Genomic DNA, 72,089 nt, shown 5'->3' with positions numbered 1-72,089 from the left:
TGGTTGGGACTTCCTTTTAGGTGAATGAACCTGTATCAGGATGCCCCGAAACAGTACATCTAGTAATCGTTAAAAGTCAGTTGATGTCATAATTTTTCATAACAGCCTGAGTTGCACATGTCGAACTAAAAATGTCCTAAACATGAGCGATTTAAATTTAAGTACATATTTCTAATTTTAAGTATATATTATATATTCAATTAATTTGATTTAAGGAGATACGCTTTTTTATTACAATTTTTTACTTTCCATTTAATGAAGCTAAAAAAATGAAAGCAACATTAAACAAAGTGCCTCCATAAACCACATCTGCTTGACGCTTCCATGAAAAACTAAATTGTATCTTTATTTCCATTAAACGCGAGTTCCAGTTATTTATGGCCGAAGGAGTTGCGCCTACCTTCAGATGTGCTTAATGGTTTTCGTCTGGAAAATAAAATATGGCCGTCCCGTGTCCCGGAAAAGGGTTTTCGCAATGCGTGGTTGTTACATATGTTTTATTTCATTATTATCTTACCTATCTTTTACTATTGAGCGGGCTATGTACGTATCGTCGACGATCCCAAACTCACAAGCGGTATTGAACCTTTAAGTCTAAGGAGAGACTTCGCCTCCTTGTATGTGTTCTACCGCTTGTACAATGGGCTGTGCTCTGAAGAATTGTTTGACATGATGCCAACGGCCGCTTTCTATCACCGTACCGCTCGCCATCGTGTTCATCCTCACACCCTAGCACCTAAATGGTCGCGTACTGTGCGGTTTAAGAGGAATTTCCTCCCGCGTACGCTTCGGCTGTGGAATGAACTCCCTGCCGAGGTTTTCCCGAGGGGCTACAGTATGGGGTTCTTCAAAAAAGGAGTGTACAGGTTTTTAAAGGGTCGGCAACGCGCATGTAATATCTCCGGTGTTGCAGGCGTACATAGGCTACTGTAACTGCTTACCATCAGGCGGGCCGTATGCTTGATTGCGACCGACGTAGTATAAAAAAAAATATGGAGTGTTTTTTCAACCCTTCAATCAAATCCAATCAAAATGTTTGAGTGCATGAGCAACTTTTATCATAGGAATTGCGAAACCGTGCGACACGGTGCCAACACCGAAATTGCGAATAAAATTTTGGCTCTCCCATACAAAACATCGACGTATCAGATGCACTATTTTCTGTTTAATACTGATGAAGGCCAATTCCGTAATGTTCATTATGCATTTAAATTTGATATCAATATTTTTCTTTCAAAATAAATATGTATACATAATAAACAACCAACTGGAGAATCAAATCTATATCCACAGTAACCTCAACAAGGCTTGAACTCAATTATTTATTGCATTCTTTATTTATACAAATATAATAAAAATATATAAGTATAATCAAAGCAATTATGTGCAGAGATAATTATGAACAAAACGTTGCACATCACACAAAAAAATTCCGCTTCTTGGTTTGGAAACTAGATCGTCGAAACTTCATGAGCACAGTAGTATTTAATAGACGTAAGGGTCTCCGGCAAGCTCGGTTCTCCATACAAACGTAGTTCCGCTCTCATTTTAAATCGACTAGCTAGATTGCTCTGAAACTTTGTACCTACAATAGGATAAGGTATATCTATGTCTATAATTAGTGTATGTAGCTTCAAATACCATAGTAAAAAAAATACAGCGAATTTAAGTTTTTCATACAAAAACTTGTTTTTGCTATAATTCGTTTGTTTGTTATATAAACTAATTTCAGACCTAGATATACCTCATGTCATTGTATGTGCAAAGTTTCATTACAATCCAACATGTAGTTTTAAAATGAGAGCGGAACTACAGCGATTACAGCGGCAGTTAAGCCTTAGGGGGCTTTGTTCGCTGTCATAATTTTTATAATGTATATACTTTGTGTTAATAAATAAATGAAAAAAAAAACTACGTTTGTATGGGAAGGTACAAATCGGCCGAGCTTGCCAGGACTCTTTAAGGAAATGGACGTAATACCTCCATACTTACAAGTTCTATTAGCATCTCTGAAAATATGCTGACCCTACAGCAAATATTCTTTACCCCAGTGCAGAGCAAAACGGAAAGTCACGTTTGAGACTTCGCATACGTCTTTTAATCTCATAAAGGAGACTTAACAACCGGAAATGACATATTTTCCACATACCTACCTGGTTGAAAGCTTTAGTGGGAGTTAACAGGAAACACGCCGCCATTTCCGCACTACTTCCGGTGGCTTAGTGCTTGCCGGCGGTGCTTTTTCTGAGAGCTTTAAATAAGATCTTTTGTTAAACCGGTGAAAATTGGATTATTTGTAATTAAATTATGGACTTTATATGAACATTATGTTTTAAAAACCATATCTTTTATAAGAAGATACTTAGCTGAACTTAAACTATCGTGAGACATATTTCAACATATTTAGATCAGGAAGGATTCCCAAAGAATCCGAAATGTCGCCAAAAGCGACTAAAAACTACTGTATGAGCAAGGCCTCCGCTGCAAATATTTAATTAGTGTTAGATTAGGTAATAATTAGTTTAGTTTAGTTTAGAATAGTAAAATTTAATATAGATTAGAATGTATAAATTAGATTAATATAATAATTATTCTTAATGTAATGGGTTGATACCTAAATAAATAACATTTTTTTTTTTTTTAATAATACTGAGTGAAACCGTACTGATCTAAATATTTTAAGATACTTAGCATTAATTTTTCAAAAGCAAAGGATGAAAAATTGTAGAGAGCATGAGCTATGGCTAAGTAGGTAGGTATTTGTCATTTTATAAGCTTTTTATATATTTCTTCTCATTGGATTAGGTACATACGACATGCATGTACGAGTATAATAACTTTTAACTTCTATCCTCATCACTTCGTTGATTATCAACTACTTAATCTCAAAACAATTTTGCTGGAAAAACCATGGAAAAACACATTCTTCTCGAAGCGTATTGTAATAACAGGTTATGAAATTGATCTGGATTTGTTATAGATGTAATTTGTCAGTGGCAAAAATATAATTTCTTCAACCAAAAACTTTACTTTTCAATTCATACCCTGTTATAGCAATCAGAATATGCCGCCTGATGTCTAAAATATACATGCCCATAAGATGTCACAGCGATACGATACAGATCTGTCAGTGTCAAAAGTGACAAAGTGTCAAAACGGTATCGTATGGCTGTGGCATCTTATAAGCATTGTTCGAATTGGGCCGTACTATATAAAACTAAATAAAACGTGAACGATCATAAGTTCATAACATTTACTCGCATAACATAAAGACACCTTTAACCTAAAATATCTATACAAAGATATAATTATTAACCTTGGGAATAAATAATTAAATTCTAATTTTACAATAGGTAGCACATTGTGCAACGAAGGTGGTAAGTACAATTTTACTAACGAGGTCTATATGTTTACGACAGCCGCGGGCTGGAGTGAATTAAAGACTCAAGTTAGCAATATTTTTACCCCGGAGTTACACACAATGTTTTTCATCACACTTGCAAAGAAAAGACTAAAAAGCGAAATAATTCGTCCGCCATCTTGTAATTTTTTGACTGGTAAGGCAACGAAGGCACGGACCTGTCCGGCATTCAGCCAGGATTGAAAATTGTGTAAAAATATTTTAAACAACTATTAGGTAAATTTAATCAAATTAAATATTTTTAAACATAAATAAAACAATTAAGTTATTAATTAAGGTTAGTATTTTGAAAGTAAAACTCATATTATACCTTGACTTTCAACAACTATTTTACTTGGAACCTACTTACTTGGTTCGTATGAGTTAAATACATAATTTAAAAAAAGCTAACTCCCGTGGGAGTAAAATGGACTTTAGCTCCCGCTGCACATGAGTAAAATAGCAAGCTTACTGCGCAAGTGTGATGAAAAGATAGTTTCATACTTTACTTATACTTGGACAAAAATACATTACTTAAGAAGCATTTTGCATAAGCTTACACATTGAAAAATAATCTTGATTAAGTAAATGAAGGAAAGTTCAATGCTCTCAAAGCCTCTCATATTTCAGAAAAAAAGCATTTCTCAGTGCTAATTGAAAGGGCTTTACATTGATCTCCTTCTAGACAAGCGAAATTAGTCTGGAAGAGATTTCTTTTAAGCAAACAAATTAATCAAAGCGTTACAAATGGGGCGATTTGTGAAAAGAATCTTTTTTTGGGTCCCGCAAATAGAAAATTGCGTTAGTTCGTATTTTCGACTGACCGAAAATATCAATACGAATATAAATATTCAATGCCTACAGTAGCCGAGTATTATCAAACTGGAGGTAGTGGACTCATCATATATTTTTTTTACCTATTTTTTATTTATTTATAGAATATTTTCTTATTATAGCAAATCGGCCGAAACCTAACGGCCAAATACATTTTCTAAATCGGGTCACTCACGTATTATTAAGTCGAATAGCTCGACATGTTTCGGTCCAATTTACTATTAATATATTATATATATTTATTTTTATTTATTTATTTATACGTGAGTGACCCGATTTAAAATAATCTAATATGTTTGAGTCTCACGGGAGTTTTATAGTTAAAATACATTTTCTGTGTAGCATTTCAGACGGGAGCAACACAAAATTGCCCCTATATAAGCTATTAAATAAAGCTAAGGCGAATCTGTAGGTCTAGGTCTTAGCTTCATATATAGGTATAATATAGTAAGGGTCAGTTCATAACTGTCAAAAATCAATCAAAATCTTACGTTGCACGTTACGTTCTTGGTGCGCATTGTAATCGTATTAAAATTAACTTTATTGCCGCTTTGTGTTCATAAAACCACCAAAATTAAGTAATTGTATATGGATTCCGAATTGTCCGAAATAAATGAATTTTATTTATTTATTTTAAAATCATTGATTTAACGTCACAACAAATAAAACCATGCCAAAACTTCATTGTACAGTGGACAAACTAGCGGTAGTTTTTAAACTAACTCCAAACGGAACCCTCGGTGTTGCAGAGTTAAACGAAACTTTTCCCAGCAATTAGTAAGGTCTAAGATAGCTGGAGGGCTGTTAAGTGAAATTTATGACTCTATTGAAGCTGAGCTCTGTCTTATGATTTTATATTTAAACAAAAATTGCACTTTTTTACACCTGTGTAGTTTTTGGACTTTGGTCATTTGTCGCTGGCCCAATATAACAGGGTTCTATGTTTCACTTTTATCGAACTGAAATTTTAACTGTATCATAGTGACATTAAGTCGAATTTCAACTATCTTGAAAATGTAACATAGAACCCTGTAATCATAAGTACAGCCAGCAATCGAAGTAGAAGTGGATAAGTATTCAAAAATAATCCTCACTCGCACTCATTTTTAGGGTTCCGTACCCAAAGGGTAAAAACGGGACCCTATTACTAAGACTCCGCTGTCCGTCTGTCCGTCTGTCTGTCTGTCCGTCTGTCTGTCACCAGGCTGTATCTCATGAACCGTGATAGCTAGACAGTTGAAATTTTCACAGATGATGTATTTCTGTTGCCGCTATAACGACAAATACTAAAAAGTACGGAACCCTCGGTGCGCGAGTCCGACACGCACTTGGCCGGTTTATATTCTTAACAATGATGTCGTATTTAATTTACACCATTTCCCCTTTTCTAGTACTACATATTTTACTTTTATATTACGATGTTCTAAACCTGTAATAACAAAATTACTTACTAACCCTTTATATTAAGATTTATTCGTTGATAAAATTTCATTGTTTGTTTAAACTTATTGATTAATAAAATAAAATAGCCATTTATTTCGACCTCAAATTAAAAAAAAATTACATTTCTTGTCAAGTTTTAGGAAAAGAAAAACAAAACATGTCAAATTCTTAATTTAAACATAATAATAATAAAGTTCTTTGTCGTATATGTTATTTGGTATAATAATAATAAAGTTCTTTGTCGTATAACTTATTGATTATTGATTATTTATTACGACATTTTTATAATTATGTGAACATGATTACGATGTTGTTATTCTAGTTAGCATTGTATGCCGTACCATAATAAGGAATATAAGTATAATGTTATTGTTATTATTTTCTTAATGAATTTGAATTATGGAATTGTTGACATTATTAATTTATAGTTATGTGCGTTGCGTTTCTCTAGAAACTTCCTGCCTCGCACAGCTAAACTGTGGAATGAACTGTCGCCTGCGGTATTTCCGGACCGATATGACCTTCAAACCTTCAAGAAAAGAGCGTATTCCCATCTTAAAGGCCGGCAACGCACTTACAACCCCTCTGGTGTTGCGGGTGTCCATGGGCGACGGTAATCGCTTACCATCAGGTGATCCGTCTGCTCGTTCGCCTCCTATTTCATAAAAAAAAAATGTGCATTTTAAAAATATTGACATTGTCACGTTACTCCCTCCTCCACGTATATTGGAGGAGTGAGTAACGGAGCTAGGAGTGAGGAGGTAGAAAGGAAAAGATAGATATAACAGGGGTAGGTTCTTTATTTAACGGCTATTGTCTAAATATGACACGCTACAGATGGTTTAAATTACAAAAAGAATAAAATAAAGTTTATAGTCGCGCTAATAGCACGTGCAAGGCAGGAGCACGCACACGGATAGGCGCGCTGATAGCACGCGCAAGGTGAGGCGCGCTGGTAGCACGCGCACAGTAAGGCGCGCAGATAGCACGCACAAAGGTAAGGCGCGCAGATAGCACGCGCAAGGTGAGGCGCGCTGGTAGCACGCGCACAGTAAGGCGCGCAGATAGCACGCGCAAGAGTAAGGCACGCAGATAGCACGCGCAAAGGTAAGGCGCGCTGATAGCACGCGCAAAGGTGAGGCGTGCTGGCAGCACGCGCACAGTAAGGCGCGCTGGTAGCACGCGCACGGTAAGGCTCGCTGGGTAAGGCGCGCTGATAGCGCGCGCACGGTAAGGCGCGCTGGGTAAGGCGCGCTGATAAGCACGCTCTTCAAAGAGGCGAGGCGCAGTGACAACACGCGCCTGTTGAGGCGAGGCGCGCCGATAGCGGGCGAGGCGCGGTGACAGCACGCGCCTGTTGAGGCGAGGCGCGCCGATAGCGCGCGCCTAGGAGACGAGGCGCTCCGCTAGAGCAACTGCAAAGCACCACCGGACTTGGGTGCGTGCAGAGAGCGCCAGACTTCGCCAGGAACACAGGTAACCTTTTAATGAGCGCGATCGAGGGTTTCTTGATGGTGCGGGGCCTGGCTTGGCCCCGCACGGACCCTTACAACTGATGTTCCTTTGTTGGGAACTAGAAGCAAACTGAATTCAGATGTCCGCTGGGCCGCTTATATAGCTAGCGATAACATTTTCTAGAATTTTTCTTTACCTTATTATTAATTTTGAAAATATTTGAAAATATTTGTTCACCAGTAACAATTTTTAGATAAAATTTAGAACAAACTACTTGAAAACTATACGACCTAAACTTCATGCTAAAGAATTTTGAGTAAATTATTAGTTTGACGGATAATGTCAAAACAAAGAAACAAATATGTCAATGGAAAATTTATAGTGAATTTTAGGTCGATTAGCTTCGAAATTATTATAAAAACATGAAATGATTAGAAAAACAGCAAGGTAAGTAACCGGACGGGTCAGGGCCGTATTAGGGTAGAAGGAGTTTAGGGAGAATTTAGAAATGATAGCCAGAAAGTAAAACATTTTAAATCAAAAGTTTCAGGGAGTAATTTGGAAGACGAGAATCAGACAGAAAGAGAACGCAAAAGCGTTAAGGAATTATAGCCGATTGGAGAATCCAGAGCATCAGCCCGTGGGAGTAAGAACTGGGAGTTAGGACCCAGGTATGTGATGCTACATTACCCCAAAAACCACGGAAAAAAAACTTTGTCGTAATCTTAAACGGAAAAGTTTTTTTTTTGTGAAGAGTTAAGTTTTAGGGGAAAGTAAAGGAAGTAAGTAGTTAAGTAAGCAGGTAAGTAAGTAAGTAAGTAAGTAAGTAAGTAGGTAGGTAAGTCAGTAAGTCAGAAGAAAGAAAGAGCAAGCTCGTTAATGGGGATGAATAAATGGAATGAGGGGATGAGTGATATAATGGAGAAGAAGATGAATAGATCGAGGAACTTCCCTGCACTCATACATCGCCTGTCATAATCACGCATTCATAAGTCTCTGGCAAAGGAAGGGGATGTGGTTCACGCTCTATGACGCACACTCCTAAGAAGTCCTCGCTATGACCTGAGGCTTCTTTATAGAAGGGAGTAGTCAGCCGCTCCACTGGAAAAGATAATAAGATAATAATGAACGACCTAAGGCTTATTTTAAGGGAGTAGTCAGCCGCTCCGCGAAGATAAGTTTATGTACAAGTTCTAGTCGGTTTAGAGCCGACGAGAATAGAGAGTAGGGGTAGAGCCTACTTAGGTTGTGGTAGGGGTAGACCTACCACAGTAGAGTAAAAAAAAGTAGTGTTTGACCATAAGGCTTATTTTTTTCTTCAGAGTTGGACTACCGCTCTGCAGGGTGAGGAAAAGAAAAAGAAGGGCACCTGGCTTATTAAGCCACCCAAGAATATGAAGAAATATCTACAGATGACACACTCACACAAAATGAAAGAAATGTAAAATGGCAGTTAATGAAGAATGAAAACGAGCTTGAAGAAGGAAAAAGGGGAGAAGGAGGACGGGCTGAGCTGAAGAGTAAAAGAAGTACAATTATTATAAAGTTAAAGACCTATAAAAAATACATCATTAGAAATAAAAGTGATAAAAAAAGTAGCTATCTAGTCTGATTGCTATAATAAGATAATCTAAAAAACGTGCCATATTGACTAAGGAAATAGAAAATTAAACAGAAAAAGGCCGAAAAGTTATTTAAGATTTAAAGACAAGGATTCTGTCTATAATTTAGAATTTAGAGGGTTAAGAAAGCCGGTAAATTTAAAAGTTGGGCGCCAAAACTGTCACGTTACTCCCTCCTCCACGTATATTGGAGGAGTGAGTAACGGAGCTAGGAGTGAGGAGGTAGAAAGGAAAAGATAGATATAACAGGGGTAGGTTCTTTATTTAACGGCTATTGTCTAAATATGACACGCTACAGATGGTTTAAATTACAAAAAGAATAAAATAAAGTTTATAGTCGCGCTAATAGCACGTGCAAGGCAGGAGCACGCACACGGATAGGCGCGCTGATAGCACGCGCAAGGTGAGGCGCGCTGGTAGCACGCGCACAGTAAGGCGCGCAGATAGCACGCGCAAAGGTAAGGCGCGCAGATAGCACGCGCAAGGTGAGGCGCGCTGGTAGCACGCGCACAGTAAGGCGCGCAGATAGCACGCGCAAGAGTAAGGCACGCAGATAGCACGCGCAAAGGTAAGGCGCGCTGATAGCACGCGCAAAGGTGAGGCGTGCTGGCAGCACGCGCACAGTAAGGCGCGCTGGTAGCACGCGCACGGTAAGGCTCGCTGGGTAAGGCGCGCTGATAGCGCGCGCACGGTAAGGCGCGCTGGGTAAGGCGCGCTGATAAGCACGCTCTTCAAAGAGGCGAGGCGCAGTGACAACACGCGCCTGTTGAGGCGAGGCGCGCCGATAGCGGGCGAGGCGCGGTGACAGCACGCGCCTGTTGAGGCGAGGCGCGCCGATAGCGCGCGCCTAGGAGACGAGGCGCTCCGCTAGAGCAACTGCAAAGCACCACCGGACTTGGGTGCGTGCAGAGAGCGCCAGACTTCGCCAGGAACACAGGTAACCTTTTAATGAGCGCGATCGAGGGTTTCTTGATGGTGCGGGGCCTGGCTTGGCCCCGCACGGACCCTTACAACTGATGTTCCTTTGTTGGGAACTAGAAGCAAACTGAATTCAGATGTCCGCTGGGCCGCTTATATAGCTAGCGATAACATTTTCTAGAATTTTTCTTTACCTTATTATTAATTTTGAAAATATTTGAAAATATTTGTTCACCAGTAACAATTTTTAGATAAAATTTAGAACAAACTACTTGAAAACTATACGACCTAAACTTCATGCTAAAGAATTTTGAGTAAATTATTAGTTTGACGGATAATGTCAAAACAAAGAAACAAATATGTCAATGGAAAATTTATAGTGAATTTTAGGTCGATTAGCTTCGAAATTATTATAAAAACATGAAATGATTAGAAAAACAGCAAGGTAAGTAACCGGACGGGTCAGGGCCGTATTAGGGTAGAAGGAGTTTAGGGAGAATTTAGAAATGATAGCCAGAAAGTAAAACATTTTAAATCAAAAGTTTCAGGGAGTAATTTGGAAGACGAGAATCAGACAGAAAGAGAACGCAAAAGCGTTAAGGAATTATAGCCGATTGGAGAATCCAGAGCATCAGCCCGTGGGAGTAAGAACTGGGAGTTAGGACCCAGGTATGTGATGCTACAACATGTGAATCTAAATTTATTATCATTTTGTGAGTAATTATTGTTATGTAACTGACAGTGTATGTTAATACCAATAAAAATTCTATCTATCTATACCCTTTATATTACATTGTAATTTGTACTGTGTTTGGAAGGTAACAGGCCACTTCGAACTTACACTGATATCTGAATGATATTTGAATCATGTTAAATATTTAGTTATCGTGCATCTCGCCCGCGCCATTACATTGTACGAGCGAAATGCACTATAACCGAATAACATCATCAGTTAGATTAGATGTCATTCTGATATCACAGTGAACTTACGTTCGGATTGGCTTGTATGGCTAATTACAGTAATAAAATTACTGTTGTGGATAAGTGAAAGTGTTTATAAATTAAAAAAAAATCTAAAGATCTTTTTTTTTATGAATACCAAAGATATATGTAACTCCGTATAAGATAAATAAAGTCTAATCTAAGGAAAAAACGTGCCACAGAAAATAAAAATAAAATTATGCTCGAATAGATGGCGCCATACCTTTGGCCTATACTAGAGTAGATGGCGACACCGTTTGATATTTAACAGTTTTAACACATATCAGTGCAAGAACATGGGTCAAAGTCATATATGGCGTTCTAAATATATATACACCGTGTTTTTTTTTATTTCCGTTAAATATTCGACACGTTGCTTGGTACATTAATAGAAGCTACCTGTTATATCGCTTTTTGTAAAATTAAAAAAATATATATTTCTTTCCTTTTTCATACAAAATAAATGAATATTGCATCGTAAAATCGTTTTTCTATTTGTTTGTTTATTCTCTTTGTTCGTATTCGAAGCATACCAAAATGTCACTGACGTGTATACCTAAATGTATAATCCCCTGTCCTAACTATAATATAATCTGAATGTATAGGCCTTTACGACCCGTAATGAACAGAAAATATGCTAACTTCATCCAGCATATTTTTCACAATAATAAAACAGGGGTTGAAATATGTCTCCAGGGTTTCAACTAAATTTCCACCCCAGCCCCATTTTCGATTTGGCTACAAAATGTAGGGAGTAAATCAGTATTTGGGAAGGGACAACTTACAATTTATTGCTAACATACCCACGTGCTGTTTTTTTAAATGTGTAAAAAGGGTTTCGGAGGGTGACAGAGTAATGTGTTTGTAAAAATATTTGTTTGGGGAAGCATTACGGTAGTAATTGATTGATATGTCGTATTTTAATTTGTGGACTAAATAGCCTTTGATAAAGAAACGTAATATGTGGCAACAATGCTGCTTGCGGTATATACTAGATTGTATGGATTATTATCAAATAGGTATATTATAGTTTTACAGATGTAATGGAGTCAGCCCGCAGTATGGCGACCGCACACTGTAAGACACGTTAGTGAAAAGTTAATAAGAAAGTGCTTTGTGCAATATTGCGGTGCAGTAAATGTTGTTGCCAACTAGATGGAGCGATCAAGTAAAAGGGGCCCCATCCTCAACCAGCTTTTGCTCGGTCGTCAGAGACGCAATGGACAGGCACCGATGGAGGCAGATTAAAAGAACCAGGTGTGGAGCATCCACATCCACTGATGACCACGATCCTCAGTCATGAGGGAGCGACCACAGAGAGAGAGAAATGTTGCTTCAGTCGAAAATAGAAAGAAACCTTGAGAAAAAAAATTGTAACACACGACAGTGTTTTTCGACGACTGGTCTCTCGTAGTGGGTAGTGACCCTTGCCTGTGAAGCCGATGGTCCTAGGTTCGAATCCCGGTAAGGGCATTTATTTGTGTGATGAGCACAGATATTTGTTACTGAATCTTGGGTGTTTTCTATGTATTTGTATATTATATATATATCGTTACCTACAACACAAGCCTTCTTGAGCTTACTGTGGGACTTAGTCAATCTGTGTAAAAATGTCCTGTAATATTTATTTATTTATTTCGGTTTTGAATACAAATAAGAAATGCAGTCAATATTAATTTGTTCATTTTTAAGTGTGCTCAGCTTTTAACGATTATCTAATCATATAAAATGGATATCTAGTAATAACATAATATTTTTATTTTTAAAATAGCCTTACTTATTCCCTTTGTACACACACGTATACACACACACACACACATGTATATGTGTATGTGTGTATACACACGTGCCATACCAACACTAAACACTTACTTGACATGCTAAAGGGGCCCACTGACTATCAGTCTGCTGGACGATATCGGCCTGTCAGTTATTCAGAACTGTCAAATCTTTGTTCTAACTGACAGGCCGATATCGTCCAGCGGGCTGATAGTCAGTGGGCCTCTTAAGGCCTACGACGTAGCGCTACGCGATAATTTACTTAGGCAGTGCAAGGTGCATTGTTGTCCCATTCCATTTTGAGTAGACTTGCTGACAGATCATATCCATAACCGTTTTAATAATAAGAACTGATCAGTAATACGAACCTTAGGCCAGCTAAAACCTGGCCAACTAATTTAAAACTCAAAAAACATATTTATACTTAACCAAAGCTTCCACACGACGCAGCGCACTTAAAATGCAAGTAAGACAATATTGCACGAAACTAACTCAATTTCTCGCCTCAAACAAACTCCTGGCCACGTATTCCCATCTCTTACCAAGAGTATAAACTCACGTGATCCAAAATAACTGTGATATCGACATCCGTATGAAGTATGGCTAAATAGAGATCACTTTTGTCCTGGTTAATTCGTCGGTCGTGGTAACAGCATTGCTTGGAGGGATGAAGCGGACGTGTCTGAAACCTACCAGGTGGGATTCAGTTTGTGCAAAAACGTGGACGTAAAATACAGTGGAAACTGTAATTTTGAATAAAGGAGATCCTAGACATTATATTAACCTTTTTGATATAATTACATGCCCTTATTTTGCGTCTGCTTGAATAAAGTCTAATGAAAAAAATGCAACACTAGGTACTCTTATTCTAAACTTGTTGATTCTTAATCATAATGAAGGGGAAAGAAATTAATACTAGATTTTACATTTGTAAAAAAGTATATTATACAAATGTGCTGCCATCTAACTCATAAAATATACATTATTAATTTATTTTGCTTATCTTTATTTCCGATTTTTCGACATTTCGATTATGATGGCTTAATACGTACTATTCGAAATGCAAAAGTTTTAAATGTATTAATGTATATCGGTGTCATTTTTTTATAAATATACGTGTGTGTGTGTGCGTGCCTGCGTGCGTGCGTGCGTGTGTGTGAGTGGGTATGTGTTTATGAATGTATGTCTGTATATATATATGTCTTTGTTAGAAATACACTACTAAAAGGGAAACAGAAACGATCACGACATTTTACCTAAACAAGAATCCGGAGACTGAAATATTACGAGGCAACTTCAACTTCAAAAATTGAATTTCAATTTCAAAAGCAATAACCTTCACCAGTTTTCAATATTTCCTGAAAGTCGTCGTTTTCATTTGGCGTGTTTCGAATGGAATGTTTAAAAAATGCCGAACACGTGTGGTTTATAGGCAGCGCCAATAACTGTATCGGTGATGACGATGATGTTTCTGCCATTTTATTGACCCATTAGACGGGGTGGTCGTTCGTCAATTCTCAAATGGTGCAAGTGACAAACGGGACGGTACCTCTTGCAATACTTTGACTGTCTAAAGGTTATTTTCCCTTGTAAACAGCATTGCAACAGCGGGAATGTCAGTCTGTCTATATACTTAATTAAATAAGTGATGGAGTTGAACGTTTCCATCACGACAGCGATGCGGAAACAAGTTATCTTTTGGCTCTCTATGGTTAGTAAGTTAGCGTACCTATCATACGATACATAGGGATCATAGTTAAGTATGTAAGTTTGTAAGGTATGTATCTATGGGCCTTTGTTCCGTGATAATAAACGATTTTTTGGTTTTTAGGGTTCCGTACCTCAAAAGGAAAACCGGGTTTAGAATTAAGAATATATGAAATGAAATGAAAATGAATTTTCAAACAAATAATGGCCTATAGGTTTTAAAAATATAACATAAAACTTAGATGGTGCACTCTGTTTATGGATGCACTATGGTGTATTCTTCCGTTGTCCTCAATAAAATAAACTAGTGTTTAAATCATGTCTGGAAAATTGGCACGGATCGCAATCATTTTGAATTGAAGAAGGCATTAGGTAGATATTTACATTTCGAAATACTTAACGTCTGTATAATTAATTATTCACTACTGAATACTGTATTGTAAAAGTATTTGACAATACCCTCGTGTGATCAAGGGATTTTTTGTGCTTTAGGTTTTTTTTTATTTGTAAGATACAGGTTCATCCGTCTCGTGCACGAGACGAGGCCTGTGCCCAGCAGTGGGACTTATATAGGCTGAAATATGATTATTATTATTTGTATCTCTTATAAATTCACGGGTATATACATCCCGGTCATTTGATAGGCGTGCGTGGAAATACAGATCCAACAAGTACAGTCAAGGGCATAAATATATACACATTTCCAATGTTTCAAAAATATGTGTACGATTAGAGTTTTGAATGATTCACGGTTAGTTTCACTAGACTTATATTGACCGGGATATAGACCGTGATTACCTTTTGTATTGTCGGGAGCTCACAAATAATACAAAAGGTAATCACGGTCTATATCCCAGTCAATATAAGTCTAATATGTGTACGCTCTTACAACTTAGACAATATGGTCGTGTTCACATATATTTGAGCCATTTGTCTGGATCGATATTTTTGCCTTCGACTGTACAGTCTATCCGTGTATTTTGCGGTTCTTAAACACATGTTCCATGTTATACATATATGTATATATTATTTCAATTTAAAATACATAAAAACTGCTTCTAAAACCAAGAACGGCGATAAAAATACTATAGAATTAAAATAAAATATTGATAATTTTTCATTCTCGTGTGCGTCAGTGTCAGCGGTTATCATTGTTATTACAATTTTAATAACAAAACTTCCGTGTGACATAGACATATTAAATATATTAATAACGGGTCACTCGCGTTTTCGACTTAAAACACGTGAGTGACCCGTTATTAATATATTTAATATTGTTATTACAAGTTCAAAACTCGAATTGGATTTGTATTTCCCCATGCTACGAAATAAAGCTGTTTATTTGTCACTTGTGCCACGCTATACTTTATTCACCATGCTCCATCACTTATTGTGGCCATAAAACAAGGTTTGTATGATTTCAAAACAAAGCCCGTGTAACATTTTTCTTTGTTAAATTTATAACTAAAGTAGGCACTTAACGCTAGGCCGTTTTAAATTTTATGTAGGTAAAGGTAATGAATCAAAATAAAGAGCCGATTTATATTTTTATATGCTTTAGAGCTGGCTACAATAAAATTTATTGTATAAAATATGATCTAAGTACCTACCAATAAATGGTGTTCTTTACCTTTTTTATTGTGGGACGTACCACATTATTACAATCTATATATTGTATATACAGATGTCAATCACAATGAAAAAATCAACGATGATCAACTCTGGTCAACGTGGGACTCGAACCCACATCCTTGGATTGCCGGTCCAATGCGTTACCAATTGAATTGTTTTTTCATTGTGATTGACATTTGTATATACAATATATAGATCTGATAATTATTTGAAATTCAGTGAAGTCAAAAAACATAATATTTGGAGAAAATGCCTTAACGTGTACCAATTTGTAATTTTTCTGTAAGAATTTTTTCAAAACCCGATCTTTTTACCTAAGTAATTCATAGCACGAAAAAATAAAATAAATCTTATGTAAAAGTAAAAATAAATGACCCTTAACTTAAAGTGCAGGTAAAGTGTAATAGTTATCTGTGCAACAAGAGAGGAAAGTTGGTTTTTCTTGCGAGTGTTTATTTTGAGTCCCGAGAAAGCGAAAGATTTTATAATTCTAAGTCAGAATCTTGAGCGTAGCGAGGGACTCAGGAACACGAGATGTAAAATAACTTTACTCTCGTGGTGCACACATAGTTTTTCACCTCAGTAGTGAGAACATATTAAAGGTTAAAATGTATTTCGAATAACACAGAATAATACAGACAAAAAAAAACAAAAAAAAACAATTTGTGATAGAGAAGTCTTCACTAAATTAAAAAGCTACTTTGTTTCACTCCCTGGAGTGAGGAAAGGCGCACTTTCCTCACTCCAGGTAGTGATGAAAGTAGGTTTGTTCGAGCTGCTGAGGTGAAAAGGATTATACTTTAACTTCATACCTTAATGGCACAGCCATCTAAAATCATTCTTGGCCTACGACACTAAACGAATTTTTTCTTTTTTATTTATTTCAACTCCAATTTTAAAAATATTAAAAACAAACACGACATTTGAAAAAAAGAAGTATTGTGTACATTCGAACTATTGCAATTAACTAAATTGCTCTAAACCATTTTACTAACAATGTTATGAGAAAATAAAATAACAAGAAAACCGGCCAAGTGCGAGTCGGACTCGCGCACGAAGGGTTCCGTACCATTGCGGAAAAAAACAGCAAAAAAATCACGTTTGTTGTATGGGAGCCCCATTTAAATATTTATATTATTCTGTTTTTAGTATTTGTTTTTATAGCGGCAACAGAAATACATCATCTGTGAAAATTTCAACTGTCTAGCTATCACGGTTCATAAGATACAGCCTGGTGACAGACAGACAGACGGACAGACGGACAGACGGACAGACGGACAGACGGACGGACAGACGGACAGCGGAGTCTTAGTAATAGGGTCCCGTTTTTACCCTTTGGGTACGGAACCCTAAAAACACAACACAACTAAAGCAAGCCAAATAAAACAAAAGAGCAATCAAAATATAAATCGCATCAGATTTAATGAAATTTCACTCGACAGCGGCGTTGTTTAAACCTTTGACACATAAAATTGTATTTTAAAGCAATAGTCGTGAAATTTAGCGGAAATCCTGGTGTTTGGTATACTTTTAGCGGTATATTCAGCAATGGCTGCAAAGCGGGTATGGAAATCCGGGAACATTTTCCAAACAGTGGCTTGAATGTCTGAGGCGCTCTGGTGGCTCTTACTATTGGTGTGATCGTTTTACTAAACGCACTAAGTTCCTTTAATAAAAAAAAAACATTGCTCTTTTCTATAAGATCGCTGATTTACACTTATTTGACTTCCAACTACGCATTATAGTGACTATTATACTCGAAGAGTAGATTCTCATTACATAAGATGGAACACTTAAATCTAATGATCCACTTTAGAGTAATTGATTGAAATAAAACGAATGCACACTTGGTAATTTGTATGTAGGTTAAATAAAATATTTGTCCTCTAGACATTCTTATGGCTAACTCACTCAATGACTTCAATAGCAGAAGCCCGATTCATATTTTCATTTCTTGTTATGAAACGGTTATGGATATCATGTCAGTTGTCGACAGAAGATTCTGGCGCCCAACGTGGGGCGCACCACTACCTTTTCATAATTATAATATACCTACAAATGTTATTGTCTTATTTTGGATGTAGCTAATACCTTTTTAAATATGCAATAAGCCAGGCTACCTTAGCTCCTAGGTGCTACATTTATCATACTTTAAGCTCACTAACGACGCTAAGGGGCGGGCGGTTATTTAGTAGATATTGTTAAACTAATTTGTTAAAATATGTCTGCCTCTCGAACTTCATGCGCTTAATGTTTAAATAAGTGACTTGATATTTATCTATTATCTCGTCTGTGCTATGTCACATCAGAATAGCATTTAGACACATGAACGAAAAATTACATTTGCATATGTTACCAACGCGCACCCGTAGTAACGTCCGAAAGCTACTCCCAGACAGTCCAGAGGCCACTTCTTTCTTTGTTCTTCCTTACAATATTTTGTTTGCCTTCCCCTGAATGCGGCCGTAAGTATTTGTGTCCAGCTGATGAATGGCCTCTCCTGAATGAAGTTTGCCGCAAGTCCCAGCGGTGGGGCTCTGGAAATGCTATAAAGGGTAAGGGGACTAGATTTGCTCAAGACATACTTTTATCTGCATTTGATTTTTAAACAACGGATGAATGACTGACCCTAAGTGAAGTTTGCGTTGAGTCCTAGTGATGGACTCTGAAAACATAAAAAGTCGTAAAAGAGATGAGTATATCTGTAATGCTTAAAAGCGTAAAAGCAATAAGAGCTAAGTACAAATTTGATGTTTTAATTAAGTGGAGTTTTGAAATGTACGCACTTTGAAATATCACCCAATTATAGATTTTAGATTAGATAACATTTTTTTAGTAAGATGTAATTGTAACGTAACAGTTAGTAAAAAACAGAAGACCGTTTCATCGTTAAAATTAAAAGATAGAATTTTATGCTTATGTGAATAATAATACTATTTATTATTGAAGTCGTTGCATTTTAACAGAGCATGAAAATATTTTAATGATTTATATTATAAGGTCAGCAGAGATTATTGTGTCAGTAGGGAAAATTTTCAAAATAACAAGAAACTGTAAGTACAAAACTAAAATTGTAAGTACAGATGACACCGAACTTTTATGAGGTGGACTAAATTTGCAACGGATAATTAGCATTACATACCACTATATATAAATTAACTTAAAGTGAAAAGCTGTAGACAACTCACAGACGTAATACCCTCAATTGAATTATTTAACTGACAAATCCGAATATTAAAATCACAAAACTTTATTTTTAACTCAAAGTAGGTTACACTAATAAACACATACCAACAACTCCCAAAGCGTTCGTGTTTTATTAACAATACCACTCAACGGGGTTTCTGCGTGTTGGCCTGCCCAATTAGTTTCGGATATATGTCAAAGGTGCTCGTCAGAGCAGTTTCCCCACACAAAGCATTTTTTGGTGAAGTGATCCTACCTTTTGATTGTAGGTACTGTATCTGAATCACTTGCCTAGAATGTGGCGTATTTTTCAAAAATCGTACTCTAGTTTTTACTTTCAAATTTCACCACTGTACCTGCTGATTTATCTGTCAAATTCTAAGTTGCAGTTGGTGATGTGCTTAGATAAATCTAATAAATAACTGTCTATAGTAGGAGTACTGTATACACAGTAGCAAAAAAATAAGTGTTGCCAGGGAGGTTTTGGGATTATACTGAGCAACTTTTACTTTGGGACCAACCCCGAAATCGCGAAAAAAAATTTGGCTGTTTCATACATTTTAGCTGGTCCATTTTCTATGGGAGGGTAATTTCTTTTTCATGATTTCTGCAACGGCAACGTGAATGCACTTTTTTTGCCACCCTGTATAGGCAAACTAAAAACGTTTTGCAAGTAGTGGTAGTATAACTTTCGGCACAAGTTATTTGGAGTGAAAACAACTGCCTCAATAATTCTCAGTATGCAACTTGAACTTAGCATCTAGAGGGTTTCTAAAATGTTCAGTGTTAAATAATTAATAAGACGAAAAGAAAAATGTCTTAATATTATTTAAAAAAACTTAACAGCGATAACATACATATGTATTTCGAGACACAATGTAGTATCATGTAAACATAACCGTCATTTTAATAGAACAACAAGTCAAAAGCATTATAAAACCTAAACAATTCAAACACAACAACGTTGTCAGACACAAAAACTTCCGCTATTTAAGACAACAAAAGCGGAATAAAAATGCCCAAATCATGGACTGACAAAAAAACCTACGACAATCAAAGTTTTTCCATTTTCGCTGTGCAAACGGCGAAGTGTGGGTGTTTAGGGTCTCTGAAGATGTTCCGAAGTTTGAATGACGATAGGCCTTGGGCGTTGAATAAGAGTGGGAAAATATCGATTGTGAGGAAACGGCACGGTCGAGTGAATGAATTGAACGTTAACTGAATTGGCGGGTGATAAGAGGTTTAATAGAACTCTGGAAATGGGAAAGTAAATCGTTTTCAAACACTTCGAAGTGCTAATGACTAGAGTGTAGAGAGAATTTTTAAACGGCTAAAAGATTTTTGCTGCTGGGCAAATACCTTCGACGGAGATATAAATATTATTTCTGGCGAATTTTGATGCGCTGCTTTAATATTCTGGTTTTCGATCTTCTTGTGCGTGGTCATCAAGCATTAAATAATATTTCTGGAACACTACGATCATATGAGATATGGAGTACAGATGTACAGATTTATGTATTTTATAGTGTTAATCTAATTTATGCAATAAAACTCGACTGGAAACTAAGCAAAGCAACAGTGCAAAACAAAGTAGTCGACTTGGTAATTAAGCCACCAAGTAGCGAATACAGAAACCCGTTTCGAAATCTAGGATGCTACAGATTGGATCCTTTGAAAATTAATTGGAGATCGCGAAAGGATTTTAGTGCCATCTGTTCTAAGACCTCTTCCTTAGTCGGGAAACCCATATTAATTTTGTAGTACTTGATAATGTACAGAGGACGCAGTTCGGGTGAATTTAGTCTTGGAATTGCATACCGACGACCGATCTGGCCTAGTGGGTAGTGACCCTGCCTGTGAATCCGATGGTCCCGGGTGGTTCGAATCCCGGTAAGGGCATTTATTTGTGTGATGAACTGAAATATTTGTTCCTGAGTAATGGGCGTTTTCTATGTATATGAATATGTAAAAACTGTATAAGTATGTATATCGTCGCCTAGCAGCCATTCATTTTCTGTTTCTCAAACCTCAAAAACGTCATCTTTTTCGGTACTATTAATGTAAATTAAAATTAAATTAAATAATTATTTATTTCAGAAATTCAATTTCCATAACATATTAGGAACTTATTAGTAAAAGACCAACAAACCACCAAAGTTTGACGAAACTTTCAATTATACACAATACACAATCATATGCTTCGTTAATTTAACGAAATTTTTCAATCTTATTGTTAATGATGTTTACGAATCTCAATATTCTCAATAGAACATTTTTTCATGTCCGTGGATAGAAAACAAATCTCTAACCAGTATATTCTGTCATGTACTAACAGTTACAACAACTTGATAAAAATTGTTGTAAGTATCTTAATAATACCAACATTAAACCGGCATGAAATGAAACTAAAATTAAATAAACATTTACTTCATCTATTAAAAGCTGAAAATATATATTTATTTACAATAAAACATTCGTTTGCTCCGCTAATTATTAATTCTTCTACTTGATTAATTCACATATACCTTTATCCCGGTAATTGACACGGACTAAAGACGTCACTCGCCATTCATTGCTCAGAAACAGATCCGTACAAAGGCCCAAATTTGAGCTCTCACAAAGGCTTCCAGGGCATTGAGCATTGAGCACTGAGCTGTACAAATTGGCCCTCAGTGTGATCGACAGTTTAGTATTTATACTGTAAAATGAACGATAAAGTCTATTCAATTACCTATCTGTAATTTCAAAGATTTAAATATTATTATTTTTTTTGCCAAAGAAGGATAGATATGATAGATAAGTTTTTAAGATTGATTTTGCTTTTCTTTGCCTTATTGTTTTTTTTTAAGTTTTACTATTAGCGTGAACTAGTGCGACATATTATTATTTAGGCTTAGCATAGTAAAAACTTGCTTAGTTTGTGAACTTACTTTTTTTTCGGATAATATTTTAAATATTGAAACCAAAGTCTGTTAGGAATACAAATTAAAACTATCCTGTTCACGGCACCAAAATCAAAATAACATTGGTTCGTTAATTTATTTTATACTCAACGCTTATTTTCTTCACATATATTATTTTCATTACTTTCGAAAAAGCTATAAAAATGTTGTATTAAAATAATTAAGCTTTTATTGAACAAGAACTTGAATTTGAAATATTTTTTCTTCTTTCTTTTTCAAGTAACAGTAGTAACGATCAGTGCATATTATACCGCCTTCATAAAACCCCTAGTCTTCTCTTAAAGCTATTGGATCGGTCCAAACGAAATCTCGATCACATTAACAGATTACGGGACCGAGCCCAAAACCGAGCATTCCCATACCGAATCAGTTTATAGCAACCCCTGCTAACACGGACTGTTATTTCGAGAGCGTAATTCTAAACAAAGAACCTATTCCGATAAATGGAATTCCAGGATATAATACCGGTTTGCTGGTTTGTAAAACCAAAATTTTCTTGCTTGCTTGGTAGCTCTATTAGTCTAGACTAATTGACAGTTAATTCAACCAAAATATTTCCCACTATTGCAAATTGGACTGTATTTTAAATAGTAGAAAATATTGTAATAATTTAAGTTGTAAAAAATGCTATGCCAAAAACGAAATCCTGTGCTTACAAATATATTTTAGGTGCAGTAATTTCCAAATAATTACTAACACATTTTTAATCAGTTAAGTGAGGCTTATAGACGTACAGTCAGCAAAATGATTAGCTTTGCTAACTGTACGTGACAGTAACAAAAATATAATGAGTTCAAATGCAGAATATAAGTTTTTAGTATATTAAGTGAAATCTCTAAGCTACCTTTCAACTACCTTATCTACTAATCACTTGCGGTCAACTAAACAACTTCCGTTTCGTAACGAAGAATGCAAATATAGTATGTGTGTGATTCATATTGTAGACATATTACCGGCATGGAATGCATTTTGATAAGGTCATCAGAAGATGGATGCTGTTCCAAAAATTAAGAGACTTGACAGTTTTGTTTCCTGAAGACCAGCACAATCGTAAAAGAATGCTGGTTGCTAAATGTCTGAACCATGAATCAGGCATTTTAACTAAAAACAAATCTAAATTTTCCGGTCGTTTTCTAAAAGTTCCGATCCAATGTCCAGAATATGGCGCGCGCCTTTGTCCAGCTAATTGGGCGGGTCTGATTGCACTGATGCACCAGGATTCTCGCATTTGCTTCATAAACGTTCCTGTTCGTTCACTCATTAGGCCGCCAGGCTTGTTTGGCTTAGAGAGCCAACGTTTGCTATTTTCGTAGACAATTTAATTGTATTTGAAAGTTCTGTAATTAGGTACTGACACATAAGATTGTTCATTTCGTGTATGTTGTCACGCTATTTGTTAATAGCACGAAGTAAGCAATTGGGTTATTTTTCAACCTAATTGAAGAAAGAGGACGACTTTTTCAATTGCAGTTTTTTTATTTAGTTGCCAATTAGCAAAAAAACGCGATTAGTAGTCACTTTATTAGCTACAGCTTCTTCTTTTAACTCTATTTCTATGACAAAACTAAACTATACGAAAATGAAGGTACACAATCAAGGGCATAAATATATGAACACAGTCAAGGGCATAAATATATGAACATTCCCAAAGTTTCAAAAATAAGTGTACGCTCTTACACGTTAGACAATAAAGTCGTGTTAACACGTTTTTGAGCCATTTGTTCGATATTTTTGCCTTCGACTGTACATATCATGAAATTTTTAAACATACAGCAAAACCAAATGAAATAAATCCCCAGTTCTCTATTCGGGTGGAAATCAATAAAAGATCCAAATAACCCAAAAAACAATATAAATAACCCTTTGTTACCCCAACGAATGTCCAGTCATTAACAATATGTACGTGCAAGAATTCTCATTACGGTGGCTTTTGGGGCCTGGGGGCCCAAGGGACTCGGGCTTGGGGGACAGTCAAAGGGTTGAGGGGTAGGGACTTAAATCTAACGTTTTGTTTGACTTGATGGTTAAAAGTTGGGATTAGGATTTTGGATTATGTCGTAATTTAGGTTGAAGTAGATAGTTTCGGGTTTACATTGATTTTTGATGACAGTTTCGGTTGAGATACCTACTTACGAACCAAGTGGAGTTTATAATAATCCGTGATTAATACGGCATAATGCCGGGATAACGCGAGGAAGAAGAAGAACATTTTACACAATTTCCTTTTTTTGCTGAGTGACCAACTCACAATTTTGCATCAAAAATTTGATTGGCTTCCATTCTTAAATCAATCTTCGAGTCAAAAGGACCACTGTAAAAGCAAATTCCATCATACTCATTTAAATAATCGCCATTATATATTCAATAAATCGCCATTTTTATAATTCGTGTAGGTACATACACAACTGAATAAGTAGATTATTAAAACGCTGGTTGACATTGCCAAGAAAGATATATATATAACATTTTAATGATTAATTTAACCACAGGTCAAACCTAATATATTAGCAGGTATTAATTAAGCAATAATGTTTTACCTAAAACATGTTGAAAAGTAATTTTGATGTCCGTAATGTTTTGTGTTAATTTTTTTTGTATTCAATTATCACAAATGTTTCTTACAGAATATTTTTCATAAATTAACAGTTAAAATTACCATTTTATTTCATACTACACATTGTAATATTTACCTTAAAGTTCAATATTATTATCTCAAATGCTTCAGTCAGTTCTTTTTGTACAAACTCCACAAATGGTTTTTTTTATGAAACAAAAGCGTACGTTTGCCATTAACCGAATCTTTATGACACAAAGTTCCTCACACGATGCATTGCTTTTAGCCAACTCTCAAGTTATAAGATCTTTTGAACGTAAATAATATGAGCATAGTACCGTAGATGTTGCTACGAAACTTTGCTACGACGTAGGGGCGTAGCAATTATCTTGATTGGTTACTGCCTATGTTTTGTTTGTAGATTTAGAAATGTGAAGAAAAGCTAGTACAACAATTCATTAGATGATTACATTTTCTTGCTTGGAGCGTTAGTCGTAATAAAGTTAGCAAGAGGAAAAAAGAAAAGAACATGTAGTTTAATTTTTATACTCTCAAAATAAATAAATAAATGTTCACTTAAACGTGACAAAATTATGAGATTAATTTACTTTATTAAATATTTTTAATTGCATTTATTTATCAACATATTTTGATTTAAATTACGCTCTAAAACACAACGATATCCTTGTTTTATACAAACCACAGCCTGTCTAAAAGTGGTTTGGATAGTAATATCTTATTATGTCCAATAATCAATATTGCGAGACATATAGATGGGTTTTCTACATAATCTATCCAATTTTGATCATCAAAGTTAGCCAAGCGTTCCATACCATAAAACAGTACCCGAATATGAAAGCCGACCTTTGAGCTCTGATCAATAGACTTATACCTAGGTATATATGAAATATAATAGCGCCATGAAATCCTGCCTCAATAAAGGGTTGCCTACTCCATATACAATATTGAATAGGCAATACAAGTTTGGACATAATATTGTAAACTCCGAAGTGTACTGTGAACAAGATATCAAATGTAGTAGCGCCTTCATCGTACAACGTTGATAATGGCCGCCTGTCACACCGTTGATTAGTTAGCATTTTTTGTAGTTTATGGTGACAACACAATTTTATCGTCATGAGAAAGCAGGGAACCTGAATGTGGGCATTTCTATTTAAAGTTGTATTTTAGATTTTCCGTACCTAACGGAACCCTTATAGGATCACTCGTGTGTCTGTCTGTCTGTCTGTCTGTCCGTCTGTCACAGCCTATTTTCTCCGAAACTACTGGACCAATTAAGTTGAAATTTGGTATACATATGTAAGTTTGTGACCCAAAGACGGACATGTAACGTAAACAAATGAGTTTTAAACATGGGGGCCACTTTTGGGCGGTAAATGAGGAAATTAAAAATAAAGTTTTTCAAACTATATCGTGTTACATATCAAATGAAAGAGCTCATTGTTTGAATCTCAAATATTTTTTTTTTATAATTTTAGGAAAAAGAATTTAGAAGTTATTCAAGAAAATAGGCAAAAAATGACACTTCCCCCCCTTTATCTTCGAAACTACAGGGTCTAAAATGTAAAAAAAATATACACAAAATAGATATTAACCTATAGATTACAGGAAAACGTATTGAAATATGCAGTCAAGCGTGAGTCGGACTTAATTACTTAGTTTTTGATCCGACCCCTACGGGTTTTTTAAAGACATTTCACTCCCGTTTCATATAAAAAATACATTGTTTAAATTGTGTAATGTATGGAACCCTTGGAACGCGAGTCCGACTCACACTTGGCCGGTTTTTCAACTCAGAATCACTAGCTCTTTCGATCCTAATACGAGAAAAAGTGTCCCCAAAATTTCATAAGTACTATTTTTTTCGTCCGCTTTAGTAGGTCATAGAAGGTTCTATAGAAAATCGTAACAGAACGGACCAAAATTTTTGGGGACACTTTTTTTCTCAGTAAAAATGGAAAAAGCTCATAATTCGGAGTAGAAATAATGTAAAAAAATCCCATTTCTAATACAAAATTTTTTGGTACAACTTTAAAAAGAAATGCCCTTGTATAAGATTGCATTGATTGAAATTAATCCAAATAATGGGAACTGCCTGCCAGATATGGCTGGCGAAAGTTGCTTGATTTTTTTCAATATCAGTAATATATGATATAAGATCAAACATAGTTACGCCAAACGTATGACGTATCTAGGAGCTATTAATAGTTATTTGTTTTACAAGGGGGCAAAGTTGTTGTTTAATAGCGATATCCGAGTAAGCGAAAGATCCCAAAATTGAACCACGATTTCATTTCATTTCATTGCTCTTACACACTTAGACGCGTTTTTTTAACTATTCCGGTGTAAGAGGCATCCATTGATGCGATCGCGTCCCTTTTCATTAGGCTAGTTCGGTTTACAGGCCGATATGAATAAAACATACAAAGGGCCAACACCAATAATTAACGACTTGTTTACCGAGGGTAGATAGCCTCGAGATAACGATACAATGTACAAAAGGACATATCGTCAAGTCAATGTGGTTCTATTTACATTTTGTATTAACAATTCTATGGAATGGGTTGAATGTAAGTATCAAAGTTGATAACAGACGGTTCACGCGAATGAATGTAAAGGCGGCACTGTGCGGAACAAGCATATTCAGTACAAAAAATCTTGTGCCGGACAGTGCCGCACACTGGGTGGAATCCCGCCTTTAACTTGAGTGAACATGTCATTTTGCTTTCATTCCATGTTTACACGGCTTAGCTGGAATGACACTGAAATAAATGACACTGAAGCTTGTACTATGGCTGCTAGGCGACGATATACATACTTATATACGAATAGAAACCCTGACCAGCCGTTCTTTGTGATTACCAAGTACCTTTCCACCCCAGCGAACATCTAGGAATCCAATTAAGCATGATTCTAAATTATGTATGCTTGTAAGAACAGAATAATCCAGTAGTTATGTTACTTTATCTGAGCCTGCATTCAGAGACACTATGTATGTTCCAATTAAAATAATAAAAAAAGAAACACGCAGGTCAGTACTTCGTCGTACTCTTGCACTTTTACCAACAAGCACCTTACTAATGTTCATTAACGCATGTTAAAATAGATTTACTATTCATATACAACAAAGTTCCCAGCTATTGCGTCCAAAAGAGCATGAGTATTAAAAGGGAAATTTAAATATCAAACTTTTGTCACCCCCGAAAGTTCCATAGACGACATACAAGCGTCGTTTGCGACCACAATGTAATCCGTTAACAAGTTTCTTGTTCAGCGTCCGTACCCTAATTTACCCTTTAATTTGTTACCATGTAACCCTAACCTACATACCACAGACTAAAAAAAATCTTCTAACATTTCGTTAGCAGACTGTAAAACGCAACGGGCTTCTATTTGATTATTATTTAAGCTGTGACATAAACACCGTAATGGTTGCCAAAATATACAGGCTCACTAATTTGTCTGACAAGTCAGAACAAGCGGCAAATTTAATTTTCTTAATCGGCTGAATTTGTTTGGGCAATTCAGGGAAGTCCGTCTCGGCGATTAAATTCATTTGGACAGGGTTATAAATTATGTCATTTAGTAAATTGCTTTGATGGGATTAGAGAACAACCCGTAAATACTGAAACAAATTAAAAATTAACTCGGTTTAAACTAAATGAAGTTGTTTTAAAGTAGGCTCGCACAACTAAACGTGGAATGCAGTGCTCTGGTGTTGCAGCTATCCATTGGCGACGGTAATAGCCTACCATCGGGCGATTTGTCTACTCGTTTGCCTCCCTAAAATGTGCTAAAATGTTAATAATAATAGTTGCATTTTAAGACATAAACAAACACAGTATTACGCTGCTTTCTTATCATCTTACATAAATAGTCACAATAATAATAACGGTCTTAAACTTCACACCAAAACGCGTCGTAAATTAACTGCTACACACATCGTCGAAAACCACACACAACATTTAATATTTACATGCCACGTAGCTAAGACGGCGAAAAAATCGTCAAAAACAGTTGAACGCGCGCGCCATCTGTGCTATGATTTATATTCAGTGTTTTGCCGGCTGTAAATCATTGCGAACTTGCAGAACGTCGTAAATAAAAGAAATCTGTCTTTATCCGTATAAACACTTGCATTTGTGATGTATTGTTTGTTACGTAATATAATTAAATTGCGTAGAATGCCAGTACTTTAGTAAAGTTAAGTTTAGGTAGTTAGTTTAGTTAAGTTTAGTATAGTTTTAAGAACTGTATACTAATATGAGTGAAATAAACCATTCTAATTCTAATTCTAACACAATCCGGTGAAATGCAAGTTACGTTTACAAGTATTTTGCATGTTTTCTTACCAATCAGGTGTATCGTATAAAGCGTAAAAACTTCGTGGCCATCATATACCTACTTAAGTAACAAGGCTCAACCAAGGCTTAACTAAGGAAGCGGTACAATATCTACAAACTGTAAATCTCTGAAGTAGAGTAACACAAAAAGCCATACAAAAAAAAAAAAGTAACAAGGCTCCACTAGGGTCTCTGACTACACTAAAGGCGGCAAATAGCAGCCTGAAAACCTTGCTAGGTTTCGTGCAGGAACTGGGGTTAGATTAGCACTACCTCGTTTTTCACGCAAATTGGGCACAATCATTAACGATTTGTGGAAAATGCCCAGTAAAACAAACTACCTACCAACGAGACTCAAATACTTAGTTTATTATTTTACTTCTGTTACTGAAGATTATTCTATCGCTCATATAAATATTGCATACAATTATTTATTTTTAGGCATTTAATAATAATCTAAGGATAGCTTCAACTTTCTGCAAAAACAAAAATAGGTTTTCGTTTTCAAATATGATATCCCTATTATTAAACTACAAGCAATGCAAGACGATAAACAGATGATTTTTACGATATCCCCAGCAGGTCCAACCTCTGGACTGATATTATTTAAGCTCTACGACTGCACCACCTTTATATAACCGACATAAGGCATGGTTTTCAATCACTCTTATTTGTTATAGAACCAGATATCAAGTTACAGTAGTCACGAGCTTTTTGTCTAGTTGGAATGTTTAGTGAATTAGATAGTAGGACCCTTATAACGTTGCTAAACAACGGTCGAATTGGGTCCCACACAAACTAGCAAGGTGAAAGAAATGCGAAAAGTTCTTATTATTGCCTACCTACCGGTAGTATTTACAAGTTGAAATTGACTAGCGCTTAAGGCCCTATACATTATACAACTTTACAACATTCCATACAATAAAATTGAGGAAATAAAACATTGCTCAGTCTAAATCTAACGTGATATTCTTTTCATATTTGAAAGCAATTTGAATTCAATTATGGAATAGGTGTAAACAGAGACCGAAAGTAGATTGAATGCGAGAATTGCCGCTCCACCTATCTCTCCTGGATTTCGTGCGTATCCAGTTTAAACAAAGCAGATGCTATTGTCAAAATCGTCTCCTACGTCGTACACGCCTGCAGGTTACATGTGGCTTGTGGGTCCTTATGTACATGAATCATAATTCTTGAATACCTACTATTATTGAAAAACAATTATTGCCGATTCTCGTACAAGAAACTTGCATAATGTAAATGGGCCTTATTTAACTTCTTAAAGGAAGGTAAACCGTTTCGAAGTTTGAAACCATGCGTAGTAGACGAAAATAAAAATCATAAGTCAAGAATGGATGAAATTCTCAACTGCATATGGTGGCTGCACTTCGGATTATGGGTTGCCGTAAGCTATAACTTTAAGCGATTTTTGAAAGGCATGCTCGAAAGGATTTTGTCTAGAAACGTAGTAATAAAATAGCAAACAAGGTATTTTTAGAACGAACGTTAAAAAATATTGTGTAAGTATCAAGACTAACGGCGCGATTCGGGAAATGAATTAGAGATTCACTAGATATGCAATAGTAAAGATTTGTGACGTCCCACGTGTAAAGCTGGTACCTTATGACGGTTGGCGCTTACGCTATTATTAAAGCCGTTCCAATTAATATTGGATGGCGCTTAAATAATTTGTGCAATAATTTGCGGCGGCATGCGACGTAAGCGCCAGCCGCCATAAGGTATCTTTTGCCGTGGAATGTCACATATCTTTACTATTTCATATCTATTAATCTTTAATTCATTTCCAGAATCGCGCCGCAACAAGAATAACATTTTTTTATATCATAGTTTAATATTTCTTCTTATTATCCTTCTGAGACATTTTTATACATGTTTGAACCACTAGTTACTTAGGAACAATTAATTGTTTAGTTCTTTTTTTTTGGTAACATGCATTTTAGGGATAAAAGGTACTTAGGTAACCGTTATTTATGTGTACTACGTATATATCAAAAAATGGCCATTTTTTTTTTCAACCTAGTAAAGTAGCTTGATCTGTAAGGCGCGAAGTTGATATAGATAGAAAGCTACATCATGCCAGTAACATTATTTTTCTCGCTTGTATCACACACCATACGTAAGATGCTTGCTCCCGCAATAATTCTCAAACGCGGACAAAACCCTTAAATAAACTATTCTTTTTCGTTTCCTTCACGTGACGCTAGAGAAGGACGCACAATACGAAGAAAACTGAGGCTTTAGAGTACAGGAACAGAGCTGATAGATGGAAAACTTAAATCCTGTCTGGTCGAAAGGATACAAATGGTATATGTTAATGAAACAGTATCACAATAATAATATAAATCGTTGTTATCAAAGAAATAGAATTGTTATGCTATAGAAAACAGCCAATAGGTAGATATGTTTCTCAGTGATTTGTTAGTAAGTTGTTTCCACCAGGAGGCAGGTAACGCCAATACATATTAAATTAGTAGTAGTAGTAGTAAACTCTTTATTGTACAAATACACATATTAAAAATTACATGGTACAAATAATAAGATGTACAAAGGCGAACTTATCCCTTTGAGGGATCTCTTCCAGTTAACCTTTGAGTAGATGAGAGGAAAAAGTGAAAAGAGGGTGACAAATGTAGCAAAATGTACAACAAGGTACCAGAAAGATAAATTTTGGTAATGGCACATACTATCCTCGTAGCAGTAAAAAAATGTGAACAAAAGTGGCATTTCTAGAAAAACAAAGGTCTAAAGTTTACTCTAAACCAAAGATCTGGACCAAAACTTTGACAGCTTACGACAGCAAACAAATCAAATCCGTAACAGTTTCAGAACAAGAAATTAAAATCATAATCGGTTCTCGGTGTCATTCTAAAACCAGGGATCGTTACCGGTATAACTTAAAATCAAAATATCACGTAGCGTTTGAAATATTTTTTTGATATTGTAGAATGGTATTTAGGTAAGGACAATGAGTTATCAGATCACCTAAATGAAATGGAAAAATATACATAAACAACCGAGATACCGAAATTGAATACCGGTTAATTTGTATGAAAAATATACCGGTATTCGATTTCTGTCTAAAACACATTACATTTATCGTGGTGGTCTCAGACTCAACACTGTCATATATCATTTTGTTTGGATTGAGACTATGTTATTTTGTACAGTAAAAATTTATTCCCTGACATGTTATTTATGTTAGCTAACGTAAAATAAGCATTAATGTACAGGACTCTGTTTAAATTTCACAATAAAGAATATGGGTTATTGAAAACATTTGATTTATAAGCACTAAGTTCATAGCGTTTTGTAAATCTTTAACCACTCGGCTAATTTGTTTAATATAATCTGTATACTGTCGCTGAAATGTTTCTTTGAGTTCCGGTCCGTAATCCCGTCCACGGAGAAATCGAAGTGAATGCAAAAGTAGTCAAGCATTCGAACAGTAGGTATCAAAATATGTAGTTCCCAAGCAATAATCCTATAAATGGTCGGGAAACTCCTGTCTGGATAACGGTTTACAAGTTTCAGGCGTGGGATTCAAGACAACATGTTTACAATTGTTTTTATTTAGTTAAAATTTTTGTCCATTTAAATCACAATCACCAAGAAGTGATATGTGTAGCGGAGCTCCCTGAGTACGCAGTGGTTAAATAACACAACACTATTTAGGCAAATTAGAATATATATTGAAGAACGTATAACTCAATATAAACAACAAAATTGAGTGACATGATGATGTCAAGCAGACAAAAATTAGAACATAACTAATTAATATATAAATAATTATATACACATTACATTAAAATCGAAATCTAACAAGATAAGACGTAATCAGACCAAGACGATATGTTATTGCGAAATACTAGTGATTTCTGCTGCTGCTGCATTGCTGGCCTACATAGTATTAGCAAACCACACCCCAGTCAAGGAATATCAAGCATCAGCGTTACCACAGTAGTCGTGGCCGTCATGTCATGTCAGATGTATGTAGGGCAAGCTTAAAAAATTGTCTTATTAGACTCGTAAAGGTTGCGTCTAACGCAGTCCAACTTAGATCGGTCCGTCATCTTCAAAAACGCTTGTGAGGTGGTAGCGAAATTTCCTTCGCTTCAACCCAATCTCAATATCTTGCGGGTGCAGAGTCCGTATAACTTTATTCCAAGCCAAAAAACTACCTAACCAAATACTCGTGTTAACCCCACAATATAAGTCAGTAGCAGCAACTTAAGCTGTGCCATAAAATTATTACTATAGAGGCACCTGGTGGCGCACGACAGGCAGATAGCTCGCAAAATATGGCGGTCCCCTTATAGAGGATTATGGAGCATAATGTCGAATTATATTTCGGGATAATATGTGGCCTTAATACCTAAAGGTTTTTCGTACGCTTTATTATGTGTGTGTTTCGTGGTTGGTTTAATAAACTTTGGCTTGGAAAATGGTGGTCTGGTTGAAAATGTGTGAAATGTGTGTGAATTGAATGTGTGTGTGTGTGTTGCTGAGTAATGATAATCCAAAAAAAAATAGAAAAAGTAAAATTAAATTATAGTAAAATCTAAAAGAAATTACGGTCACTGCAATAATTTTCACTTGTTTCCCCTTGACAAACTAATTAAAGCCCTTAAAATGCTCAACCGTCCGTGGCTAATCTCACCTGCCATCCAAAAGGACAATTTACCGACCCGTTTCAAAAACAACTTAACAACACTTACACGTCTCGGTATTTACGCCACTTCACAACGCTCTTGAGACCCCCTGATAAGTAAAATCAAGAACGCCTCAAGTGGACGAGTTTATAACAAAATTATACAGCGTTTTGGTCCGTGCTATACATTTGTGGAAGTACTAATTGAGGCCCGTGATTGACACTGTGACTTTGCAAATTAATTAGATTTTGTTGGGCGGTCTTATTGAAATATTAGACTTAATAACTTGGGCCTTATTAAACGAGTCTGCAGGTGGTTTCTATTGTTCCATTTGACATCAAACGGCGTTATTGAAGGGAAAGGTTTTAATTTAACTCCGACGACTAGAGTGGAATTTGATGCCGTGGCTGTTTTATGACAGCGGCACTTAAAAGAGTTTTTAATTATTTGATTGCGCCTCTTTACGTTATAAATAATGAAACGTGTAATTTTTATTTCTCATTTTCATTACATATTATTACTTTGAACGCATCTTCCAATTTTGTGCTTAAAATCACGATGTTTAGTGTTTAATTGCTTATTTTTGTTAATTCATTGTTATTATCAAGTCTTCCTCATTTTTAGTCTGCCATTACCGCGCCATCTACACATTAGCCGTGTAGTTTCAATATTGTAATGTAAATCTCGTAATTGTCAAACTAGCAAACATACACACCATATGAAACCAAAAAGAAGATTGTTATTGACATAGATAAGTATAAGCTCAGGTTATTGATATTTATAAAATAACGTGTTGAACTTGTGGACTATATTGAATTTGTAGTATTAGACTAAAGTTTTACGGTAAGTAATATGTCAAGTATCCAAATTAAATAAGCGTTGCGATATCAAAATTGAGTAGCTTAATAAGTTTAGGTTATATAATTGCGTGTATAGTTTTAAATAATTATAATTGCGTGTGTAGAATGTTAGGGATGAATGTTGATGGACGGAGAGCGTATGGTAGACCCAAAAAGCGATGGATGGATTGTGTGAAAGAGAATATGAGAAAGAAAGGAGTGAGTGCTGAGGTGATGAAAGATAGAGGAGAATGGAAGAGAAAAACATGTTGTGCCGACCCCACATAACGTGGGATAAGGGCAGGAAGAAGAAGAATTGCGTGTATAGTTTTGACTTTCAAAAACACAACAACTACGAAGTATAAAGAGAGTGCCGTGGCTTTTGTCACAAATACTTGTAAACCCCCTGACCCATTTTAGTCGTCCTTTACGACAGGCAAGGGAGACCGAAACCATTAAGAGCCATGGCCACACGGTTGTCTTTTCTATTTAGTAAAAGTGCTGGTGTTTGAATACTTTGAATTACACATAAGATGGCGAAAAAACAATTGACGATTTTCTGAAAAACCTTACTAAGTAAACCTACCTAGCACACTGATACGTAGCACTTGGAAGTAATACAAAATATGATGACGTAATTAATATTACTATATGCATAGAGTAACTTATACTAGAGCGGTACTGTCATAGTAAATTTTGTAACCCCAGTAAATTCACTGCCATCTGTCGACACACTTTAAAACTAAAAATAAATATTTATAAAAATACGATAAAATGTATTTAAATATGGATAAATGATTTTTTTTATTTGCATTAATTATTTTTAGGATTTTGACCCATGTTCTTTCACTGATATGCGTTAAAATTGTTAAATAACAAACGAAACCGTCAACGCCATCTATACGACAGTTGGCCAAAGCTAGTAGCGCCCTCTGAACGAGAATCAATTTTTTTTTATTTTCGAGGCACGTTTTTTCCTTAGACTGTATCCATCTATTACGGAGTTATATCTATCTTTGCTAAATGTATTGAGATATGTGGAAATTCCTTTCTATAAGTATATAAAAATTATTAAAATAACTATTGTTGTTGTTATGTCTGACCATTCTCTGAAGGGCGAATATGTAGGTCATACTGAACTACTTTTACTATGCGGCCGACATCGAAATCGCAAAAAATAAACTCCTGTTCTGGTTCATAGACATCGTTGACATATGATTCACCGAAATGCAACAAAACAGCATATTTTTTGCTTTTTCAGTGTTGGCCCCATAGTAAAAGTTAAGTATGACCAAAGATAGATATAACTCCGTAATAGATGGATACAGTCTAAGGAAAAAACGTGCCTCGAAAATCAAGAAAAGTTGATTCTCATTCAGAGGGCGCTACTTGTTTAGGCCTACAGTCGTATAGATGGCGTTGACGGTTTCGTTTGTTATTTAACAATTTTAACGCATATCAATGAAAGAACATGGGTCAAAATCATAAAAATAATTAATGCAAATAAAAAAAATCATTTATCTATATTTAAATACATTCTATCGTATTTTTATAAATCTTCATTTTTAGTTTTAAAGTGTGTCGACAGATGGCAGTGAATTTACTGGGGTTACAAAATTTACTATGACAGTACCGCTCTAGTATAAGTTACTCTATGGTATGACCTAACTACATTATATAGGTATGTATGAAGAATACCTACTCTGAGAAATGAATATTATTCACTTCTCAGAGTATGTTCAGACAAAACAAAAACGTTCTGTATAGGTCAACTGAAGATCAGCATCAACACAATATGTTGAATAGCATCTTTTTGGGACAAAATAAAATGCATCAATTAGAGTTCTGAATGAAAGATTAGAGTTTTGGTTTTGAAAGGTAATCACGGTTTATATCCCGGTCAATATAAGTCTAGTGCATCAATTACTTGTCTTCTTTTACATTTAGGGATGTGTTATGTTTATATTATTAAACTTATCTTAAGTATTTTCATTTTTTATTTCTTGAAGTCCAAACGGCTGAGAGAAGGATCTCAAAATCTGACGCAGCTCACATTTCCCCTCAAAAATACCATGCATAGCCCTGGCAGGTAAATAGGAATCCGCAATCGCAAGCCTAATCGTTGCCCGGTTCGAACCCAGCACTAAATAACCCCTATCACGGAATATTCGTGTGAACCAGACACGACATGCTGCAATTCCATTATGAATTATGATAGTCTTGTCAAGGTAAGTGCAGTGAGTATGGGTTTTGCTTGAAGTATGAATGCTCTTTTCTATTGACATTGCTGTAGGAAATAATGAGTATATAGGACACCTAGGACATTGTCAACAGTTTTCTTATTGCGACAAAAAAATATATCTGTATTGCAATTTTATTGGCTGTTATGAAGACCTTAAGATATTGAGTCCGTCATTTGTGTATGAAACAAGAAACATATTTTCAGGTGAAACAGAATTTCATTAGTATCATTATCAACCAGTAATTTTGTTTTTGATTAAGTATTTAAATAACTTAACCAATATCATTTATTGCCTATGAATTTGGTCAATGAACAATCCATACTAATTCATACTAATATTATAAATGCGAAAGTCTGTCTGTCTGTCTGTCTGTCTGTCTGTGTTTCACGCTTAAACCGCTGAACCGATTTAGTTAAAATTTGGTATACAGATAGTTTGAGTCCCGGGGAAGGACATAGGATACTTTTTATCCCAGAACTCACCCCTCAAGGGGGTGAAAAGGGGGTGGAAATTTGTATGGGGAATAAATAACCGCTGTACCGATTTAGATGAAACTTGGTATGGGAATAGTTTGAGCTGCGGGGAAGGATATAGAATAACTTTTATCCCCGAAATCATCCCTTAAGGGTGTAAAAAATGGGGTGGAAATGTATAGTGTGGACCAATTTGGGGGTGAAAAAAGGTTGGATTAAAAAGCAGATTTGTTTAAGAATTAAGGTATCCAAATTACTAATTCCACGCAGCGCACCTTACTAAGACCAAACACCAGGAAGAATGGGACAGTCTGACGGGTCTAAAACACTCAAAGCTCTTTATACAAGGGGTAGACTCTGGTTGGAGCAAAAAGCTTTGGAAACTTAGCAAACGGCAACTCCAAATAATAACGGGGGTGTTTACTGGCCATTACGGGGTCAAGGGAATCCTGGCCAAGATGGGGCACGCTGACAACACCGATTGTCGTATGTGTGGCGAAGAGGAAGAGACAATAGAACACCTTATGTGTGAATGTCACGCCCTCGCCAGACAAAGAATGAAGGACTTTGGAACAGGCTACCTGGTACCAAAGGAATTCAAAAAGCTACCCATAAAATCAATCATCCGGCATATGGAGATGGTGGGGAAGGCTCTTGAGTAGCGGACGGATCTTTCCTAGGGGGTAACTGCACAAGAGATCCCTATGGGTCGAAGTGTATCCGTAAGGGCCCCCGAAACTATAAGATAAGATAATTCCACGCAGACGAAGTCGCGGGCAAAAGCTAGTATTTCATAACCGCAAAAATTCCTTTGTGTTCAAAATTGTTAATTTAAAAACGATAGCCGTAAAACCTCTTTTGTTTAACAAACAATGACGATCGCAGGTTAGGGCACTTTATCGCGAATAATAAAGGTTTTAATTTCATTGCTAGACAAAATAAAACCAACGAGTGGACAAAATGAATAACTACATGCAGGCCGGACCGTACCACGTAATTTTACATCAAGCGGTAAACTAACTTGCTACGTTATCCATTACTTCTTTACAAAACAGCTTTAAAAATGAGTAGGCCAGAACGCGCAATGTATTGAGTTAATGTTAAATATTTGGATCGTGATGGTGAACGTGCTCCAAGTAATCTGGCAGCTAAAAAAATAGCAAAGCGCGAAATTCGCAGTTCATTCACAAAGGGTTTACAAACACGAGGTTTATTCTAGAATTTTAGGGTTCCATTTCTCTTGTGTATACTAGCACAGTGGAACTACTTAGGTATAATTATACCACAGGAAAACTTACCACTCTTGTGACGTCAATTTCGAAGATGTTTTAAGATCGCCTTTACCATAAGCTTGTTGAAATTTATGAATGTTTTTCAAAAAAAATAATCGGAAACCTCATATTTTAAGAAAGAATCGAATTTTTTCATTTAAAAAAATTAATGTTTCCTTTGTAACCTGTTAAATTTTCCTGAATTCTTCGAGAACTTTTTCAACTTTTTGGAAATTTTCCGCAACGTGCACATCCTAATCCTAAATGGCGTTAGTTTGCACAATGCACAGTAATAACGGGTTAGTCACTAAAACTTTTCGTCCTTATTTTGCACTGAACCCGTTTTACTCTCTCTCCTCCACCATGCTTCTCCACCTTTGAGCTTTGAGCCTTTGTGCCATGCGTGAAAAACACTGTTACCTAATTTGTTTTCGCGAAAGTGATTTATTTTTACTTTGTTGCGCTTTTGAGCGAACTTGAATTTTACTGTATCAAAGGAGATTCAGAGAAAGATTTTGCAGATTTTTTTGGGTAATTTTACAGCTGAATTATTTTTCTGAGATTAAAATAGACTGATTTTAAAAGTTGTAAATGTAGTTTAATAAAAGCGATTGTATTTTTAATGTTTATGCTAAAACAGCATTCGTAATCTGACTGTGACAATGTGTGTGTGTGTGTGTATGACTGACTAGCTGTGGTTAATGGGTTTCAAACTTTCAATAAAACCAAATCCCTTAAAAGTATTATCATAAAAATCATTTGAAATCCCGATAAAGTCTGTTACAATTTTCGATACACGGGTATTCAATCGGATATTGGCTTTAATTTTATTCGAAAGCCCCGTGAGAGCGACCAGCTGCTTTGTCCTTTTAAACCGGTACCCTTTTTGCTTAAGATTCTACGTAAATGTAACTTGCATGAATCGGATTTTAAGATTCGCACTTACTTTTGTTTGTGGAAAGTATGACTTGATGTGTTTTTGTTTGTTTACAATATCAGTCACAGTCAAAGATTTTTAAAAAAAGAAAGAAAAAACAATGGTTTAATTTCATGTCAGCATTGTTCCATTCCAACATTACATAACTTATAAGTTGTATTCACTTATTGTGTGTTGACTAAAATAGATTCTAATTACTACTTTGATAATGCAGTATCCCACGGCTAGACAAAGGCTTATTTCCACTTCTTGGGGTAGTCTCATATTACAACAAAAACAACGTTTCATGGTCAAATTTAAAAGCTTACTCAGAAGGGAAAGAAAGATGAAAAATGAAACAATACTAATCTTCTGTCATTTTAAGTCTCGTGAATGAAGTAGCCTGTAAAATACTTTGTTTTCAACAGAGAGAGAGAAATGCACATTTTAACACTTTGTATGATAACTCAAAACGCTCAGTAAAAATAGAGCAAATTGTGATTCTGTCAGTGTCTTATTGGTGGGTGCCCTTTAATACGCCTAACATTAATTGTCATCATAATATGAATTCGCATAATAGATTTGGCTTAACATAATTGTGCATAACAGGCTTAATAATAAAACAAGATAAAACTTATTGCACATAATAATGAATCCGCATAATTAAAATATTCACAAAATGAACTAGCGAGGTTATAATTTTATCAAGCGAGCGAATTCGATGGAACAATGCAAACCCAACTGTAAGGATAATGTTCAAAAGGCCAAGGCTGGAGCGAAGCGTAAATTCTAATTAATTACTCAGATCTAATTAAATAAATAAAACAATATATACAATCAAAATAATCGTCATTTTTTATACATTTGTCAGTACCTAAAGTGGTAAATAGAACGTATACATATAAATTCTAAACTTGATTTAAATTTGTTGCAATTGCTTCCAAATACCGCTTTTTGGTGACGTAACGATCTTATTTGCTGTAAAACATTATTAATGCGAGCCGCTATCTCTGCTTATTTGCGTTTGTTTTGTGGTGGTGGACATCCATTAAGCAGTTTTTGAATTTCCATTGATGTGTATTTCGTCTAATGAATTATACATTTAGTGCTTTATAAAAACCTTGCTGATATTTTTCTATAAAAATTTCAAACCGATTGTGCCAAGATTCGGCATTCAATTGTTTTGTTTTATGGGCAAGTTCCTTTTACTTACATCATGTGTACTCCAAAAACTCGGATTGTATTTTGGTCGTGTTACGTTGTTGGATCCATTTACGTAATAAGTCTCAAACCAATCAGCGATAATTTTAGCATCATGAGATATATTGGTATTCCATTCCTCGAAGTAAGACGGCATTTCTTCAGCAGGTAATTTTACTACGCTAAAGCAAATAGACACTTCATTTCCGAAGCAAATGTTTCATTAGGCACTCATTATGCTATTTTATTAAATTGCCTTTTATACTTATACCATTACTATGCAAAGTAACGTTATGCTTATTACACTTATCCCAAGTCATCGTTATGAAAATTTACGTTATGCGCATTAAGATTATGCGTAGGTACTCAGTTATGCGGAACGGAATAATCTTATGCGATTTAAAAGTTATGCGTAATATACGTTACATATGCCAATTTGAATAAAAAGTATTAAGTTATCTGAATTGTTGAATTATTAGTAATATACGTCAAAAATACACACTTTATTCTCCGTTACAATTAAGGTAACCTTAATTGTAAAGGTACCTACTTTAAAATAATAATAATAAGGGAAATATTAGATACAATATAAACTATTTAAGATTTAAGTTTAGAAGTATAAAACTAGTAGTTAACTTAAAATTTGTAGTTTATTTTACACAGCTTTTGCTTTTTCCTCGGCTTCACGTTCAAGCTCCTCAATTCTTTGCAAAGCCTTTTGTCGTCTCCTTTCTAGAGGGGTTTTAGACCACCAAGCTTCTGCCGAGGCATCCTGTTAATAAAAAAAACAACGTAGAGTCCATCTAAGCTAACTTAGCGCCGACTTGAATAAATAAAGTGAAGGAGTGTAACTATAAATAAGACATATTTTCAATGACTTGTCGAAGCTTGTTGCAGAAAAAAAAATGACATTAAGTAATGATGACATTGCCAAACGTTGTAGTTGCAAATTTTATGCAACGTTAGCTTGGTCTGATTCTAATAAGATCAGGGACATGCATGATTTTTTCGGAATTATTGTGATATATTATATTGTGTAGAAGAAGTTTGTCCCTTTTATTTGAAGAATGTTTAACCAATTTTAATATTGGGTATTAGCTTCTAATAAATAAAAAACCGGCCAAGTGCGAGTCGGACTCGCGCACCGAGGGTTCCGTACTTTTTAGTATTTGTTGTTATAGCGGCAACAGAAATACATCATCTGTGAAAATTTCAACTGTCTAGCTATCACGTTTCATGAGAATCTCATGAACCGTGATAGCTAGACAGTTGACATGAGATACAGCCTGGTGACAGACAGACAGACGGAAAGCGGAGTCTTAGTAATAGGGTCCCGTTTTAACCCTTTGGGTACGGAACCCTAAAAACAAAACATAGATAATATAGCAATAAATAATAAAACTATTCTAAAATAGTATCGGGTTAAATAATTTACCTTTACATTTATTTTAAATAGGTATTTTTGACATAGTTAAAACACATTTTTTGTAAGCAAAAATTTATGGTAAATGACATGATATTTTATCATGTCGTTGATTTACAGTATAGGCATGAAATAAATGTAAGAAACTTACTTGTTCAGCATACACAGGTTCCCGTGTGCTCAACTGTACGGCGATTTCATGAGCGGTTAAAGCGCGCACGCGCAGTTGTAACCTTCTCTTTGTGGTCAATAATGCGTCTAAAGCTGACAGCAGTGTCCCTTGAAATAACATTAATTATATTAAAGTAGAAATTCTGTTGCAGATTAGAAAGATAAACGACCGTAAAGAAAAAAAATCAGGTGAATTTGAAAACAAAAAAATAATAAACATAAAACATGCAGGTACAATTAGGTACACGTATTAAATCTTATTTACAGTTGTACAATATAATTACATGAAAAGTTTAGAGATTTAAATTATTCTGTACATCTATTAAAAAAAGAATATATCATATTAAGCCCCAAAATAAGTAAAAATATGAATTTACCAATAGTGTACGAATCCGATACTCTAGCCAAACTAGAGAGATCCAGTCTAGGTGACAAGGCCCCAGCTCTGTGAAGCTGCGTTCTCCACATGAGGGATATACTGCCATAGTCAGCCCTAGGGATTTGGATGACCTTCGAATAGCACTGGAAGAGGAGCTTCTGTTCTGCCTCCCAGGGACAACGCGAGGTGCCGACGAATAAGACGCGATCTTCTGGGCAAATTCCTAGAAATTAAGAAATAACATTAAGTGCCACTCAATTGAAACCGTATGAAACGTCAAAATTGTTTGATTATACCGCCTTTATTTGGGTTAAAAACAGCAATACAAACATGAATACGATGCGTAAAATACTCATCAATTAGCTAATAAAAGATGTTTACACAATCTAACTAAAAAAATCAGACGATGGAAATTAACCCAACTAACAAATCTTACATGAGGCATTTAAACCCTGACCAGGAATATTTATATGATCATTGTCAAGAGGGCGCTATTATTCTCATTTATATGGCAACAGTTCAGTATAGTCTGAACAATGTGGATTGGCAACTCGTTTGACTTACAACTACTTTTATTCACCGTAATCAAAATCAGGACCCATTTATTTGGTGTCTTCACTTGTTTTTATAGTCGGTAATTTTTTTTTGCCGTATAAAATTCAAGTCTTTTAATTTATTTTTGGTTTGCATAAAACCTCAGGAGGTACAACCTTCTCTTGTAATCCGCGTAATCGATGCCTCCGATTTACCTAGAAATTTATATAAATTTACGCATATGTATTTAATTTAGTCGTAACATACCAGATGGTGTGACTACTATTAGCCACACCACCAGCTCAGCTCAGCTCTATAGTTGAAAAAATATTTCATCTATCATGTTACTCCATTCTGGAAAGAGGCCTACATCCAAGATTGGATCACTAAAAGGCCACAATGATGATGATGATGGTATTGATGGTCATGTTACTAGGTATATATTCCGTAACCTTACATAGGTTCTGCTACATTGTCAATTAAACAGATTGATCGTCTCCAAAGCCCATAGTAATTTTTTTTCACTCACTCATTTTTGTTACTGTGTTTCCTCGCTTATATAACATAACACTACAATAACTAAGTCGTAATAACCAGACTATAATGACATTTTTATTTGTTTACCTGTCAGCTCTGATGTTTATTTGGTAACATTTCGTAGCGAAATAGTTTAATTTCCCGAACTGTTCTTTTCCAGCAGTTTATTATTTACATTATTAACAATGTTCCGCTCCTGGCTATGTATAGTTTTGGGCATTTTTGTCATTTATTATTTAATATTCAACACTTAAGCATTATTCAAGTAAACCGCCACAATGACACTGACAACAGTGACAACCTATCATTAAAATTATTGCCAGTGTAAGAAATTAGTTCCAATGAAATTCCTCAACATGACGCATGATCATATATTTCTGGTTAGCCTTTTTTTTACATAGAAACATGCAAAATAAAATAAAATACGCTTGATACAATAAAAACACATTATTTTTAGCACGTATACGTACCTTTTATTATTTTAGCCAAATCCTTCTTTAGCCGCTTGGGATCAGTTTTGTCCGTCTTCGGTATCTTCTTAACAAATGGCTTTTCAGCGTCATCCATCCAAATCACAGATGGCTGAAGTAGCCGCGATACTTTAACGACTAAATGTATCAACATTATAAGCCCTGATTTGCCAGGATACTTGCCAACTATATTAGCTGGGGACAAGTCAAATAGGACCCCTCCCACTTCACTACAGATTGAATGGACTAACATCTTCTTTCCGCTGCCTGCTGGACCTAAAATTATCACATTTTGGAAATTAATTGTGAATTACGGTGTTGTCTTTAACCTACTCAAATCAAGTCTTTCCTTGCGTGAATTCCTATAAATTTTAGCAATCATCTAATCACTCTTATGGAAAATATTCTTACCAGACAATAAAACCGATCGCACTAACGGTGCATGAGTTCGAACGTGCTCTGAACCAAGAGGCAGAATACAATACTCTTTTATTAACTGCCTTATATCCCCCAGACAAGGCATAGGCTCTCGGCCTTCGTTCCTCCATTCGGCTCCAACGAAGGATTTTTCGCCAATATAGTCATCTATTTTACAAACTGGATACGGACGGATAATGCCATTTGATACTAGTTCTTCAAACAATGATTCTGTGGTTCTGTCTGGTGTTAAATCTTTTTCCTTTTTCTTTTTGCTCTTCTTTCCTCCACGTCGGACCTAAAACAAATTTTTAATTTTATTTCAGTCATAAAATTTACTATTACTTAGTGATTTATGTAACAATTTAAATAAACTAACCTTCTTTTGAGGTTTCTTCGCCTTTTTACCTTTGTGAGCTCTATCTCTGTCAAACGCAGCTTGTAACTGCTCGAGTTCATTACGCATCATTTCATCTACTATGTTTCTTATTTCTTGTTCAATTTTACCCATCTTTTCTCTTTCTATCATGTCCTTGTAATATCTTTCATGCGGATTGTCAGCATCCTCTTTAAATTTCCATATATCTTCAAATCTGAAAAATGGTTATGGTAATCATAAAACTATATTATCTATCATACTTTGTTTAGATATTTACGTTACAATTAGGTACTAACTCTTCATTGGCACTAATGATGTCTTGTAAAAAGTTCGAGGTACTGCACTTGAACATTTGTAAATCTGCTTCCTCATCTTTATTCTTGTTGTCTTCAGCCTTTCCATTTTTCTTGTCTTTACTTTCTTTACTTTTTTTCGATTCCTTAGATGATACCGGTGAAGATTTACTGATCGTACTATCAGGACTCGTGCCTGAAAATGTAATGGCTTATTTAGAACTACATATTATTAGGTAAGTCTTATAAGATCCAGTAATTTGCTTAATTTTTCTTAACAACCTTGTCTACTAAACATGGCTCGACTTCCACCACTTTCTTCTGACGGAAGATCTGGAAATCTTCCAGTCCTCTCAAAATACTCCGAAATATACCTCCTTAACTCGGCCCCTATTTGCTCATTAAGTCTTACGCCATGTTGTTTTCTTAGCTGTTCTTCGATTGTCACTAGAGCATTATGATATTCCTTTTCTCGTTTTTTTTGCAGGTTCCGTCGGTATTCTTTTATCTAAAAAAACAGTTTACTTAATCATTATTTGAGTAGATTATCTTTTTCTTTCCGCTAGTTGCCGTCTGTGGTTATAAGCATATATAATCGTTTACTTTATACATGAAAACTAATGAGGCACAAAACAAGAAGTTAAAGAGTTACGGATCAAAAATCAGTGATAAGTTAGTGGCAGCGAGTGCACAATAATGGTTTTGAATAAATCTTACTTCTTCAGACTTCTTTATTGCTACAGATTCTGTATAAGGCGGTAATTCCATGCCAATAAGAAGCATTTCTTCTTGTTTCCTCTTCTTCGTTGTTCTTCTTGCTATGAAACCTCTCCACACGCGCTGTATAGCTGTGGCAGCTGATGGAGACATTTCACCTTTCTGGTCTCTTCCTTTCTCTTTCAATAAACGGATCTCTTTCATGAACTGTCCTCTGAAAATACATGTTTGTTAAATAAATAGTCATTCGATTTGCAAACAAAATAAGCTTTTTTACTGTTTTTTTTTTCATAGGTAGTACCTACATCTCACTTTAATGCCAATAGGTAATTGGTTGTAAAAATTTATTCAACACATATATAGTTATAGTTTCGATAATTTAACGAAATAAACTAAAAATATTTTTAAACTTTAATGCTTTTGCAGTTTTAAAGGTAATCACGGCTTTATGATTGTAAAATAGAAACCAGGAAATCATAATAATTCGGATCATACCTCAATCGTCCCTGCCTAGCTCTCTCATGGCTCTGAATAACGATCACCGCCTGCTGTTCCGTCAGTACCAACGCTTGAGGCTTCGGAGGCTCATAGCCCAATTTCCTCAAAGTATCTATGATAAACTGATGTCGACTTTCCACCTCTTCCTCTCTTTCTCTTATGAAGTATTGAGGGATACATGGCTCTGCTTCACTTGGGGTTACTTGGAGTCTTTGCAAAACCTGTAAATGCCGCAAAAAATGACACTTAGGAAGTTTACATTTAGGGAATTGACACCTATACGGCTACCATCAGTTTGGCACTGACATAAACGCCATCGAAAACGTAATTTACTTTCTATGCATCTCGTACTCGCATATTGGTGCCGTACTGAGGGTGTCCGCTAGCCAGCTAGCGGTTGCACGGAGCGGGTACGTGAGCGGGTGAGGGGGTGACAAAAAATATAGTATGAGCAATTAAGCAACGCTAACAGGCGCGGACGCGTGCGACGGAATTTACGTACAATGGCACCCGCTTGCGTGCGCCGGCTCCGTACGCCAGCTAGTTGACGCCCTGATGGTATAACTGAATATTATGACCAAGGGATTTCGAGTGTTGACAAGTACAATACTATGAAAATAACCTCATTTTAAAATTAACTTGCACGTCCGTGCAGTATTTCATATGATTTATATCTTAATTATGTAATTATTAATAATTATATGTTCCCACATTTCACAATTCACTTTTTAGGCTCACGACACGTTTACGACACAAGGGTTTATTTTTAATCTCACCTCATCTGCATCAAACGTATAATCGGACAAATGCAACTCCACTAAATCATGTTTGATTTCAATCAGCCTTCCCAAACACGCCTCGAGTAGCCTCTTCACTATGAACCTCTTCTGAGGTTGCAACAACTGGTCGTACACGTTATCCAAATGGCGCACGAGTACCGTATACCTCACTCTGAGCTCGGACAGATGGGGATGCAGCTGAGTTTTCTCTGCCTCGCCTAGTGCGAACACTGCCTCGTCGGCCTGCGTTGCCTCGCCAATGATTTCTGATGTTTCGCATAGTAAATCATTGTACGTTTTATTTGACATTTAGAAAAGATTCAAAAACTTCTAATGAGACCTAATCGTTGAAACGTATCGTTAAATGTAATATTTGTTAATTTATGCAAAATTAAATTGGCTTTATTTTGCTAAATTTTTACATTATACCTAAAATATATTTAGAACAACACAACTGTTTAATCAACAAAGTTATTAGTATTTAAACATCTAACGGAAACAACGAATATACAGCACATTTATGTACATCATTGCTAACACGAAATTCACTTCAGTTCAGTTTGTCTCGCTTAATTTAAGGAGAGGATAAAAAAATTCCAATGTTGCACGCTGTACACGCTAAAGCACACTTTTAACGCTTGTTTTATAAACAAGCTTTCACAACTCCTGTTTGTCGCAAAATCTTGCCAGAGTCGTGTTTATCACGAGCAAAGTTGTGGATCAACTAAATGTGTTTGTCACTTCAAGCTTCGACGCGTTTAGGTACACATGGCAACGCACTTATCGACCAAGCATTGTTCGGTTAGGGGTTTCTATAGTATATTTAATAAACATTTTATACATTTAAAATTATTTTATCTATGCTCCTTATAGTACTTTTTAACCCAGGCAGCTCCTAGTCTCCCTCCCTCCAATACCTAAGTAGCTCTGCAGTTACAAGTTTAGTGTCCATTAGCTACGGAGCCATAAGCTAAGGATGTTTGTTATTTTCAGAATATAAAGAAGACCTGATTAAAACTCCAACACCCCACGGTTGCTATCAACAATGTTCCGCTCGGATTATTCCGTATATTTCACCGAAATTATCGCTACCACGTTGAAGGCAAATCGTTTTAAGTTCAGTGAAAGCGGTTGTATAAATTATTATTTATGTGCTATTATTTATCGTACTGTTATTGGGTTATACGCGTCGCTGATTCGCTTTGTACGAAAATAAATTTTAATTGGGAATATGTTTATTATTGTTGTTAGGTCATCATCATTATATTTGCAACATGTAAAATTTGGAATTGCTGCAAAAATCCACGCTCAAATGTCTACACAACGACAGGTATTGATACTCTTACAAAATTAGTTGGACATACTATGTTTTATTTAAGCGTACCTACCCATTCTACTCAAGCAACTGATCAAAAGCATATTTAAAAAGAAATATAAATCTATAGGTCCCACTGCTGGGAACAGACCTCAATAACAAAATGGAATTAGGTTATTAGTTCCATGCTGCCCCAATACGAGTTAGAAACTTAATATACACGCTTTAATTGAAGAACTTAGCAAATTGTATGATAGTTTCTGTCACTAACGTGACACTTACCCATCCTGTTCAATTAACCGATACTTTAACACAACAATCCCATTTAGAATTATAGCAGTGAGCATACGCTGCGAGCCATGTTGTTTTGTACTAATCCGCCACATACTAGGGTATTTACTTAAGCATACGCCTCTTTCCCTGAGGAAATTGCGTTAAACATAGTCGAGGCTTATAGGGTGCTGCGCTGACGTGATAACTGCCTCTTAACGTGAGACGTATATAAGGGTGCTTATACTCGTATATACTGCCTATTACGGGTTTCACGTGTCACGAAGGGTAACATGGTAACCTGAAACATTGTTGTCAATATTTTAACGTTGTTATTATCTTATCTTCTATATATATAAACGTAAAAGTCCTGACTAACTGACTGACTCACATAAATCAACGCACAGCCCAAACCGTTGGACCTAGAGAGCTGAATTTTTCACAATAGATAGCTTTTATGACGTTAGTATCCACTAAGAAGGGGTTTTTCAAAATTCATCCCCTAAGGTGGTGAAAAAGGGGTTGAAAGTTTGTATAGAGATCATAAATTTTTTTGAGTGGCGGGACTTGAAACTTCGTATAAAGGCATATTATTAGAAGGCATATTACAAGAAAAGTGATTTCAGCGTTTTAAAAAATTCATCCCCTAAATTGGTTAAAAAAGGGTTGAAAATTTGAATCTACTACAAATACTTTGAAACTTCTTAGAAAGGCATAATAGCCGATTACAAAATAAAAGTAATATTGACGTTTTTGGAAATTCAACCCCTATCGGAGTTAAAAAGGGGATGAAAGTTTGTCTTGGGGTTCAAATTTTATAATATAAATGTTTATTAATTACAATAAAAAAACAAGAAAACTCATTTCAGAGTTTTTAAAAATTCATCCCCCAAGGTGGTGAAAAAGGGGTTGAAAGTTTGTATGGAGATCAAATATTTTTGTGAGTGTGGGACTTGAATCTTTGTATATAGGCATATTATTAGAATACAAGAAAAGTAATTTCAGCGTTTTTAAAAATTCATTCCTTAAAAGGGTTAAAAAGGGGTTGAAAGTTTGTATAGGGTCCGAATTATATTTTAAGCTAAGAGTTTGAAACTTCGTAAAAAGGTATTTCATTAAAAGACAAGAAAGCTTATTTCAGCGTTTTTGAAAATTCATCCCTTAAGGTGGTGAAAAAGGGGTAGAAAGTTTGTATGGAGGTCAAACATTTTTTTAAGTGCGCGACTTGAATCTTTGCATTAAGGCATGTTATTAGAATACAAGAAAAGTGATTTCAGCGTTTTTAAAAATTCATCCCCTAAAGTGGTTAAAAAAGGGTTGAAAGTTTGTCGTGGTACTTGAAACTTCATAGAAAGATATATAATTAAAAGAGAAAAAACTTATTTCAGCATTATTGAAAATTCAAGATGGTAAAAATGAGGTTGAAAGTTTGTATGGACATCAAATATTTTTTAGAGTGCGGGACTTGAATCTTTGTATAAAGTTATTACAATACAAGAAAAGTAATTTAAGCGATTTTAAATATTCATCCCCTAAAAGGGTTAAAAAGGGGTTGAAAGTGAATCTATTACAAATGCTTTGAAACTTCTTAGAAAGGCATTGTATAAGATTCCAAAAAAGTTATGTCAACGTTCATAAAAATTCAACGTTCATAAAAGTTAAAAAGGGGATGTAAGTTTATATGTGGTACAAATTTTCTTTTAAGCTAGGAACTTGAAACTTAGTAAAAATGCGCATTATATTAAAATAGACTAAAACTGATTACTTACACCGTTTTTAAAAAGTTTGTATTAATAGTTTCCGGAGCGAATTTTTTTTTTTTTAAGTGGACTTGTAAATCTTCTAAGAGGGTCGAGAGGGATTATGTCGGGAACAATTTTTTTCATTTAGGGTCTTGAAACTTCGTAGTTTGTGAAAGATAAATTTCATGTGTTGTATATTAACAAATGATTTACTGTCCCTACTGATATCTTTTGCTGCATAATTTTATTTTATTTTCATTTTCAATGTTCTATATTATGCTCATGTAGAATATAGAACCACCAACATACAAATCCACGCGTACGAAGTCGCGGGCAACAGCTAGTTTTATTATAAAAATAGCTTTTTTAGTATTTATTTAATACGTTGGGTGTTTGAATTTAAGATAAAATACGCATTCATTAGACTCGACCACACTTTTTGTTGATACAGCAACTGACAACTAACAGCAATTGGTGCAAATATTAGTTTTGATATTGGGGCTTATAGCGTGTTTATAAATAAGGGCGAGTTTTTGGCTAGTAATTATCAAGGCAATTTTAACAGTCCTAAAATCAATGATATTACATTGCTTTATTCCAGAGTTCCTATGTATACATTTTTAAGTCATATACCATTTCACATTAATTAGACACTGAAACATACGATTTAGTTGTTCAATTATCAAATATACATTAACAATATCGATAATGTCAATGTGCAATGTCCCTAACGTCTCTAGCCTCCAGAATACCCCGTTGTTTACATTATATTTGAGTAGAAGCTTTTGACTGTGCGACTATAAGCTACTTTTAATACTCTACAATTTCAAAGACTAACACAAATGTTTCAAGTGCGAATTAGTATAAGGTATAAGTTTGTAATAATAATGCATTGAATTTTGTTAATATTTAGTTGTATTCAGGAAAACAGGATTTGCAATTTTACTTCATTGGCTTCTTTTACTTCGTGAGCTTTACTTATATGGTTAGAATGTGGGAAATCCCCACTAATATTATATATATATATATGTATATGTGAAATTGCTGAATTATTTGGCTACCGTCAAAATGTATTAGAAAGGCGGGTAATTTTTACGTTAAATGCGTGCAAATATAATAATGCCAAGTTCATTTAATATCAAATTCATACTGTCCAAATAAAAAATCGGGTCGAGCAAATACACGTCAAGAACAAGTAAACATATCATATCCAAGTTCCAATGAAGTCATTAAATTCATCAACGAAAGGCTTTAATGAACGCGTATAAAAGCAGCCTTTTCTCAGAAAATACAATAAACGCAACCCATCCAAGCACAATAAGGTGAGATTGTAAAACGGCAGCGTTAATATAATTATATCCAGTTCACGGAATTCATGTTAATAAATAACTTAAAATAAATAAAAATATTTAGATCAGTACGGTTTACTCACAATTATTTTTTCACCTCAGCAGCTCGAACAAGTCTACTTTCGTCACTCCCTGGAGTGAGGAAAGTGCGACTTTCCTCACTCCAGGGAGTGAAACAATGTAGCTTTTTAATTTAGTGAAGGCCATGAACTTCATACTTTTATTACATTTTTTTATGGTATGGTACGGTACGGTACGGTACGGCACGGTACGGTACGGTACGGTACGGTACGGTCCGGTCCGGTCCGGTCCGGTCCGATCCGGTTCGGTTCGGTCCGGTCCGGTCCGGTACGGTCCGGTCCCGTCCCGTCCCGTATCGTATTATATAATACTTTTTTTTTCTGTTTATTCTGTGTAATTCGAAATACATTTTAGCCTTTAATATGTTCTCACTACTGAGGTGAAAAATTATGTGTGCAACACGAGAGCAAAGTTATTTTACATCTCGTGTTTTTGAGTCCCTCGCTACGCTCGCAAGAAAAACCAACTTTCCTCTCTTGTTGCACAAATAACTATTTCACCTCAGCAGCGCGAACAAGCCTACTTTCCTCGCTCCAGGGAGTGAGGAAAGTGCGACTTTCCTATCGTATCGTGTCATGTCGTGTCGTGTCGTGTCGTGTCGTGTCGTGTCGTGTCGTATCGTGTCGTGTCGTGTCGTGTCGTATCGTATCGTATCGTATCGTATCGTATCGTATGGTATGGTATTATATTACATATTAAATTACATTTTTTTTCTGTTTATTCTGTGTAATTCGAAATCATTTTAACCTTTAATATGTTCTCACTACTGAGGTGAAAAATTATGTGTGCAACACGAGAGCAAAGTTATTTTACATCTCGTGTTTTTGAGTCCCTCGCTACGCTCAAGATTCTACTTTAGATTCACTCGCTTCGCTCGTGATTCAATTATAGAATCTTTCGCTTTCTCGGGACTCAAAATAAACACTCGCAAGAAAAACCAACTTTCCTCTCTTGTTGCACAAATAACTATTAGTCGCTTTTGGCAACATGTTTCGGAATATGTCTCACGATAGTTTGTTCGATAAAAATAAATAAGTAAAAAAAATTACTTAGTACAATCTTTTATTGCAGACTGTACTTTACATTGGACAATAGTTTAGTATTCGCTCCCTCTCAATATAAGAAAGCCCCGAGCGAGTTAGCTAGAGCTCATATCTAGACAGATCCCTGCAAAACCTGCTGAACCAAGAGTCGAGTAGTGTCCATCATTATAAGTAGGTATATTATTTGTTGAGTATGTACGAAATATGTAGAAGTACATTAATTATTATAAGTAATTTATCAAGTCTTTCGGTTGTTTACGATAGTTCTAATAAAAAGGTACCTTTTTACTTTTCTCCCTGCACAAGTTTTACATGTCTCAGTTCAGCCCGACGGTTGACTGGTAGAGAATGCCGTCAGGCATAAAGGCCGCCATCTTTATATTATTTATATTTTTTGCAAAACATTACACGGAAACTAGACTATACAGCGTAGATAGAAGATGTTGATATCAACTTTAGCCAGTCTTTTCCGAAACCACGGGGACAACGCCGTCCTTGAAACGTCGGAGGTAAATTTAATAACTTAGGGGAGACTAAGGAGGGTTGTGACAATGTTTACTTTAACCGACATATCTCAGTAACAAAGCATACCATCACTACGAAGTTTCTAATAAACGAAAACCAGAACAACTCCTCGTGTCACAATTCTCCTAACACCGAGGTAAGCTGTTGTGACAGCTTCCGAGATGATATCAAAACAATATAGGAATACGTTTGAATTAGCCTGTCACACGCGTATGACAGCTAACTGATATGATTCTAGTATGATTCAAATATCATTTTAATGTCAGACGCACGTTCAAATTGGCCTGTAAGTTAGCTACAATCAAGGATATTTTTTCCCGAATGTTCAGCATTGCTGAAGAATGCACTATTGCAAGAAATGTGTTCTCTGATGCAGTTAGTAGTAACGCTGCGCCTGCGCTGCAATGCTGTCGTAATTGGCATGTCACCTTTACTCCCAAGTGGCAGCTAGCAGTCATAGCTGCATATCATATCTTAGCTATACCATTTGTAAAGCAAACTGCGACTGAACATTTTTCATAGAAGCTTGTGTACATTCGCCATCAGATATACTTTAAAAATACGTCATTTTGAAATTTTTTTGCTAAGCATATTTAATACTCGTATTATACAGACTTGAGCCTTGTTAACTTTTCCCCAAGATTTATGACCATGACCCAGTAACCACAAATGAGACGTGAATTATGCCCGAATCTGATACTTACGCATAAAAAACGTTGATTACGGTATCATCTCAACAATCCTTATTACACTTTCAAAACACGACCTGTAAAAAAACAAAACGGCTAGATAATTTGACAGGCCGGCAATAATGCCGTAACCCATTAAACGCCGGTCATAATAAAGTCATTATGTGAATAAATGCTAACGAGTATATTTACAGGGCGTCTACGTCGGCCATTAAGGTTAACCGTCACGATTTTGTTACAGAGGGTTTACTGGATGAGACGTGTCAGTTTGACGGGAATGTGTACGCGACGGCAAAGCAAAATAAGTAATCATTTTAGAAGATATCATTTTTATGTCAGTGTAAGTTTGAATTGACCTCTAGAAATCTGTTGATGGGTAATTGTGTGTCGTGTGTTTACTTACTGCCAGTTGCACCATCCGCACTTGACATGCTGATCAACGTCACTCGGCGTGCCGCGGCAGTTTACTATGAAACTTTCCATACAATAAAATTTAGCGAACGCTTTATAACGATGACAAACAGTTTGGTGCAACCAACCCTTAGTATCAAAAGAACTGTCCTTATTGATAAATTATGTTGGATCGTGGCGGTACACTATTTATATCTGAGTGATGTTGTTAAAAGTTTATTTTTTAAATTCAAATATCGCTCCTTTTGCAACCATGTTTGACGATTTTTACAAGTGTATTCAATTAAAATTTTAAAATTTTCATTTGATATCACTTATCAGATGTATTGTACATGACGGGAGTATTTAACGACCCTAATAGATCGAAAAATAATTATCATAAGCATTTATTTTCAAAAATACAAATGTCAAATAAGTATGATATCATTATATATTAGGAAGGAAACGTTTAAAGCTTTTACAACGAAACAAAAATACTCTTCTTATTATTTGCCTGTCCCTCTTCCAAGTTTATCTGGGGACAAGTCTCCTTGTATGTCTGCGCCAGTGCTCTATTCTGGCTTGTCTGCGTTCTCAGGTTCTCTTTCCGGATCTCTTTCTGCATGTCTGACCGCCAGGTGTTGGGTGGTCTTCCTTTCCTCGGGATTGGTTAGGTATATTTAGGGCCTTTTTAACAGAATGGTCATCATCAGGTCGAAGGATATGGCCATACCATCGACTTTCCTTTACTTTTTCAACTATAGGTGCTACCTTAAAACGATCCCCTGATTGATTTCTGACCCTGTCCAATCGAGTCACTCCCCCAACATTTTCATCTTGTTTGTGTGGAGTTTTTGTTTGTGTACTTTCTTAAAGATCCAGCACTGCTCCGTATGTCATGGTTCGAACAACCGTTTTGTACACTTTCCCTTTTACTCTGATGGGCATTTTGTAATCGCAGAGGACACTCGATAATGATCTCCATTTAAGCCATCCGGTGTTGACACGGTGATCTACTTCGTTATGGACTTTTGCATCAGAAGTAAGTTCCGACCCTATATTTGAAATTGTTTACTTTGGGTAGTGCTTGATTGTCTGTATAAATGTTGCACTCAGTTTATTCTGTGCCTCCAAAGTTACATTCCAAATATTCGGTTTTACTCCGGCTTATACGTAGCCCGTGGCTTTCTATGCGTGTTACCGACTGACAATGTTTCCTGAAGGTCTGTTGCATTCGGTAGCAAAACGATATCATCCGCGTAAAGCATACATTCTAGTGTGTACATTTGTATCCATCTGGTGGTCTGGTGATGTAGTCCATGCACACGTTAAACAGTGAAGGACTCAGAGCTGATCCTTGATGCACCCCTACTTCTACGCAGAACGAAACGAGAATACCTAACGAGATTATCTTATAGGTACATGATTCAGCTGTATATTCTGTATTTTTCTTGTTTCATTCAAAATGTAAAGCAACATCGTACTTTCATGACTTTGTGAACACAATTCAATTCCTTTCACCCCTTTCTGCTGAATAATTTACTACATTCTCACGCAAAAGGACGCTTTTCAACTGATTTTAACTGGAATATAAATAATTCTGATAGAATGATCGTTTCACCGAATGGACAAATTTAAATGCATAGTAGGTGCCTATTTCTTGTTGTTAAAAAGCATATTATTACAAATATATTTCCACATTTGGTCATAGTAGTTTTTTAACCCATTGGGCGCTAAAAACCCTTAAAGTACTTAACGCTTACAGCGCCAAGAACGCATTTAAATACGTGTTATTGCGTTTGTTTTCAAATTACTCTTCCTGTTTTAGGCCTTAAAAATTATAAGCTTAATAATAACTTAATAAGCAATTGTATTAGCTAATAATATTCAGAAAGCATCCTGTGAGAGCGTGAAAATATCGTAAAAGAGCGTAAAAACTAACGCCTTGTGCTATTTGACCAAAAAAAATACATGAGATTTGATAACTTTTAAACCGTCTATAACGTTATAAAAGCATCATCACTTTGCACGAGACCTTTTGCTACGATGGATTTTTCATATCCAGTACATTAAATTCCACGTTTTATCCTACATCAGATAGGTGCTAAGGCAAGCGCCGCTTTGTTTCCACTTAACGACCCCAAGTAATAGGGCATTGTCATGTTTTTGCGACCATGTAGGCCAGGACGCCAACGGGCTTCGCAAAAAAATACAGTACAGCGGACCACACAAATTTTACCTCTAATGTACGTGTAAGCGGCTACTAATGCTCTTTTTATTGGTGTTCATGAAATTATTAGTAAAAAGACAATTAAAAGCTATTAGCTTGTAGCTTCACAGAACGGTTCGTTTGCAACTTGGCCGGTTTTTATCTATGAAATGAAAACACACAAAATTTTGTTAAAAAAATAATCTATATTTTTCACGTTGATGGTATAAAGGTTGGTAATATAAAATTGCCAAAAAATTATTGATACAAGCTTTCGTCGCCGGTGTATTTTTTCTTAAAACAGTCATTTTACATTAACTAGGTATACGGCGATTATAACAAGTTAAAAAAAAACTTAAATACGTTAGGTACCTACATATTGATTTAATTTCTGTGGTGACCTTATGTGCACTAAATTGTGCACCCACACCAGTTTGTAGGAACCAAAAGATACTGATTATCCTCTTTTCTCTAAAATTATTCGGAAAAGAGAACAAGGTAGAAAAAAATGCTGATTTCGTGTAAGAGATATACGATCTGCAAAGAAATTGCCACGTCATCATTTTCAGAAACACTCCAGAGAAATGGAGGTGGGAAATTGTTGAGTTTTTGTGTCATTTATTATTCCGCCATGAATAGGGAATGTGGTAAATTTTTTATTCCATTCTTTCTTCGTCATTCATGCCAATTTTTTTACAAATATACGGCACTTTATGAAGTGGTACTGTATTAAATATGTTAGATAAAATGTTCTCAAACAGTCTCATTAAGCTGACTTTTCGAGACAGGGGAATAATTATTTTTTATTTTTTCGAGTCCCATCAATCTTCTAGCGTTATTTATTTTAGAAAATGCGATTATTTTCAGACAACTCATAGGTAGGTCAATTAGCGTTGTTAGGAAACAAACTTAAAAACTAATACTAAATTTTATACTAAGCAAAGAAAACTAAAGTAAGTTAGTATTAACTAATAACGAAGGGCCTATATATAAAGAGCCCTGCATAACATCAACAGCCCATAAGTATAGCATAAAGCTGCATTAATTATATACACCTTGTCAAATATAACAAGCTTGTTTATAATAGTTTGTCCCTTTTTGGCATTTTGTCATTTGTGTTTGGTAGAAATACAATTTTTAGGGTTCCTTACCCAAAGGGTAAAAACAATACACTCCTTTTTTTGGGCAGTCGTGTAAAAACGGGACCCTATTATTAAGACTCCGCTGTCCGTCTGTCCGTCTGTCCATCTGTCTGTCTGTCACCAGGCTGTATCTCATGAACCGTGATAGCTAGACAGTTGAAATTTTCACAGATGATGTATTTCTGTTGCCGCTATAACAACAAATACTAAAAATTGAATAATATAAATATTTAAATGGGGCTCACATAACAAACGTGATTTTTTTGCTGTTTTTTCCATAATGGTACGGAACCCTTCGTGCGCGAGTCCGACTCGCACTTGGCCGGTTTTTAACAGAGTTTTGCTAAGTTTTATGATTAAGGGTGCTTTTATGCGTTCATCAATTTTTTTTCCTATATGAACAAAATAATCTACTTAACACCTTACTAAAGCATAATTTGCTTGGGGTCTCAACCCCATACCTGAGTGAAAGTGAACGTGTTAAAAGTATCGATTTATCAATAACAGAAACCTCTTAATAGTTGTGTTTAAGATCAAACCTCAAGTCCCAGTTAAATTTATATCTCAATGACCAATTACGCTAGTTTCCACCGACTTTGGCGTTTTGATTGCGGGTACGACTCCAATTTGTGTTGATTTATGATAATAAAACCTTCATTATACACGATGGTGTATATTTTATAGTGATTGGCTGACTGTGGCTGAGAATAGACCTTAATGGTTCGTATTATATTTTTGTTGGTTTTTTATTCAAGTGGTTTTTAATTGCAGGCTCTTTCTCAAATATTAAATTATTTATTAGTTATCATTTAAGTTTTAAGTAAAATTTTCTATTTCATTCAGTGTCTAGTTGAGCTGATTTTCAACTTCAAGTTACTTTCTGACAATGCATTTTTATGGGATCGTTAAATTGCATCAATACGATCCCATCAAAAAAGAGCGTCAACAAAACTTTTGTTGATGCAAGCGAAGACAATAGGGTATTTGACTGTATTTAAAATAAATTATTTTACACCACGCATGAAATAAAGCACCAGAAGATTAATTATAATAAATAAATAAATAAATATTATAGGACATTCTTACACAGATTGACTAAGTCCCACGGTAAGCCCAAGGAGGCTTGTGTTATGGGCACTCAGACAACGATATATATAATATATAAATACTTAAATACATAGAAAACACCCATGACTCAGGAGCAAATATCTGTGCTCATCACACGTAGACAGCAGTTATTTTTAGACACAATTTCTATTTTAAAAGCTGTATAAAACTATAGAGTAGGTAATTTGATTGTGACGTCACATGCTAGTGTTTCATATAAATTCCATAGTAGCAAAATCGTTTTGACAGATCGAAAAAAGAATCTGATTTGACTAGTAGTCAAAAACCCTTCATGGTTGCATTGCAGCAACTTATTTTAACACTTGATAGTTGTTAGAGCAATTACAAGATCGACGATCATTTCACCCACGGCGAACTTGTGCAACCGGTTAGAACGATATGTGTCAAGTCTATTTAACTAGACAATATTGACATCACAAATTATGCACCAGACAATATGGCAAGGTACGCCATTGGGGCCTGGTAATTCTACTACTAAGTAAAAAAAAAACCATAGCCAGAACGCTCCTGGAGAGTGTGGGGCCCGCTAACAAGATTGCCATCAGGTTTACCACGGTAACCGTTGCAGTCCCTTATAAACTAGGTGTCGTTAGAATTTTTTCTTGTTAGGCCATCAATTTTGTAGAGGCCGTGGCAATACTAAGTCGTTGTAAAAGCGTGCAGCCGTGGGAGCGGTTAGTTGCACGCTCCATTTCGCCCACAACTCGATCATGACCGTCATTCAACTTTGCCCTCGCGCGCGAACGTGTGCACAAGTTAATGCATTTTTAGTGGGTTCTGCTGTTTTTAGTCGTTGAAAAACTAGCGGATAGACCGCTGAGGGTAAGCAATTATCGCGTCCTAGTGATGCTATGCTGGGTGTGTTGTATAAGGATATCAAAAACCTGTCTCAGAAAGAGAGGATTCGTGATTATTCCACCGACTAGAGCATAGAATGACATGAGCTATTTAGTATTGATAAGGACACTGCCCGTGACAGGGACGTAAATGCACCTTAGCTTCTTAGAATCTGTAGATTTATTTTATATGGTTAAAATTTTCATTGTATTTCTAAGCTAAATTGGGGCATTTTCTATGAAAAGGGACCTTTTTGTCGATGGCGCTTACGCCGCACAGCGTCACGCGGCATTGTATTTAAATCGGAGCATCGTTTATAACGGCGTAAGTGCCATCGACAATAAGGTCCCTTTTTATAGAAAATACCACAATTTGTCTCATCATACTTCTTAGGTCCTATGCTAACCACCGTTTAAATATTCGCCCGTATTGGATTTACACACTGTATATTGTTGTAATTTTCCATTTTAAAGAACGTCAAGATACCATCCTAGGCATTTAGACTATTAAAACATGCCTTACTTATTCCAAGCTGGGGCCATATATTTTGGAGTGTTAGGTAAAGTGAAATTTCAAAGTCTGATTGTGTATATTTTGTACCTATCTATCTACATATTTGTCGGCGATAGATGAAGGATGAAGAAGATTAATGATACTCGATGAATGCCATAGCTAAAACGATACAATTGATAAAAATACAATTAATAGGAATGTAGTGAGGTTGACTGCGACACTTTCCAATTCAAATCTGACTGACGGTTCCTTTCAGGATGCCAGCCCCTTTTGGGCTGTCATCAGAATCAGCCAGGAACCAATCCATTCAAGCAGCTGTTCGGGTCATTCAAATAACAGTCACTGTATCGCAGCCAAACACACTCAAGCATAGACAACTTCAATACTTGACATTCCATCAAACGCAGCCGTCATAAATCCATAATAGACGGTCTGCGACACGGCCATTCTGACCTTACACACGTCCTCGTGGGAAGAGTACTATGCAAGTAATAACTACAGGAACAACAAGTCCACTCGGCTATCCTGATCACAATCACATGTGCAAACAGACTTTACATAAGTTCGCTCAAAGAAGTTCAATCGAATTTTATTTAGTAACATAACAATGTCACAACAATTTCAAAGCCAAAACAAGTAGGTTGTAAATTTCAAAAACGTGTAGCAATGACTCGCCATGCGTGTTTAATGCACAAATAAATTCGTTTGGATCAATCTGGTATAATGTCATCAAAGACAAACAAGTTCGCAATAATCCTCTATTTGCATATTATACCAATTTGCAAAATCATACACAAAAAAATCGCAAAATAGATTATTTGTCTAGAACTATTATGCAATTCTCACTATCAGGATGGCTAACCGCCAAAAACGACATCACGCTCAGCTACCGACACACAGTCCTCATTGCCTAACCCGCAATCTGCATCATTGGCTAACCACCAATGAAAAACTACAATACTCATTGCGTAACCCGCAATCTGCATCATTGGTTAACCACCAATGAAAAACCACTACTCATTGCGTAACCCGCAATCTGCATCATCGGTTAACCACCAATGAAAAACTACTACTCATTGCGTAACCCGCAATCTGCATCATCGGTTAACCACCAATGAAAAACTACAATACTCATTGCGTAACCCGCAATCTGCATCATCGGTTAACCACCAATGAAAAACTACAATACTCATTGCGTAACCCGCAATCTGCATCATTGGCTAACCACCAATGAAAAACTACTACTCATTGCGTAACCCGCAATCTGCAACACTGGCTGACCACCAGTGCAAATTAATACATTGATTGATGTCGTTTGTGAGCGTTTAACTATTTGTAACTTAAAACAGAAAGGTTCTAATTTAGACTGATTGTTGCGAACTTGTTCCCACCTTCGCATCATCTATATCTTTACTGTCTAGATTTATGGGACGTACAATATCAGGCATTTTCCGTAACCTATCGTGAGCATTTGAGAAATTATCGTTTAGTTTACACTATCCAGCACGGCCGTCCTACAGGAGACAAGTTGTAACGCGCAACATGACACAAAAGAAAAGGAATTTAATTGCTCAGTCGGTCCTTATCTTAACCACGGTCTTTATCATACATGAAATATGTAAAATCGGTTTCGCAGCAATTAGTAGCCTCACCATTCCACTCACCATTCGTTATTTTTTATAACTAGTAACGAAAAAAAAACAATTATACAAGAATAAGAATAAGAATTGACACAATAAACATTATGTTGGCCTACTCTCATGAAAATATTATTCACAAATAAATAACTGTCATAAATAAATACTTTAGCTTTGTTTGATTTTAAAAATAAGATCGTTATTCCAAATCATTATGATTATCACTATCGGAATGTGATCGAAAGACCACTTCAACTTCAAAGTCAGTAGGTGTTTCATGTCACTTACAACATGCAACGTATGCCATAAATTTCTTATTAAAATGAAATGAAAATGAAAAGCGTGCTCCCGTTCACTAATAGACAATATAAAATTTCCAACTTTAATCAAATCAAACTTATTATAAACTTGCCAAACGTATGACTTTCTTGATGTTGATCCATCCTACCCCTGGGAAAAATAAATGAATAAAGACGGTCTTTGTATAAGCAACTACATCAAATCAATGCTAATTCGGAAATGAGAGTCATACTCGGTGTCCAAATTGCCTCCATCGGCAATAGTCAAGTCCAGCGGTAAGAGTCAGTCTAGTCGTCATCAGCGAGTTCAATAATCAAAATCAAATTAAAATAATTACCTATGTCGGTACGCCTTAGGTTAATTGAAAGCAAATTTCAGTACCCAATCCATAGGGCAGATATGATTTTTGATGTCAAATCCCATTCATTTTGTCAGGAATGTGACAGTTAGACTAGACGTTACTGAAACACGACTTAAGTTATAACAGCTTTTACAGTCAGTTTTCATTGTCAATCGTCAGTCAGTCAGTCAGTACATAATAGCTTTTCAGTTTAAGGGTGGATCAACTATTTTGTTGCCACTCTGTCCCGCTGCTCCTGGGGCAATAGTGACAGTTTGTTGGAAGGAAACCGGGAAGCGGGTCATATTCACTTTGCAAGACTTGATCGTGACATACATAGTAAGTTAAATAAAAACTTGTCAAAAGAACTTATCTGGTAGGTAAGTGTATCATAAATTGACAAATAAAATTTGTGGTTCAATTCACGTAAACAAACTACAGATTTTTATTGTTGTTAAACGTTGCAAAGCTTCAACGGCTATATATCGCTACTATAATTTAATATTGGTTTATCTCCATCGGGTATTCATGCTAATGTTATGCTCGACTTGGCGATGGCACTACCGTGCCCCCAGAAAATAGTGCATATCGCTTTCATCTACCTAACCAAAAAGTTAGACAAACCGTATATTCAACTGTTGTTTTTTTGGTTTTGTAGTATAAGGGACGTGAATATCGCTAAACCCTGAACCATAGAGTAACTTATACTAGAGCGGCACTGCCATAGCAAACCTTGCAACCACAGAAAATTCACCGCCATCTGTCGACACACTTCAAAACCAAAAATGAAGATTTATAAAAAATACCATAAAATGCATTTAAATACGGATAAATGACTTTTTTTACTTGCATTAATTACCCTTATGATTTTGACCCATGTTCCCTCACTGATATGCGTTAAAATTGTTAAACAACAAACGAAACCGTCAACGCCATCCATACGACTGCAGGCCAAAGCCAGCAGCGCCCTCTGAACGAGAATCAAACTCTCCCGATTCTCGAGGCACGTCCCTTCCCCAGACTGCACCCATCCATTACGGAGCTATATCTATCTTTGCCTGAACTGAATGAACGCCATCCATGAATAAAGGCGTCATAAGTTGTCGTGCCCATGGCACCAAGAACGCTTGTTCGTATCATTGCGCCCGCTGTCAAGAGGAACCTTCTTGCTTCCAAGCTTCAAGGGAGCGGTAAGCGTGTTAATGTTCACTATAGCAAATAGGGGGCCTAAATAAAATGGAAAACATAATAATTATGTATTCTCAAGAAATGTCGACTGTTACCACCGTGACCCGGGAGGCCAATCTGGGTTTGGCGTCCGCCGCAAATGGAAAAGACGGAGGTTCGTTCCCAGCTCCGGGCAACGGAGGCCTCGGTAATACTTTGCTTTCGTAATGCGACGTCTATTTCAGGTTATAGTTTCGTATTTTATTTTCTTTACAACTGTACAATACCTAAGTATAACTGTTTGTTACACGAAGAGTTTGTGCCCTTTCAAATAGATTTGATCAGATACTGATACTACCATTTGAAACCAAACAAATTAATCTAAAATACAATGTACCTAGCAATTTTGGTACATTGCTCAACATGTCAATTGTCAACTGATGCCATAAATTTTGACCAATTTAAAATAACGTTTTATTTTTATTTTACTTCATTCGATGCTTCATAATATAATTTGACATAACAGATCATCACAAAACAAAACTCTTGTCAAATATTGACAGGATTCCAACTGAAATGTTTTGTTAAAAAGAATAAAATGAGAACTGCTCACCAAATAAACAGTCTGTCAATGTCAACTGCAATATGTGCATCGTTGGCAGGAGTGATCCTTCAGGTCAGTCTCCGCCACACCAGCTGTCACCACGAGCCGGCCACGAAATTAGAAAGCTGCAGCAACAGCACCAGGCTAAGAGCTTCTGTTTTGTAAAGCAGGATTTCCTGGAATCATTATTTTTATGCCATGAATTCCAAGCAATGCGAATTGGCATGGTTTCCTCTATGCAGATTTAACATAAACACTTATACGTGTGCTAATCGTGGAAAAACTTACAGGATTATCTTTATTTTACAAGCTTATACCAATAGTCTTTTTTTATTGTTGCTCATGAAGTCATTAGAAGTATATTGACAACTAATTTGTACCGTAGTAACAAATCGTAAGCGTTGTAACCGTTGTTCCATGCTAAGTTTACTACGAATTATCGGCATAATTACGTCAATTCAATAGGTGCAGGGATAGTATCAAATATAGTAGCCGCAATTTCTTGTTATAAGTTCAGCCGTCAATATTGACCTAACTTTATGAAATTGGAACGACACCTGTCCCTGAATTTTAGTTGCACAGGTTGCACCGCCAGAGCACGGAGGAACGCAGCATGCACGTTGCTGGAGTCCGTGGGTCGCGTTTGTCCGTCACCATAGGTCGATCCAGTACGGGCAGCAGGTGAATATCACATTAAGAGATCACTTTACACCTGTAACGTATTTTTTTTTTGCGTAGCATACGTTTGTAGTGTAGGCACAAGCACAGTATATAGGGTTAGATACGGGTAAAACCTTATCTTTAAAATTAATAGTGCAAGCTAATTTATCTGCTTATCTGACATATTTACAAAAATAGTAAATAACAGTTTCTAGGCAACTATGTCATCTTTATGAATAGGTTGAGAAAGTACGCAAATAACCTTTTTCATAGCGATAGACCCGATCCTGTGCTAATTGTGTAATAGGATTGCCCATTGCTTTCCATTACTTTATTGACATTTATCGATCATAATAAACCTTTGAAGTTATGTGTTTTTATGCTCTAATGACGTATAAACACTGTTATAAATCTAAGATACATAAGCAGCAGACTATTGTATATTAGCATAGTTTAATAATAAACCACATGGTCTCGCAAATGTAACGTGATAGTCAAAATTATTTTGTGTCAAACTTTGGCATGGGCAACAATACAACATACATTACATTCAATTTTCTTATCCATATTAAACATCGAAAACAGTTTGAACTCACCAGACGTATTTTCATAAAACAGTAGATTTTTACGTGTATACCTTTACTTGTGGGCATACCACCACTACGCAATTGCTTGCGCCTGAAATTATTTGCTGCTTATTTTCTTTTGTGGGAATAGGGCAAAAGGAGAGGTCGGAAAATCGTAGTATTTTGGAAGTACCCCTCCACCTTTAACGTTACCACTTCTGATGTCGGCGATAGATGAAGGATGAAGAAGATTAATGATACTCGATGAATGCCATAGCTAAAACGATACAATTGATAAAAATACAATTAATAGGAATGTAGTGAGGTTGACTGCGACACTTTCCAATTCAAATCTGACTGACGGTTCCTTTCAGGATGCCAGCCCCTTTTGGGCTGTCATCAGAATCAGCCAGGAACCAATCCATTCAAGCAGCTGTTCGGGTCATTCAAATAACAGTCACTGTATCGCAGCCAAACACACTCAAGCATAGACAACTTCAATACTTGACATTCCATCAAACGCAGCCGTCATAAATCCATAATAGACGGTCTGCGACATATTTATGTACTTATATACGAAAGCAGTGCCTGGCGTCCATTGGCTCGTTGGGTGGAGAACATTCGGAAGATTGCGTTGCGGGTCACTTCTGGACGAAATTAGTTGAGAACCGGGACAAATGGTGTAGTCGAAGAGAGGCCATATCCAATTACCCATAGTAGTATCATACCTATATCTATCTCGGTGTAAAATTATCTCCAGATATTCCTTTATATTACCTATTTAAAATAGCGATATTCGAATCGTTACCGGCGGATCCCTAAGCGCGATGCGCGCGCGCAGGATAATGTCTTCATTCGAGATAATGCCACTAGACGCCGACCACTTTTTGCATTCTTTATGACCTGGGTGGGATCCGCGCAGAACTGGTTGTTACAGCCGGTTAGGGCTGCTACTGCGCCTGCGCATTTATATATTATTTTGTTTACTAGATTCTGCCCGCGAGTTTGTCTGCGTAGAATGATGATTTCTCTCATAAGTGTTCGTGAAATAAATGTTTTAGGCAAAATCAGCAAAGAGTTTGTTGAAATTTTATAGTAGTACTTAACTAACGTTAAACACTACAATTTAAAGAAATTGAGATACAAAGGCAAACTTATTACTATAAGAGATCTCTTCTGGCTAATATTTTGAGTTACTGCGTGTTGTGTGTATGTTTTAAACACATCGCTTAATTTGCTTACCAATGTATGAAATAATATTTTTTTTATTGCCGACTTGAATAATGTTTGACTTAAACAGCACATTAAAAATACTTTTAAAACATAGGGCATGTAATTTATTCCAGATTCTAAACCAAAATATGTATCGCATCATTCATTTAATTTCTTCCAAACCCCTAAACATTCTTTAATAATTTCACTCTTAAAAGTGCCCTTTAAATGGCACAATTTCAAAGTGTCGCGTGAACCCTTGAAAGCCTCGGGTTATGATTATTAAACATTTTAAAACTCAAGTGTAACAATCCTGAGAAAGATACCAACCATAGAAAAAAAATGATCTATTAATATTTTTACAGTCTTGCTGACTACACAATTTTACGGCATAACCTTTTTTAGCTGTGGCAGTATACTGTACTAGGGTTACGTAAAATTCTCTGTGGGGTGTAAATTGAATGTAACCGGGAACCCACCGCATGTGAGCGTAATAAAGAAGCCGGAATTATATGAGTATCATTAACTTGATATTACGTGCCAGATTTCATGATGAAATCAGGTTATTCCGTTGAAGTAAGGTATCAAAAATCTTGACACATAGTAGCAGTGTTATAAAATTTCCATGTTGTGTTCGTAAATAGTAATACTCTCTGGCAATGCCACGGATTTACAAATATATATGTAAGTATTCGCCATATTTCATTTGTCTTCAAAACAGTAATTTTTAGTTCTTACAAAGATAGATATAACTCCGTAATAGATGGATACAGTCTAAGGAAAAAACGTGCCTCGAGAATCACGAAAATTTGATTCTCGATCAGATGGCGCCACTAGTTTTGGCCTACACTGGTATAGAGGGCGTTGACTGTTTCGTTTGTTATTTATAATTTTAACGCATACCAGTGAAAGATCATGGGTCAAAATCATATAAAAATAATTAATGCAAATAAAAAAATCATTTATCCATATTTAAATACATTTTATCGTATTTTTATAAATATTTATTTTTAGTTTTAAAGTGTGTCGACAGATGGCAGTGAATTTACTGGAGTTACAAAATTTACTATGACAGTACCGCTCTAGTATAAGTTACTCTATGGTTCTTACTTTAAAGTACACATATTAAGGTTTTTAATACTCTCGGGAAATAAGGTAAAAAAAGTATTTAAATTATTTATCTGAACTGAGGATATGAAAGCTTATTCAACATGTCGACTTTTAGAATAAATGACCTATATACCTACTATCAACAAAACTTGTTTCTCCTCAATAAGTATTTGCTCAAATTAGTACGAGGAAAGCATTAGGAACCCCTGACACTATCTATATCAACTGTACAATATTTCATCAATATTTCAAAGACAAAATAAGAGAAAACACCGCGTCTTTTTGTTAACAGGGGGCCTACCCAAGATGGTAATCGTACTGATCGTACATCCACAAACGCTATACGAAAATAATAAACACAAATGTATCGGGATGCAGATGCTAAGAAAAGTCACGTGAATAGTCACGTAAATTTTCTTAGCATCTGCTTAGGTGTCACTTTTTCCTATAATTTGGATATTTTTTGTTGTTAGGTACAGTGAACTTGTCTCATTAATGACTCCTATAGGTGCCTACCCAATAAATAGTTCCATAAAATATTTAAGTTTCCGTTAGCGTTTTCTATTAATGATTGTTATCTTAACTCGGCACCTAGGAGTCGTCAATGAGACAGGTTCACTGTACCTAACAACAAAGATATCCTAATTATACGGAAAAGTGACACCTACTAGGAAATTAGGTAACAAAATCTGTTATAAAATCTGTTAGGCATTATACATATAACATAGTTTGATGGAACTGCGACGTGTCTTATTGTCACAACCTATTTTGTTACAAGCAAAGAGGATATAATAGGATAGAGCGGTAATGTCATAGTAAATTTTGTAACCACAGTAAATTCACTGCCATCTATCGACACACACGAAAACTAAAAATGAAGATGTATAAAAATACGATAAAATGTATTTGTGTATGAATAAATGTTTTTTTTTTATTTGCATTCATTCTTTTTATAGTATTTGACCCATGTTCTTGAGCTGATCACGTTAAAATTGTTAAATAATAAACGAAACCGTCAACGCCATCTGTCCGAGAGTAGGCCAAAGGTAGTGGCGCCATCTGATCGAGAATCAAATTTTCTTGATTTTTGAGGCACGTTTTTTTCCTTACTGTATCCATCTATTACGGAATTATATCTATCTTTGGTTACAAGATAAATCTCCTCCCAAGACAGCATCGTAGAATGAAATAAACTAAACAAATTTCGCACTGAACTACGACACCCGCTGCTTTTCAAGAAAAAACCATTCGTATTCCTTTGCTCCGTTATAAATACATCCATGCAAATGCAGTGAAAAATCAGCTACTCGCCAATCGCATACAATATGGAAGAAGATTAACTGACCCCTGGAGATATATCGCTCAGAAAGAGCAGTCTTGCCTTACTTCGTTGTCGAGTGCTTGGTCTGAAGTGAAATTGGCAGCAAAGGGATTAGGTTAGGTTAGAAAACTAAATGACTACGGTAAAACGGGGTGGCTTTAGAAAATTTGAGGTTGCTTTGATAGCTTTAAAACGGCCATAAAATTACCATTATTCATTATCTACTGAAACAGTTCATGTAACTAGTTAGATTGTCACGTTACTCCCTCCTCCACGTATATTGGAGGAGTGAGTAACGGAGCTGGGAGTGAGGAGGTAGAAAGGAAAGGATAGATATAACAGGGGTAGGTTCTTTATTTATCGGCTATAGTCTAAATATGACACGCTAACAGATGGTTTAAATTACAAAAAGAATAAAAATACGTTTATAGTTGCGCTAGTAGCACGCGCAAGGCAGGAGCACGCACACGGATAGGCGCGCTGATAGCACGCGCAAGGTGAGGCGCGCTGGTAGCACGCGCACAGTAAGGCGCGCAGATAGCACGCGCAAAGGTAAGGCGCGCAGATAGCACGCGCAAGGTGAGGCGCGCTGGTAGCACGCGCACAGTAAGGCGCGCAGATAGCACGCGCAAAGGTAAGGCACGCAGATAGCACGCGCAAAGGTAAGGCGCGCAGATAGCACGCGCAAAGGTGAGGCGTGCTGGCAGCACGCGCACAGTAAGGCGCGCTGGTAGCACGCGCACGGTAAGGCTCGCTGGGTAAGGCGCGCTGATAGCGCGCGCACGGTAAGGCGCGCTGGGTAAGGCGCGCTGATAAGCACGCTCTTCGAAGAGGCGAGGCGCGGTGACAACACGCGCCTGTTGAGGCGAGGCGCGCCGATAGCGGGCGAGGCGCGGTGACAGCACGCGCCTGTTGAGGCGAGGCGCGCCGATAGCGCGTGCCTAGGAGACGAGGCGCTCCGCTAGAGCAACCGCAAAGCACCACCGGACTTGGGCGCGTGCAGAGAGCGCCAGACTTCGCCAGGAACACAGGTAACTTTTTAAAGAGCGCGAGCGAGGGTTTCTTGATGGTGCGGGGCCTGGCTTGGCCCCGCACGGACCCTTACAACTGACGTTCCTTTGTTGGGAACTAGAAGCAAACTGAATTCAGATGTCCGCTGGGCCGCTTATATAGCTAGCGATAACATTTTCTAGAATTATTCTTTACTTTGTTATTATTTTTGAAAATATTTGTTCACCAGTAACAATTTTTAGATAAAATTTAGAACAAACTACTTGAAAACTATACGACCTAAACTTCATGCTAAGGAATTTAGAGTAAATTATTAGTTTGACGGATAATGTCAAAACAAAGAAACAAATATGTCAAGGAAAATTTATAGTGAATTTTAGGTCGATTAGCTTCGAAATTATTATAAAAACATGAAGTGATTAGAAAAACAGCAAGGTAAGTAACCGGACGGGTCAGGGCCGTATTAGGGTAGAAGGAGTTTAGGGAGAATTTAGAAATGATAGCCAGAAAGTAAAACATTTTAAATCAAAAGTTTCAGGGAGTAATTTGGAAGACGAGAATCAGACAGAAAGAGAACGCAAAAGCGTTAAGGAATTATAGCCGATTGGAGAATCCAGAGCATCAGCCCGTGGGAGTAAGGACTGGGAGTTAGGACCCAGGTATGAGATGCTACAAGATTGCTATATATTGATGTTTACCTACTGTAAAAAATCTCGCATAAAAATATATTTTGGCTTAAAAATTGAAATTTCAAAGTCGCCCCTGCATTTGAAAGCAGCCCCGTTTTACACTGCTCAATGAAACTGGTATAGGTCAATTCCATATAAAGTGAGCCGTATTAATTGCTTCCGCATTTGTACTGAGTTTTCCGCTCAGCTAACTTTGCACCAAGTTGAATAAAACTAAGTGAGGGAGTGTCAGTATAAACGTCGAATTTGTATAGAATTTGGCATTAATGATGACATTGCCACACTTTTTAAATTGCAAATGACATTTAGAGTTAGCTTGGTCCGACTCCAATTGCTGTTTTAATCTCAATGAATTTTTATTTATTACTTATTTTAGCCTATTTATTCAGTGTCCTAATCTACTAGTAAACAAAGACCAATTTTTGACAATGAAAATATTTTAATTTTAAGGTACGAAAGAAAGACCTATGCTTTTATTTTCACCGCGAACGTTATCTCCGTCTGTATCTCTCGAATATGATGATAATAATATAATTATTATATCGTCAGGTGACAACCAAATCTCACTAATTTTTAAAAAAAATATTAAACAAAAATCAACCTTATAATAGTACTAATATGGTTCACTATGGCTATGAACTTGTGGTGGTAATTAGTGAGTTATGGTTGTCATCTGACGATATAGGTACAGGAGCAATAGAAAGGCGGGCAGAAATTTCCATTTTCGCGATAGGCCGTCAGTCTACTCGAGATACACTTACGTCACGCGCAGTGTCAGGATTCCGAATTAAAACAAAAACGCTGTTAACCGGATCATTTGTTTTATTTAAGCAACCGCAACGAAATGAACAGTCGTGTAATTGTTTTCCATTTTACAGTAATTGACTTGCGGGTGGATGCCTGGCGAAATGTTTTCGAATTTAATCGAACGCAATTGTATACTGGGAGATGGAATCAAATATACGAGTATGATATCAAATGTAGCAAGCGAAAACACACACTAAAAATGGTAATCAAAGACTGAAATTAGATAAGTACACACTCTAATACTGGTCCTGTTAATGTTAATGCTGGTCCTGTTTTTGCTTTCGGGAAAACATCGTTTATCATTTATTAAGTTGAACAGCTGGTAAATAAATGCGGTTTTGAATGTTTTATAAAGTTAGTTATTTTTAACTAAATATTTTATATA

The 72,089-nt window shown here is 36.0% G+C and overlaps 1 protein-coding gene across 1 annotated transcript; it reads right to left on the bottom strand.

Moving 5' to 3' along the window:
- Positions 1–41,090: 41,090 nt before the first annotated feature.
- On the bottom strand, positions 41,091–47,384 carry LOC134748185 (dynein regulatory complex protein 11). The gene is made up of 11 exons (XM_063682897.1): positions 47,045–47,384; positions 46,266–46,489; positions 45,771–45,984; positions 45,336–45,561; positions 45,057–45,249; positions 44,761–44,974; positions 44,376–44,679; positions 43,965–44,240; positions 42,422–42,646; positions 42,025–42,152; positions 41,091–41,222 (listed from the first exon to the last, which is right to left on the bottom strand). The coding sequence occupies exons 1-11, from the start codon at positions 47,354–47,356 to the stop codon at positions 41,106–41,108; spliced, it is 2,433 nt and encodes an 810-aa protein (XP_063538967.1). The 5' UTR covers positions 47,357–47,384; the 3' UTR covers positions 41,091–41,105.
- Positions 47,385–72,089: the final 24,705 nt, after the last annotated feature.

This window comes from Cydia strobilella, chromosome 16, assembly GCF_947568885.1.
Source record: "Cydia strobilella chromosome 16, ilCydStro3.1, whole genome shotgun sequence".
In the NCBI taxonomy this organism is placed as follows: domain Eukaryota; kingdom Metazoa; phylum Arthropoda; class Insecta; order Lepidoptera; family Tortricidae; genus Cydia; species Cydia strobilella.
The sequence above is the reverse complement of the archived record's forward strand: the minus strand, read 5'-3'. Positions and strand labels throughout refer to the sequence as shown.

Bases quoted from the DNA above. Each gene is read 5' to 3' on its own strand.
- LOC134748185 (XM_063682897.1), bottom strand. From the start codon at position 47,356: ATGTCAAATAAAACGTACAATGATTTACTATGCGAAACATCAGAAATC. The intron at 42,153-42,421 runs GTAAATTCATAT...TGTTATTTCAAG, and splicing joins ATCGGATTCGTACACTATTG to GGACACTGCTGTCAGCTTTA. The intron at 41,223-42,024 runs GTAAGTTTCTTA...TTTTATTAACAG, and splicing joins AACCTGTGTATGCTGAACAA to GATGCCTCGGCAGAAGCTTG.